Source organism: Coptis chinensis, chromosome 6 (genome assembly GCF_015680905.1).
Source record: "Coptis chinensis isolate HL-2020 chromosome 6, ASM1568090v1, whole genome shotgun sequence".
Classification (NCBI taxonomy): Eukaryota; Viridiplantae; Streptophyta; class Magnoliopsida; order Ranunculales; family Ranunculaceae; genus Coptis; species Coptis chinensis.
In genome coordinates, this window is record NC_141461.1 from 66,018,246 (window position 1) to 66,085,631 (window position 67,386).

A 67,386-nucleotide genomic window follows, 5' to 3' on the forward strand; every position below is an offset into this window, starting at 1 on the left:
TTACAACCACACACTTTGAAAGGAGGGTCCAGTTACCTTAATGGAGAACTCTCAAAAAAAAAGAATTAAGATAGGAAGTACACCAAGCATAGAGGTCAGTCCTCATAAATAGGGTCTTGTATAAGGGTTTCTTCTACAGCGGGCGAACATAATTCGTGGAAATATTTTAAGCGTTGGCCATTTACTTGAAAGGTACCATTGTCTTTGGGATTTACCAAAGTAATTACTCCTTGAGGAGTGACATCAGTAACCAGAAAAGGTCCCGACCAACGTCTTTTTAATTTACCGGGGAAAAATATGCAAGCGTGAGTTATATAACAAAACTTTTGACCAAGGTCAAACTATTTACATAAAATATGTTTATCATGAATACGTTTCATGTTAGCCTTATAATCCTTCGCTAAATCTTAAGAATCGCTACGGATTTCTTCAAGCTCATTTAATTGTAATTTGCGCTTGACACTAGCGACATTAATATTGAAATTTAAACTTTTAATAGCCCACAGAGCACAGTATTCCAACTCAACAAGCAAGTGACAAGGTTTACCAAAAACTAAGCAGTAAGGGGACATACCAATAGGTGTGTTAAAAGCCGTTCTATATGTACATAAAGCATCTGTTAGGCATCTAGACCAGTCTTTCCTATCAGGATTAACTATTGTTTCTAATTTCTTTTTAATTTCTCTATTGGACACCTCTACTTAACCACTAGGTTGTGGGTGATACGGAGTTTCAACCTTATGGGTAACTCCATATTTCTTGACTAAAGCTTCAATAACTCTATTACATAAATGTTTTTCTCCATCACTAATGATGGCCTTAGGTATGCCGAAACGTGAGAAGATATACTCCTTCATAAATAATACTACAGTTTTATGATCATTATTATGACAAGCCATGGCTTCAATCCATTTAGAAACATAGTCTACAGCTACAAGAATATAAATGAAACCATGCAAAATAGGAAACGGGCCCATAAAATCAATACCCCAGACATCAAATATCTCCACTATAAGAATGGGATTTAGGAGCATCATATTATGTTAAGTAATACGCCCAAGTTGTTGACATCTAATACACGCTTTACAGTGTGCATGGGCATCTTGAAATAGGGTTGGCCAATAAAAACCGCATTGAAGAATATTTTGGTGGCAGTTTTCTTTCCACTAAAAGGATAAGACTTCATTGTGCTCCCACTGGGGAATGCAACGTCGTATTATCTGATCCGCACAATACTTAAAAAGGTAAGGTTCATCCCCTGTAGTAAAATTTAAATATTGCCAAAATCTCTTTTGCGTTCATTCAGCATTCCGGTCCATATGTATGTAGACATGATTTCTCGAGATCATTCTAAGAAATTCGGGAACTATGTCTCACATAGAAAAGGTCTACATACCAAGGAAAAAGTGCATATTGATGCTCATCCGAAAAAGAGTCAGATATTGATTCTGAATCATTGTCATCCTCATTAGCTAACCTAGATAAGTGATCTGCAACTACATTTTCAGCTCCTTTTTATCCTTAATTTCTAAGGTAAATTTAGTTAGGAGAAGAATCCAACAGATCAATCTCTACTTAGCATCCTTCTTCACGAGAAGGTACCTAAGCGCGACATGGTCTGTATAGACGATGGTCGTGGAACCAACTAAGTAGGGACGGAACTTATCTAAGGCATAGACAACGGCTAGAAATTCATTTTCAGTAGTTGTATAATTACCTTGAGCATCATTTAAGGTTTTGCTAGCATAAAAAATTACGATAGACTTATTATCTAACTTCTGTCCTAACACAGCACCAATAGCATAATCACTAGTATCACACATAAGTTCAAAAGGTTTTGACTAGTCTAGTGGTTGTATGATAGGTACATAGGTTAAAGCGGCTTTAAAAGTTTTAAAAGCCTGTTTGCAGTCATAATTAAAATAAAAAATTGCATCTTTTAAAAGCAATTATGTTAAAGGCTTAGCTATTTTTGAAAAATCTTTTATGAAACGTCTATAGAAACTTGCATGGCCTAGAAAGGCTTTAATGTCACGGACAATTCGTGGAATAGACAGAGACGATATTTTATCTATTTTAGATTTATCTACTTCGATTCCATTTTTAGAAATAATATGACCTAAAACTATGCCTTTAGTGACCAGAAAATGACATTTTTCCCAGTTTAAGACTAAGTTCTTTTCCTGACACCGTTTCAAAACTTTAGAAAGATTTGAAAGACAATCTTCAAAGGAATGACCATGAATGGAAAAATCATCCATAAACACTTCCATGAATTTCTCTACCATGTCACTAAAAATATGTAGCATACAATGCTGGAAAGTACTAGATGCATTACAAAGGCCAAATGACATTCTTTTATATGCATACGTACCAAAGGGACATGTGAATGTAGTCTTCTCTTGGTCATCAGGGTCAATAATAATCTGGAAATAGCCAGAGTAGCCGTCTAAAAAACAATAGTAAGCGTGGCCGGCTAGATGTTCAAGCATTTAGTCGACAAAGGGTAAAGGAAAGTGATCCTTACATGTCATAGCATTAAGCTTCCTATAATCAATACAAATCCTCCACATTATAGGAATTCGGGTGGAAACTAACTCTCCATCGGCATTACATATGACTGTAACACCAAATTTTTAGGGACTACATGAACTGGGCTCACCCATTCACTATCTGAAATGGGGTATATAATGCCAACATCGAGTAATCTCAAAACTTCCGCTCTCACTACCTCTTTCATAGTAGGGTTCAAACGACATTGTGGCTCACGGGAGGTTTTCACATTATCCTCCAAATGTATGCGATGTTTGCATACACTAGGGTCAATACCCTTAATATCGTCTAAAGACCAACCAATCGTAGAACAATGTTCACGAATAACCCTAATCAAATTTGCCTATTCAGTAGTAGATAACTGAGATGATATAATAATCGGATGAGTGCCATCCAGATCAAGATGAATGTGTTTTAACTCAGCGGGAAGAGGCTTATGCTCAGGGGTGGGAGGAGTGGGAATGAGGAATTTAGGAGGGTTTTCCTCCTCTAAAATGTAGATTTGTTCATAAATGAGTTCTTCGAACTCAGGAGATATATCATGGATAGGAGTAGATTCTAAAAGGTTATGTACTTCTTGGATGTAAGAATCCTCAGTACTACCAAAGGAAAGAAATTGGTGCATCTGATTATCTAGAAAAGTTTTGTTAAAATAATCTTGAGGGCGGCTCTCTATCATGTTAATTTCGCCATCTATAGTTGTGTCTGGTGTCTGTTGCATCATTTTAAAAACATTTACCTCCACAACAAGATTTCCAAAGGAAATGGACATCGAACCATCACAATAATTAATGAAGGCATTGGCAGTTGCCAAGAAAGGACGTCCTAAGATGATCGGAACAGAGTCATGGCGACTTCTGTGTCTAGAATGACAAAATCGACTGGATAATTGAAGTCTTGTACTTTAACAAAATTATTTTCAACTACACCCTTAGGATACTTAATCAAACGATCGGCTAACTGCAAAGTCATTTTATTCGGTTTTAGATCGTGTATACCTAGTTGTTTATTTTTTCGAGAATAAGCTAGGGTCAGCAGACCTCACCGTATTAAAACCTTATACTCTGTTGTACAATTTTGGAAGCATCTTCCTCCACTATAACACTCAAGTGAGAATCTAGTGGTGGACTTAAAAAGATACAAAAGTTACAACTCTTTTGGCATAGACCCGCAAGATAATCTGCCCTATTTACTCCTTAAAAATATGATGAAAAGACACATCTTCAAAAGCATATATATGGTTCTGTATAGCCTTGACAACATCTTCACAATACCAGGGTGGCTTCTTTAGCTTGTTGATAATTTGTATTGCTCTCTTGGAATTATATTCAACTTGGACTTGTTTGAGCTACAATCTAGTGCATTGAGCAATCCCCACTTCAATTGCCTTAAGCTCCTGATGTAATACTGAGTCTGGTCTACCGCTCCCAATATAGGTAGAAACCACATTACCATGCTCATCTCGAATGATGCCTCCATGTCCACACCCTTTTGCAGCCACTGATCCATCCATATTTAGTTTAAACTTTCCTTCTTCTGGACACATCCATGAATAAAACTTTTAGACTGGCTCTGTAAATTGTACCTGTATGCCAATACTTGCGATAATCCTCCTTAAGTCAGGAGAACCAATCAAATCTCGAAGGGTGACTTGCAAATAGCTTTTCAAATCTCTGCATAGCTTTCCGAACACCACTGTCACTGATCTTTTAGTATTTTGAAATCGTCTCGCATTCCTCTCCTTCCAAATCGCATCAACACCAGCACAGATGTATACCTTATATACTTCAGCCACAGGTCCCGATCTTTAACATATTCTGATAATCGATGACCATTCACGATTTGAATTCCTATCATCAGTTATGACACTGATCAGCCTTTTGATGTTGTGGAACAATTCCTTGGAATACTCACATTCGAAAAAGAGGTGTTTAGAGAATTCTCTACTTCGATTACATAAGCAGCATGATGATTGGGTGAGGATTTTCTTTTGTATCAGCCGATCTTGTGTGGGCAAGCTATTCAAAAAGAGTTGCCAACAAGTGAATGAGTGCTTAGGAATCACCCATTTTCCCCAAACTACTTTGCTCCATTTCACCTTAGGAGAGACTGATCTTAGGGCCATGTACGCGCTATTAGAAGTAAACTGACCTGATTGGTGTGGCGTCCAAATGACTCTATCTTGATCAAGATTCCGTTTATGCGGACCCCAAGGATTAGTTCTTTTCGGTTATGCATTTCGAATGTTGTGCACCGTGATGCGCCAACCTCCATTCTCAATGATATGGATTACTTTGGTACCTAGTTGTTTATAAAGGTAAAAACAGGACTAAGTTAACACTCACCCCTAAATCTAGAAGATCAGTTGTTGTGAAAGTATTACCTAAGGTGCATTGTCTAGTGGGATGACCCGGGGTCCTTGTACTTAACGATTTCATTATGTTAGGATAAAGAGGGAAACTGTTCTATTAAGAAGGCTTCTTTAGATATGTTTGTTTTCCTCTTTGTGGTGCACAAATCTTGAAGAAACTTAGCATGTGTTAGAAGACATTTTATAGCTTCGAGGAAAGGTAGGTTTATAGTTAAATTTTTAAAAGCTTCCCTAATCTTGTCAAAATTATCGTCCTTTTTTAAGATAGCTAGTCTCTAGGGAAACGGTGGTTTTTCTCTATATTTAGCATAAAGGTCAATATAAGTATTGCCTTTTTCTTTAAGTGTTCTCATTTCTCCCTTCGGTTGAGGGTTTAACGGGTACTTCTATCGTGGTAGGATCTTCAGTTTCAACTATGGTATCTAGTAAGTTTTCTTTATCTTGTTGTGGGGAATCCTCAGGCATTATTACTTTGTTGTCAACCACTTTCCCTGAACGGAGAGTAGTGATGGCCTTTAGTTCTCCTTGTATTATATTTTCATTAATAGAACTACCATTTAATTCGAAGGCTGTGTTTGTTGATTATGGATTAGTTACAGGTTGACCTGGAAATATTCCTTTTTGTTATGGTTTTTATTGGGATAACTGTTGGATGGATTGTTAGATTGCTAGTAATATATGTTGTTGAGCTTGTTTGTATGCATCAAATCTATCAGTTTGGGAAGGTTGCATTGCCACGGGTTGACTAATAGGAACTATCTCACGTTGATTATTAACGGGTGGATTTTGATAGTTGTTATTTACCAGGACTAAACTTCTATTATTATTATAATTACCTTGCCCTTGTCCTTGCCTAGGTTGATATTGATTGTAGTTATTGGTGGGCCTAACGTTTTGATTATTAAAACCTGGATGTGCTCCTTGTTGTTGATTACTACGCCAACTAAAATTAGGATTTTGTCTTCAAGGTGTGTTAGGTATATAATTAAAAGCACAAACATCTTCTGGCTGTGATTGTGGTTATTAGTAAGCAAGAGGACAATAATGATTGAAATGCTCAAGACTATAATAGAAATTATAGTGAAGAGAGTTTATATTCATGATGGGAGTTGGTTTCTCTTCTTGTTTATTAACAGAAAGAGCATATACCTTACGAGTGAGGGATTCAATTAAAGTTTTTAGTTCAGGATCTTGTTTAATCTCAAACATACTGGCTGCCTTAGCTGTAGAAGAAGGAATGGAGTGGGAGTAATTGTTACCTCCCCAGTTGTTACTTTTCTTGGATTGATTATCTAGAAAGTTATATGCATCTGTGGCTCCTTTACCTAGGAAATTACCTCCATTCATGATATCTAATGTATCTTTATGATGTTGGGATAGGCATTTGAAGAAGGCACGAACTAGTGTATCTTTACCAAGGTTATGATATGGACATTCTACTAGAAGATCAGTGAAACGATTCCAAGCCTCAAAAAAGGATTCTTGAGGCTTTTGGCGAAAGAAATAAATATTTTGTAGCATCTCTACAGTCTTCTGTGGTGGATAAAATTGTTCCATAAATAATTCTACTAGTTTTTCCCATGTATCAGCAAAGTTTGACTTTTGTGTTGTTAGTCAAGCGGCCCGCTTTGTGTTAGTTAGGGTGAAAGGAAACACCCTGAGCTTTATTTGTTCAGGTCTTACGTTAAGATGATGAAATGTAGTAAGAACTTGTTGTATCCTACGTAAGTGTTCATAAGGTTTCTCATGGTCTAAGCCATGGAAAATATGTAGCAGATTAAATATATTGGTGGGGATTCTAAAATCTCCCGTAGTATCTACAAGAATTATGTAGCACTCAGGTCCATCGTTTAAAGCTTTATAGAAATCAGAGAGATGTCTCTCTGCTATTTCTTCACCCATTGCTACTGATGTAGTGTTGGTAGGTATATGTGGTGTGTGTGTGGTGATTAGTGAATTTCTAGAGAGGCGATTATTTCTGCATCTATGATAAGCAAATATAACAAGTTTATGCATATAAGATCTTAATCTCATGCAAGTTTTAAATCTAATAGGCAAGTCCTAATGAGCATGCAAAAATAGCCCGATTATTACTAGAAATTGAATCCTCCGTGATGAATTCGAGGATGTATAGAGGTGTTACCGGAGCGTCCTTGCAAAGCGTATAAATAGTGTTTTCAACAGCCTTGAAGCACGTCTACGTTACTTGAACAACTATATGAGTACTGGTCCTGGTACATGATATGGATTGTGAAGTCTTGTAAAAATATTAACCTTATTAGTTTTCAAAGTTTTAAGAATTAGGAAAAGCTTTTTACTATGGGCTTTGTGTTTAGGCTTGGATGTTAAGCCTGTGAAAATGGGCTTTTGGTAGTGGGCATTCTAATTAATATTTAATTAATTAATTTGTTTGTATTTTTAATAAAACCAATGGCCAGGTCACTTAGGAATTTGAGGGAGGTTGTCCGTGCGTGCACGTTCCTTAATTAGATAACCCCAAATTCTTTCAGTTTGCTAGACACCGTTTAGAATGAGAAAAAATAATTTTTAAAATTTAGTAATTTGTAGCATACGATTACTGTATTGTACTCTTGAGATGATATTGAAAATAATATTAAAAACTTAATTAACTGTAATAAACCTAGGGGGCGTGCGCTCTTTTAATCTAGTTTTATTGGGCGTGTGTCGCGCTTTATATGTGGAAGGCAGGTTGTGCTCAGTAAAGGCAAATGTAGGGCGCGCGTGTGCTCGTAAGTAAAAATAGTGACTTGATTTTTTTAGGGTCAGGTCACGGGAAGGTAGTGAGTTGGCTGAGCAACTCGTATGCTCTCTTATAGTAGTAGAAAAATTGGCAAAAAGTACGAACAATGTTTTAGTGTGTGATTTATGAATAGTTAAAACAGTGTTTTCTAATTTAAACACGCGTAATGTAAACAAACTAGATGGCAAGCAACGCCATTGATAAGTAAATATTGTTTTTATATTGATGAACAGTAGATATATGAGATCGTGAATAGTAAATTATGGTGGAAAAATAGTAAATAAAACTCATCAAAATCATGTGATAAATAGGAGAGTAGTCGTGTTCGCCAAACTCTAATTCGTACATTACTTAGATGCGAGTCTAGATTGCAATTATGCTTCACTAATAAGAGTCAAAACAGTAGATATGATGTGAAAACAGTAAATTTAGAGATTGAATAAAGGAATTAGAAGGGGTTTAATCCACCATGCGATTCGATTTACTATTAGTTAGTATCAAATCGCTTTGTTAACCCCTAGTGAATACCAAGTCCTCTCGGATCTAGATTTCACTAGAAAGAGAGTATAGCTCCACCATATATCTCTTTGGTGGTGGCTCTATACTCTAGTTTTCCGTTATGAGCTCTATCTCTAGTTACTCATAACGAAAAACTTGAAGTTCTTATTTGCAAAACAATAAATCCTAAAGATTAATCATCCTCACATGGCTTCATAAATCTCCTCTAATGGAGGTTAAGTCTAGTGTTATAGGAATCATTACATAAAGGCAATAATAAGAAGACATAATGTAAGGAGAATTGAATATTAAAGAACTAAGCTTTTTATTGATAGGTTCTAATGGAGGCTACAATGCTAACCCTAATAAAAGTAAAAACTAATTAAAACTAAACTAAACTACTCATTAACTAAAGAGGGGAAGAGGTGAAGGGTTGAATAAGTTTAGCCTTAACCCACTTTATATAGGAAAGGGTTAGGTTTACATTTTCGTGTATGGGCCAGAAAGGGGGACTTTGGGCTTTTAAAGTAAGCCCAAAGTCTATTAGGTTAAGTCTAAAAGGGCCACAATTGCTGAAAATTACTTCAGTACCCTTTTCATTTATTTTTATAGCTCTAATTGGGATAATGTTGGGTCCATTGGAAATTGGATTCCTAGTCGGTCGTTTTGACATAAAGTAGGCCCAATTCGAGGCTTGAGTCCAAAGATCTGACTTGTTGAAGTTCTGCTGACTTTTCTGTTCCTTTTCTACCCGGATTGACTTTAACTTCCCAGCTTTGACTGGGCTTGAAAAAGCCTTTTTTCCATGATTCTTTGTCTTTAAATGTACAACTTCCTTGGCAATCATCTTAACTCATTTTCCATGCAAAAGTTATGCTTTTAGTCACCTAATCAACTTCAAGTCCTGAAATGCACAAAAACACATAAACATTACTAACTTTTATTTATTATAAATATAATTGTCTTAAATAGAATACTATTAAGGAGTTTAAATTACACTTTTGGGTGCTTATCAACTTATTTCCCTAAGCCTACCTTGGTAAAAAAGAAACCCAAAAAGCAAAAGCAAAAGTGAAGTGTGAGGTGTCTAGTTTGTAATGGAGAAGGGCAAATCTGTAAAAGGAAAAAGTAGGGGTATATAAGCTAAAAATAAGGGAGAGAGAAACCATCCATTCTCTTAGGATCCAAACCATTTGGTTTGTTTAATTTCTTGTCTTGTTTTTTAATTCATGCTTTTATTTTCTTGTTGTTTTATTTCCTTTCAATCAACTTGTTATTTACTTGTTCTTATTTCAAACTTCCTTTCATCTTGTTGCTCTTATTTCATATTGTTTCAATCTTTCTTTCAATGTTTTCAAGTCATTTCAATACAAACAATCAAAGCTTTCAAGTTTTCATTAGCTTAGAACCATTATAATCCATACAAGAGCATACCTTTCTTCTTCACATCTCTCTCACTCAAACTCTAAACAATTTAGGATGAACCTCACTTCTAAAAACAAACTTTTTTAAAGTTACACACCACTACTAAAACTTCAGTGCACCAACAACAATATGAGGCCACTCATTCTTCAGTAAGTAATATCTTCAATTGTTTACAGGGTTTATTTAACCCTTACTTCTATGGGTTTTTTTTCCGAAGGCATACATGGTTTAGTGGGTGGTGGGGATTTGAGAGGAGTGTGATAGAGACTAGACAAGATAGTTGGGCGAGAGAGAAAGGGACTAATTCACTTTCCTCATAGCAGCAAGCTCAATTCGATGGAATTCTAATTTCAAATCTCATGACCATCAGACCTTCCTTAGATTCTGTTTCTAGGGATTTTTTTTTTCTATTTTCATCAAGTTAATGACTTATATCTTCCCTTGATTCTCTCACGTGTGTGAATTTTAAGTGCCCATTATACCCACGTGTTAAGTTGAGATAGTGTTTGTGAGTATTTTGGGACAGTGCATAAGCATTAAACGCAATTGAAAAGGAAAACGTATAGGTCAAGGATAGCGCTTGTTTAGCCAAGCGCAATGCCTATTTTTAACATAGCTTTTTTTTACAAATGCAATTAAATAAAAGCTATGTATGACCATTTTTCTAGTAGTGAATCATACAGGTACAACGTTTTCCTCTTATTTACACAATTTATAAAGTAACAGATCATATTAAATTAAAAAAATTAGTTGAAATAATTACCTTATTATGTATCTGTTTTGCTTAAGCTAACTCTATTATGCAAAATTATATTTTGTACAACCTGTAACAAGTTCATCAAAAATAAATATTAATTTTCAGAATGAATATATTAATGTAAATTATCATCAGATAGCATCAAAAGCAATTAAAATTATGAGCCTTATCGTAATGGTGTAATCATGATTAGTATAGTGCATAAATTTAAAGAACCATCAACATCATATTTCAAATAAAATATTAATTTTTATGTACAACTCTATGGAATATACAAAATATCAAAAGTTTACCATTCATATATTTTTTTTTTGACATTTATTATTATTAAATATTGCAGGATATGGATTACGAATATAAATACTCTACGTCACGAAAAAAAAATGCTTGAGGAAATACTTCATTTACTTCACATAGAAAAAGCAACTTACACTTCAAAATTTGAAGACAATCTACATATATCTTAGGTTACCAAATTTGATGCCGCCAAAACAGAAACCATATATGGAATTCCATCAACTACAAAATAAAAGTAAAAAAACTTAGCAGCATGGAATGCAATCAATTACCTAAAAGATGAAAATCTTTAAATTGAAGACTTCAACTACAAGGAGCTGAATGAAAAACGCCAAGAGATTGAAGAACAACAAAATGAAATCTCAGAACTACGTAAACTAATACTATCGTTATGAGCGAAGGAAAAACTACAAGGAGAAGAAATGAAAAAGCTCCATCAGGGGATAAAAGACTCAAGGAAGAGAAAACAATATGTTATAGATTTATGCATTGACAAAAATAATCGCTAATTCATACAACATTTTGATTGATTTATTATTACAAGAAAAATTTGTTTCTTATTTATAGACTTATTTTTAATTCGTTTGTATTTATTCTTAGATTTTGAGCCTATAAATTTTAGCTCACATGTCAATTAGTTAATGTTTTCATATGTTACTTTTCTTTACATTGGACTCCTTTTTAGGCTGAAAATAACTGCAAAGAAAATGGATTATCAAAGTGACGATGAATTTTATAGAAATTCGTATGTTCACTTTCCAATGCAATATGTTTGGAACAACAATAATAAGGTTTGTGATATTTAATTTTATATATTACATGTTTGTTTATAAATAAATTATTCATTAATATCTTCTCAAACATGTTCATATTTTCAATACCTCATCAATTTTGACTCAGACAATTACTATATTTTCAAATGTTCGGATATGGAAAAAGAAAAATCCATCTGGTAGAAACATATACTATACTGAGGAAATACAATGTAATAAATTTTATTTTTTAAACTCAAAATATGGATTCAAATTTATACATTCAATTTTATAGGTACAACAAGTCAATTACAACAACACAACGACTATCAAGTATCCGTTAGAAAACAAAGAAACAAATGATAAGGAAACATGTCTATAAGGTTAGATACAAGGACTTAAACATTTAAGTGCTTTCGTTTTAACCATTAAAGCAATGTTATGAATCTACAGTGATAATCAAGAAATGAATAAGGAAGAAAAAAAAAAACCACAAGAACAATACTTCAAAATAATGTCAAAGCAATTTGGAATTGACTTATATATCATTATATTATTAGAATGTATATTTAACTTTCATCTTGATCGTGAGCAACGACAGACCATTACTTCAAAAAAATGTCAAACCCATTTGGCATTGACTTATATATCATTACAATGCATATTTAAATTTCATCTTGATCGTACTTTTATTATGTGAATTGTTCTTTAGGTGTTCTGTCAATTTATTCCAACTGATGGTTTAGAACAAATTGGGTTAATTTATCAAAGGAAAAAAAAGGGAATGTTGATCCTGCATTTCATTCTTTGTCCATGCAAAATATTGTTATTATTGTAGTTTGAATCGTGATCTGTGTGAGCTAATCTGACTTTTCATGTATAATTATACTGCCATAATATGACAAAAGTATAAGCAATTGAACGCCACCGAATCAAATACTATTAATATTGACACAATTATAAAAAGAAAAACCCTTACTCTCTAATCTCCCATCACCTCCACGCCTTCATCAAAACCCCAAAACACTTCCTCCTTTCATTCAATAACAACTGGCAACAGAAAAAACATTAAAACTTCTCAGTGAAAACCAAAGTTTGATTCTAACAAAGCCCAACCTCTTTGGTAGAAAACAAAAAAAGCTATAGCAAACAAGGAAGAAGGTTCTTATATATCTTCTTCTTAAAACTTCAAAGTTTATCTTTTATCCAATATTTACTTCTTAAAACAATGCCCTGCCTCTTATATATCTTCTTCTTAAAACTACAAAGTTTATCTTTTATCCAATATTTGAAAAGAAATTTGATTCAAATATGCATTCAAATCATAAGAAAATCTATTATGACTATAATTCCTCTCTAGTTGTACGGAAGTCATTCAACTAAGAAAACTAACTCTAAAAAAGAAGTTAACTAGGCTTATAAGTCAACAAGAGCTAGAGTCCTATATATATCTTCAGAGATGCCCTATCTTACCATTTATTACCAAAGGTGAAAAACAAAATAATTTCCTTTTTTAAAGTTAACTTCCATCATATATTGACTAACAATTATTTACGATTTGTCTAATACTGGATCAAACACATCAAAAGAATTCTGTATTGCTTAAACATTCTAGGTATTTATTATTCTATATTTCATAAATATAAATCTGAAATATACATTATTAACAGATTAAATCAAAATTATTGTTTCCTTCATATAATTCCACAAGTATACCTCTATGATATACAAATTTTTATACTAGCCACCATGTTCTCGGATTTGTTTCTTTTCTTTGGAGCAATAACAAAATAATTTGAGTGAAATGACTTTGCCTTAAGTTGAAAGGAAACTGAATAGAAGCAAATTTCCAATGTGTGAGTTGCTCACTAGATCTATCTGTTTTTATTTTTTAAACGTTAAATAACAATCCTTATTTCATGCTAATTATTTTAGTTAGCACCTATTTGCTGCAATTTTTGTTTAGACTTTCATTTGGCTCCTCAAATTGATTTTATTGTACGTTGATAAAATCCTTGAATCTTTGCGTCTCTAGATTCAATATTTGTTTCGCTTCAAGTTTTTCTTGGAACTCACCAATTTCTTAGAATTGGACTCTTTGAATGTAGTTTTTCTCATGGCGATTAAGAAATATATGTATAGCTTCATCCTTTTTTAATCTTAAACTTTCTTTATCATGGGACTTATTTCAAGGTGCATAATTTTAGCCTCACCATAATTTTTTTGCTTAGTTGCAACCTCACTCTGTGTGATACGTATTATGATTTTTTCAATGTCATTTACATTTATAATAGTTCCTTGAAGTTTCATATGTATCTTTCTATTTCATATGTACATAAATCTATTGCATATACCTACCATTGAGTTTCAACTTATAGTGATTCACAAGTGTATGCACATAACAAATATTTTGAGTGATGATTAATTACTATAATGAACTCATGGAAAAACAGTATCTAAATCAGATGCTACAGTTGGATATAAAAAAGAGCCAACATTACATCAAATATGGGAAGAAGAAATCAACCATTTGAATGACCAAATTCAATTTTAAAGGCTTCCATTAGAAGCCATAGTCCCTAAAGCTCTAACATTTAAAAAAAAAATGAATAGTACGAATAAGTTCAACCATTTATGTTTTGGTTTATGCATTGTTTTCTTATTTTGAAAATTAATAATGATTGTATTTGACTATTTTTTAAAATAATAAAACATTATTTATATTAGTATTCAATTAACTTTTCTGATGTTTATTTGATTAATGTTATTTCTATGTAAATATGTTATTAGGAACATCTGTAAAATTTCAATACTAACATTATATATATTCTATAGAAGATGGTGTATGAAAACACATTTTTTGTGCCACTTAAACACATGCTTGAAGAGTATCTACTACAACTCAAGATAGAAGAACCACCAATTTACAGTTTTGAGTTTGAAAACAATGAATACATATCTATTATCATTCTTAACATTCCTTTTGTAGAAATTGAAAAAGGCGTGTATGAAGGATCACACCATCAACAGCCAAAGAAGTTTCAGAAAATTCAGCAACACTTGAAGCAATATAACTCCTACATGATGTCTACCGTTTTGAAGTTGTTGACTACAACTATATATAATGAACTCATTATTCAACGTCATCAAAGCAAAATGCTAAAACAGGATATAAAAATAATGAAATGTTTCTGTGGTGACAAGTAGGATGAAACATAACTTTTTTAGCATGAACTTCAGCAGTTAAAGGCTTCAAAATAAACGTCATTGACAAAGAAAATTAGGAGAAATCCAACGTTCAAGGCACAATCAAGTCATCAATCCTTTTTTAAAGTAATATATAGTTATCAATGTCCTTTAGGTGCCTTTCTTTTAGCATTATTTAGTGTTTATTTACAATTGTATGTGAGTATTTTAGGCTAAGATTAGTGATGAAAGACTTCATTGTGATATGTTTAAGGTTTCTTCTTTAGTAATCATCATATTTGTTTCCATCAAAATTAAAGTTTTAATTTGTTCTAGCTCCCATAGAATTCTTGACAATGTATGGTTAAATATTAATCCCTTTCCCTCTCCATCTCCATAGGGATTAATCCAAATAAAGTTTAAGTAACCTTTAAACCCATATAGTTTTCTTTTGATAACTAAGGAACATACACGTTATGCAATTAATACTTAAATTTATTCTTTAGACACGCAAAAAAAAAAAAAACAATCTAATCCAACCACTAAATTTATCTATAGATAACCAATAAAGAAACACGCTAAAAGTAGAACTTTACAAAGTATAAAACACTCAAAATAGCAAGATTCTAAATAAACAAAAGAGTTTCACTTATAAATAAGAATAAATGAATAACATACATCCAAACAACCTGTAGACTTTCATCTCCCATCTTCAACAACTAGGTAATCTTCTAAGTTTTAAAAAGTTATATATAAATTTATTGTTTTATGAATTCATAATTATTGTTGTGTTCTAAATATACTTATCACATGCATATTCAGTACACAAAAAAGTTTTGTTTATCTGTAAAAAAAATAAGTACTAAAGTATTAACCAATAACACACGAAAAACCTCCAGACTTTAATCTAACATCTTCAACAACTAGGGTAATATACTATATATAATTTTTTTGTATTCAGTACTCAACTTAATCTACAAACTGTCTACTAGACATATTACTATAAATTGTTTTGTTCATCTGTAAAAAAATATTATATGAACTTAAAATTATAGTATCACTTATTTGATTACCATTGAGTCACCTGACCCACAAAGTAATTAATAGGAATTAGCTTGACCCGATTGGTCAATTCAATCAACTATGATTTATCATCTGGAAATGATACCATTTCACAGGCTATTGAGTTAGAGAAGTAGTTTTGTTTATTTTTCATATTTTATTTTATTGGTTTATGCCTACTTGGCAGTGTGTTTTGTTTAATTCCGTTTTTGTTCTTTGGTTATACCTATTTTGAGATCTTCTATAATTACACAATATATGTTGATTTAGTACCATAACCAGTGTCTTTTGATTCATTTTATGCATGGGAAAATTTAACAAAAAATTACTACAGGTTAGCTACATGGAAAGTCTAGATGACGATGGAAATTGTTACAGAAGCACATTCATCAAAAGTTATTCTCCACTACAACATTATGCAATCATACTTGCACAAAAAAAAATTGATATATCTATTAAAATAAAGCATAATCGATTGCACTACTACACAATGAAGAAAAATACAATTCTCAAAGAAGACTACATGGGATTATCATATGTGCAGGAAGATATATACTCGGAAGAAGAGATTGAATATCTCAAGGCAATTATGAAAAGGGAATGGGAATAGTTTTTAGAATTAGTAGAGTTATTTTTATATTGTTAGTGGATATTTATGTGATCTAGCTTCAAGTATCAACTTTATTATATCTCCTGATTGTTTTTTACAACAAGAAGTCAAAGCAGAGAATATATAGCCATAAAAAAACTATTAAAAAAAAAAAAAAAACATGGAATATGGTCAAACAGACTAGAGTGGAAATGAGTTGATTAATACAATTACATTTCAATTCGATCAAATTCATAAGTTAAGGTCCACAACAAACATTCACTTTTGTCCATATCTCCATCCAACCAAAGCAAATTAAATATAGAGAGCACATATTTTAACCAATGCACAAGGAAAAAACAACAGAAAGTCAAAGTGGAGATTATATAGCAATACATAAAATAAGGAAATGGGAACTGGGAATGCAATAAAATTGGGGAATACAGCCAGACAGATTTGGAAATGAGTTGATCAATACACTTACATTTCAATTCGATCAAATTCATAAGTTAAGGTCCACAACAAACATTCACTTTTGTCCATACCTCCATCCAACCAAAGCAAATTGCATATAGAGATCACAAATCTCAACCAATGCACAAGGAAAAAACAACGAAAAGTCAAAGTGGAGATTATATAGCAATACAAAAAACAAGGAAATGGGAATTGAAAATGCAATGAAATCAGGGAACACAACAAGACAGATTTGGAAATTAGTTTATTAATACACTTACATTTCAATTCGATCAAATTCATATGTTAAGGTCCACAACAAACATTCACTTTTGTCTATATCTCCATCCAACCATAGCAAATTGAATATAGAGAGCACATATCTCAACCAATGCATAAGGAAAAAATAACAGAAAGTCAAAGTGGAGATTATATAGCAATACATAAAACAAAGAAATGGGAATTGGGAACCTTTAATGAAATTGGAAAATATGGCTAGACAAATTGGTTTGACAAAGAAGAGGATCAATACATTTACATTTCAATAGCAATTCATTAGATAAAATATCCAGCTAATAACGTTTACGTTTGTCCATTTCTACATACGCCAAAACAAATTGAATGTACAGCCAAGATATCTCCATAAAAGCATAAGGTTGTACACGTGTTTTGTTTTTATGAACCATACGAAACAAGTGGACAAGTGGTGAAAATGTTCGACACTTGCTAACAGATCCACAAATGGGCTCAGTACTTAATCCATGTTTATATATAGGATCGTATACAAATTACTTAAAATTGTCAAGCCAACAAATATTTGCCCTCCTCATATCTTATCCATCAAGCAACCTAATCTAGAACCTTCTTATGCCTTCTTTTTGTGGATAGGATCAAACTTTTTTGGCCCCAAGCCCATGTCTTTAGGGATTTGAGCCCTTTGGTCTTTTGAACCTTTAAATGCTTAGTCATAGTCTTTCAAAAGATTGAGCCCTTAGTCCTTGAAGCCTTAGAGTGTTTCCTGAGCTTTTGAGTTTTTGGACCCTTGAGTTGAATTTGACCTTGACCGTTGACTTTTTAGCATTTTTTTTCTCAATTGTCCCATAAGGTCCCTTTTGAGGCTCCTTTTGGCTCTAGAACACGTCTTTTGTGAGATTTGGTCCAGAATAGGCTTGTATCCTGAAAAACCAATAGGAGTATGAGTTTTCTACATTATTGATCATATATATTTGATTAAATTGAAACATTACAAGGGGATAAAAATGCATATTTGAGGTCTGATCAACTACCCCCAAACAACATTTTGTTTGTCCCCAAGCAAAGATGAGAAATAAAATAGAAGAAGTCAAATATGTGTTTATTATACTAATCTCGTTTCGCAGAGTGCCACTGCATTGACCGTATGGAATAAGGCCTTAAACCATTAGGAATTCCCTAGTAGACGAGCTTAAGCCTCGTGAGAGTTTTCCAAAGAAGGTACTCACAAACTTCCTCTATCTAGCACAAAGGGTCTTGTCTCCTTATTTATTCTCAAAAGTCCATACATCTCATTAGTGCGGAATAAGGACAAGCTCCTTTAAACTTAGGATAACATATGTACAGTAATTAAATTATCTAAAGATAAATGCGCAAACATGAGCAATGAAATGCAAAAGCAGAGTTGTTTTCAAAACTTTTGGAGAGCGTCCTTAAGGTGGGTTCTCACAAAGATGTGTTAAAACACAAACTCTCTTATAGATTCACTCAAGTTTAGTTCTCTCAAATGCAGTGTCCATTTATATTTTGCACATACACGAATGACATCCAAAGAAAAACCGGGTCGATTGATCACAATTGCCACTTACTATCACACCATTCTATTCTTAATCGAGCTAGAGGTCGTTTATTAAGAGTTACGGGGCTAAAGTGGTGATTTAGTTTTAAAAAGAAAGGGAAAACAAACTCTGATAAGTTGAGAAATTGGGTCTTTGAAAAAGGTAGAATAATGGTGTGAGGGTTGTTGTTCATCTTGAATTCTTTTAGTGTGAGGAATGGTTGGATGGATAGAAAGAACTCTCTCTACTATTTTCTAGTCTCTCTTACTATTTTGTTCCTAAGTTTCAATCGTGGAAACACTAGTTCTTATCTTAAACTTGTTGAAATCTTAACACATTCAAATAGAGAAATATGGAATGAAATTAGTTTGGTGATTATCTTACTCACAAAGTTATACTCATTTGAACTTGTCAAATGAGTATGACTTGTGTTTGTGGGGTTAAAGCAATATGAGTTAAGTAGAGAAAAATTGTATATAAGAGAGGATGAAAAACTTGTATTGAAAGGACTAAGAACTTGTATTGAAAGATTAAAAACTTGTATTGAAAACACTAAAACTTGAAGAACATAAAAATGGAAAACAAGAAAATAACAAATTAAATTAAAACATTTAATCTACTCTTAATGACTAAAGATTAGCTCCAAGGTAATATTCTTTCTCTACAACTTTGGTTTATATAGGACACCATTTACATTTATGCCCTTCCTTCTAGAAACAACCTTAGGGGCTTTTGACCTAAGCCTATCCAATTGAAGTCTTGATTTGGGCTTTAGGTCCATGAGTCAGTAGCTTTCAGCCTTGAGTCCTTGAATATTTGACTTTAACTTTCTGGCACTTTTGCTCCTAAGCTGGAATCTTCCCAAGCAGCATAAATCGCAATCCTTTTTGCACTAAAATGTACGTATTAGGAATATGTGTCCTAAATGCACATTGAAGTAGGAATATGTGTCCTAAATCCCAAACGGTAGCAAAAGCTATAAGTTGTATATTCATTAAGCATAAGAAGGGCATAATTGAAGTAATGTAAAAGTAATAAAATGCACATTTAGGGACTGATCAACTACCCCCAAACATCATTTTGCTTGTCTTCAATCAAAGATGAGAGAGAAAAACTAAGATCACAAATGTGTAATTTATTATACTAGTCTCGTTTCGCGAAGTGTGATTGCATTGACCATATGCAACAATGTCTTAAACCACTAGGACTTTCCTAGTGGACGAGCTTAAGCTTCGTGAGAGTTTTCCAGAGAAGGTACTCACAAACTTCCTCTATTTAGTACAAAGGGTCTCGTTTCCTTATTTATTCTCAGAGGTTTATACACCTCATTGGTGGGGAATAAATAAAAGCTTCTTTGAACTCATAATAATAATAATAATAATATATATATATACAGTAGTTTAATCATCTAAAGATAAACGTGCAAAACATGAGCGGTTAAATGCAAAAGTAGAGTCGTTTCGAAACTTTTGGAGAGCGTCCTTAAGTTAGGTTCTCACAGGGGTGTGTTGCAATTACAACTCTTTGATAGATTCAGTCAAGTTTCGTTTTCTCAAGTGTAGAGGGCACTTTATATTCCTCACATACTCGAACGATGTCTAAGGAAACCGGGGTCGATTGATCACAATATCCACTTACTATCACACCATCATATTCCTAGTTGAGCTAGAGGTCTTTTATTAGGAATTACGGGGCTAAGGTAGTGGTTTAGAAATAAAGGGAAGGGGGAAAAAAACTCTGATAAGTTGAGAAATTGGGTCTTCAGGATATTTGTAACTAGAGAAGAACCTCGTTTTGTTCTTTGCTTCCGAATTTATGATTCATTCTTTAGCCTTTTGGCTTTATGACTCCATATGATTTTGAATTTTGTGAATCCTAACTTTGCTTTTGTTTCTTTTGAAATCGACTCCTTTTGATTTTGAACTTTGAGGAGATTTCGATCTTTGAATCTTTTCTTTCTTTTTCTTTTTCTTTTCTCCGTTGAAGCTTCTAACTATTCTATTTTTTGTACAAGGCCTTCTCTTCTCTTTTTACTATTCATCTAATTCTCAACTTGTCAATTTGGGTGCGCTTTTTATTGTGTTTAGTAATGGGTTAGGGATTGATGACGAAGAAATAAAAAGGCTTTTAGAATTTGGTAAAGGCTCAAGGGGTAACTATAGAAAAACTATCTTTTTGGGTTTTTAGCGTTTATTTGGCTATATCGATCCAAAAAGGGCCTAAATTCTCTCCTAGGATATGGCGTGGTGATCAAGCAAGTGGGCGTGTTATCTTTCTATCCGGACATCCTTGTGTCATCACTCAATAATCATTCAGGATGAGGCTCTTGGCTAGATTCTCACGGGATATGGAACTTAACTGTTTCTAACCTTGGTCTCGGAAACTCACTGCTATATACAATCAAATGTTGAAGCATGCTATTCATGAAAATGTGTAGAAACTATTGTATGTATATTAGTATGAGTTTGAAGAACGAATCTTTTCTTTATTGCTATATGAGACTTCTAAACCATTTATTCATCATAGAAAAAGGAAAACAAGACTTTTGATACTAAACAAAAAATTATTTTTGGTCTTTTCAAAATATTTTAAGAAAGAAAGAAATATATTAAATCTATCTATTATAAGAAATGATATATAATAAATGCTTAGTTTTTGCAGAATATTACTATACCACCCCCGAACAGAAATATGCTTTGTCCTCAAAGTATGAAGAAAATGAAAGAGATTACCATAAGAATATGAGCAAAAATGGCAGTGACCTATACTATGTTATTCATTATGAAAATATACCACCCCCAAACAAGTTTGGAGCATGGGTTGATAGATATAGAATGAAATGTACATAGGTTAACTAAATAGTAAACTACGTAATTATTCTAACATGAAATTTTTGGTTTTTTTTTTTTTTTGGGTTTTTTTTTTTTTTAATCTTGTTTTTCTCAACATGTATCTCTAACCATATAGAGAGTTTTTACAAGAAGATAAATAATACATTTATCCAGTATCATTTTTGTTACTCTGGTGATCTCTATGTAGAGATGTTAAAAAGATAACTCATACAAAAGATGTGATTTCTAAAGATAAGTTTGAAAAATAAACCATAAACAGTGATCTTAGGCAACTTTAGTGTTGGCTCTTATTGAACCTAATCGGTCAAAATGTGGCTTCAGTTATATGTGTTGGGGATTTTCTTGTACAAGACTTAAGATGTCTCGCATTTAATATCATGGTGATATGGATAACCCTTAGTAACACATAACTGATCCTCAAACCACCCTTAGAAGAATGGAGATTGTGTACTTCTAAGGGTTGGTCTATGTGGAATCCATTGCCCGTTTTGTTTTTTGGAAAATCACATAACTATTGATGTATCGAGAAACTCTATTATAAGCATATGAAAAACAAGAACTTTTATGAAAAAGGTGAGAGAAGGGTTTTTTTTTTTTGGCTTTTATGGGTTTTGTTCCTAAATTACTTAAAACAATAATAAAAAAAAAAAAAACTACTAAGAAAAGTCATTATGAGGAGAGTGATCCTCCTAATAGAAGGAAAAGATTTTTGAATTTAGGTGACTCAAATTGCGAACCATCCCATGGTTTGGCCTCCCTAGATCTTCCACCTCTTGTTTTTCAAATAGGCAAATCTACTGAAGAAGACTAGCTCTATTTCTAGATAATCTAGTCTCTCCTCTCCTACTCTCTAGTTAGCCCTCATTAATGCCATTCTAACTAGATTGTAAGACAAAACTCGAAACAACTAGAAATCACCCACAGAAGGAAAAAGTTTTCGAAATAAAAGGGCTCAAGTTGCCAACCATCCCATGGTTTGGCATTCCTATGGAAGACGAAGCATGCTAAACAACCATGAGAGACAACTGTAAGACACCTTCACTCAATCCCCATCACCCCCTCTGCTTGTTTCACATCTTTTCTTTATAGAGGAAAGATTACTCAGCATCAAAGGTAAGATTGAAAGAAAAATGCTTATGTAAAAATAGAAAAAAGAGAAATGGAAAATAAAGACATGAATTGTAAATGACAGGAATAGAAAAGCTATTCTAAAAAGAAGTGTAAAATAAAGAAAAAGAAAATTGTATACTTGCTCCATAGGGGTACAGTACTCAAACTACGAGTAAAAGTGCTAACAAAGAATATGCAAGTATACATGGACTCAAGGCTCCAGCACTTACAACCACACACTCCAAATTGAGTGGTCTGGTTACCTTAATGATGCACTCCCATAGAATGCATCGAGAAAATATAACATGAATCTTTTATAGTCAAATATTCAAGACTATATGTGGGATCGTTTTAAGTCAGATTCCCCAAGACTATGCATATGAAATGGATGATATGTTGTTAACTATATACTAATAATCTAAACAATTAGGGATCTTTATTGGAAAACATATGAAAATATTTACCCCCAAACAGAATAAAATGATGCATTTGGAGTGTAAGATGCAGAATGATAAAAGAAAGCTTATGTAACGCATCATGGAACTTATACAATAACCCATCATTGAATTGTCCAAGAGAGTGTGAGTATGGTAGTAGTTGTTCTTCATGAAGCTTAGATGATGTGACATATGGCAAACTGGGTTTTTCAACCACTTGAATAAAGGGATCATCGTATGCTCTGAAGAACTCATATTCCACATTAGATTCTATTTCCTCTTTTTCTGGCACTTTAATCAAAGTGGGGTCTTCTCAACTAGAATGATAGTCTCGATAGTTTGTATGTTGGGCAAAGTCTCATTACTGGGAAGGTTTAGAAAATTATAAAGGATTCAAAAGCAATTGGCTTAAGTGCGAGCTTGAGGTTTCTTTGAAATGGTTTAGTGGTGCAGTCCTCAGAATTTGGTAGATTTTTTATGAATGGAGGTTGGTTTTCGAGAAGTGTTAACTCAGGGGAATGATGGTCGGGTGGTGGTTCTTCATATGATCTCGAGGACTTAGGAAATTCTTCATCTAGTTTTGGCGTGTCCACAAGATTATGGTTTATATCTATAATATTAAGGATGTCACAAATTTGTTCGATCGATAAGTCTTTAACGGCCAAACTAAAACTAGATCCACTTCCCACTATAGAATTTATATCCTCTTCTCTAGTCACTTGATTTTCTTTGTCCTCTTTGTCATTATCCAAGTGTGTCGAGTCATTTTCCAACACATGTTCTAGATTTTCTTCTGTCGGAGTGTTTGCATTCATGGGTGTATTAAGATAAATTGGAGAAACTGTAACTTTAGGCATGTAATCATCATCATAGAATCTGGAATTCATATGATAGTCAGGTAGATGGTGATATGGCTTTAATTGGTCATAAATGTCAAGATGGGCTTTAGCAATTGGTTATGTTATAGCCACACCTTGTTCCTCTCGTTGGTTGGTTTTTAGACTGGTGTGTAGAACATTAGTCTCAGATGTGGTATTGATTAAAAAGGATTGGAGAGAACATAAGGTCTTTGCTATTTGTTGTATTTGAATTGTTTGCTCTACTATTGCTTGGTAAAGTTGGTCTGTGATAGATGGTGGAGTGGGATATAAATTAGATATGGATGGTGATGTGAATGGTAATGGGCTTTGGGTGAAACCGCACTCTGATTGACCATATGGATTCATGAATGGTGGTTGACTATCTGTGATGGAACTCCATGAATTTTTTTACATGATTAGGAAAATCTGGGGTGTATTGGGTACTAGGAAAATTTGAAAATTGAGGTTCGAACTCGGTATATGATATGCATTGAGACACCTAATGATACGGACTACCATAACAAGAATATGGCTCTGGGTTTGCATTGTAATTCCATGATGGTTGCAATGCATATTGATAAGCCATGTATGCTCAAACAAAAATGATGCACAATCTAAAGAAATTCATTTGTGACATTGATGTTTTTGAAAAGTTTGCATGCAATGTCAATAGATTAAAAACTATGCCCTGTTTGAATTTAACAATGGGCGTGAAACTGGATTTTGGGAACTACACGCATCAAGGGAGAAGATTGCTAATTCACCAGATGGTGTTCCACCAAGAATCTCACCCACGGTATTTCTAAGGGAGGGGAGTGAGGAAGGTGGTTGGTCCACTGGAATTTGGTAGTTTACTACTCTCTTTGTTCATGCTAAATGTTTATCCTAATGGATGTGACTAGATTGACTCTGCTTGATTGATTTTATCTTTTTAGTTTGGTCTATTGATATTCTTCAAATAACAACTTTTTATCCTAACGAATAGTGATTTTGCTAGGAATAAGAAAACTAAATTATTCTACGTTTAGATCAAAGTTCTACTATCGATTATCATACAATAACATGAGTAAAGATTCGTTCCACTCCTAGTTGCTTAGAACGTAACAATTTCACTAATTTAACAATTAACCAATATAATGAGAGCAAATATTGTGACTATAACTAATATGGTGAAAACTATGATTTAAGATATTCTAATTTAAACTATGACAATTGAATAATAAGATTGAATATGAGAAGGAATTACAGAGATTTGATATCCACCTTGATTAATCCCTAACATGCTAGTATGGAGTTTGTTGCAAATCCTAATCTTTATGTTTTCACACAAGGTTTAACATAAAGGTTAGGTCTTTTTATCCCTAATTATTCATGGCATCTCTAACCAACTAATAATTAGCATGAGAAGAAGTTGAAACCCATTCTCATGGTGAATAAACTATCCTCTAGATTTGAAGCTCTTTAATACAACTATTCCATACTAACATCAAGTCTTCATCAAAGCTTCAATCAAACCCCTCTAATTGAGGTTTAGCTATGGTTCATTAGACTATCATGGAATACATAAGAAGAAGAAGAAGACATAATTAAAAGAATACTTGTATTAAAGGTTTACTTGTATTGTATTAATGGTGGCTAGGCTAATAAAACATAAAACTAGGTTTAGACTAAATTCAATAACTAATGGGAGAGAAAGATAAATTAATTAGCTAAGGGTTGAGATATGAGAGGGGATAGTTAGAGTTTTGCCTTAGTCCTCTTTATATAGGAGATGGCTAGGTTTACAATTTCGTGCTTGGGCTTTGGAGCTATGTTTTGGGCCACTAAATCAAGCCCAAAACCTAATTACTTAAGTCTAAAAAGGGTTTCTCTGTTGGTAATTACTGAAACAGTCTTTTTGTCTACTTTTGCTCTTCTGATTAGATCAAGGCTTGGACCATTAGAAATCTCTTTCCGAGCCGGTCGTTTTGACATAGCATAGATCCTCACAAATATGTCAAGACAAAAACACTCTAATATTTCCACTAAAGTTTTGCTCACTCCAGTGTGCAATGGGCACACTTTTCCTTACAAACTCAATGATGTACAAGGAAGCCGAAGTCAATCAAACACATCTACCATTTATTATCACACTTACTGCCACTTTATTTTCTTTTCTTATTTGAAGTAACTAACAAATTCTTGGTTTTCCATAGGTCTTTCTATTTTCTTTTCTTCATTTCATCTCTATTCTCAGACTCATTCAAAAATGGGTAGGCTAATTTTATTTTTATTTTGTTTTTGTAAAAGGGTAAAGGATTTTTGGTTTATGAAAAAGCTAAAGAAAGGCTTAGAGGTGCGACTAGTGGAAAATAATTTCATATTGGTTTGAATTTCTGGCTATATCGATCCAAAAAGGGCCTAAATTCTCACTTAGGATATGGTATAGTGATCAAAGCAAGTTGGCGTGTGATTTTCTCTATTCGAATTTACTTCTCCCTTGTGTCATTACTCAAATATTTCACTCATATAAGGTTTTTAGGCTATATTCTCACAAGATTTGTAGAATAAGTACTCTAGCCTAGATTTCATAAACTTACTGGCAATACAAACATAGATGCTCATGCAATATATTTATGGAAAGATGCAATGACTATTACTTACATATTAACCTAAGTTTCTAAAAACTATTCTAATTTGAGAGCTAAAAGTGAAACTTCTAGACAACTATCATCCCTGAGAAAAAGAAACAATACCAATATTCCCTAAATACTTTTATATATATATTATAAATATTTTATATATATATATATATATATATATATATATATATATATATATATATATATATATATATATATATATATATATATATATATATATATATCCTAATAGGTTCCTTAAATTACGCCTGTTTCTATGCCACCCCCAAACAAAAACATTTTTTAAAAAAAGAAATAAGCTAGGGTTAGGCAGACCCCTAGCTACCTGTATTAAATCAAACTCACTCATACAATTTTCCCATTGCATCATCCTCTACTAGTATATGGAGCTTTCTACTTAGAGGATTACTATGATGCACACAACTAATACAATTAGAGATGTTTAAACCTGATAACAAGTCAGCAGGTTTATTATTGAACTCTCTGTATACATGAGAAAAAGAACAAAAAACAAAATTGGTTGCCAGCTCTTGGATATGAGTAACATGTTTTGTCCTCAAAGTATAGAAATAAGAAGGATATGAAATACCATGGAAACGCGTGAAACTTTTAGAGCACCTGCAAAAAAATTCATAACATACTAATATAGGTAAAGAAAAATAGACGCAACTCTATATGAGTTCCACCCGTTATGGGAATAACAAAAATTAAATTGCTTGGGACATAAGCAGACACTAACAGAAAGTAAAACTTACCTCATATTCAGCACTAAGCGTTGTCCTTCTCTTCTATAAAGAAGTGAGGTTCCTTTGCGTCCTATCAAGCCATGATAATTTGCCAGGCCTCACGCCATTTATCATCTATCTTTGCTAACCTGTTAAGCGCCACTTGGTCAGATGGGGTGTAAGGGGCAACCGAATTAGGTTGTAGCCTCCACCCCAGGCAAATCATCGCACGGAAAGAGCGTATAATGCAATTGGTGGGTCTCACAATGTTAACCCCAACCCAATCCATGAAACTGGTACAGAACTTAGGAAAGAAACATAGCATTATGCGGCAAACCAAGAGAGGCATAAGAAGGTACTTATGCTTCATACTATAGGCTCATGTGAAACTAGACACTAAGGTCTAGGGAAGGTCATATAGCATACGTCCCTCAGCTAGAGCAAGGAAGACGTCACAAGTGGCGTTATTCACAGAAGAAAAAAGTCATTCCCCTAAAATATTCAGCATAATAAAGAACATAATAGTGCCTAAATTAAGGGACGGCTACCAAGGGCTACGTTATATTGCCCTTGGTCCTCTACACGAAAAATCCCTGCCCCATAGGTCGCATGGAAATACTTATAGTTGTAGATGTACATATTACCAGCCATATAGTATATCCCCATGAGTTTTGGGCAGCAGGCATAGAAAGTTTAATAGCAAAGGCTAACAAGAACTTGCTTAAATCCATTGTTACATCATCAATGGTGACAAGGAACACTTGTTCCCCATCTGGTCGATAAAAGAACTTACAATTATCATAGAAATAAGCAATAAGTTTAGGAGAATAAGATTCATCAACACTTACCATTAGAGGCTGCCATCCTAACTACACAATAATGTAGCGGAACCAGAACCCATAGGTGTCACTCTCGAGCAATTCTTTAAAGGACTACTCTGGTATGATTTGAGGAGATTTCATAGCAAATAAACACACTACTGAACTCCTGGAAGTGACTACAAAAAACCCCAGAAAAAAGAACTAGAGGTATGTTAAAGTAAGGGCGCGGGCGCGCTCAAAATGACTTATGTCAGAGGGCGGGCACGCTCTCTTCTGACAAAAAGGAAATCTTCGATACTAGAAGTTGGGCACGAGCGTGCTTTGTGTCAATGCAAAATAAAGGCATGCGCGCTCTGAGCAATGCCCGTGGTATGAAATTGAGAAGTGCAGTGTGAAGTATATGGTGTGCCATGTATTTATAGTGCACTATTTTCTTAAATAAAGGTCCTCAAGGTTCCCTAATTGATAAGGAAAGAGATGGAATAAGAAAAGGGTTGCTAAAACCTAAAATAGAAACAGCCAAGAGCAGGCTCATAGTAGCAATTTTATATGATTTTATTTTTTTTTTTTTTTTTTTGCAAGAAAATGTGTATATATTAATATAAATATAAAGTTACAATATTGAGTTTCCACTATAAGGAACAAAAGGGCAAAAACATAAAAGAGCATCTTGCTATACTCTAGGGAAATCTAAAGTATATCTGGTCCTGGTTTTCCAATTTTGTGACAAAAAGTGGTCTTTCCATGCTCCATACAAATTCATCCTGGTCTAAAATGGCTCCATGCTTTGCCAAAGCGTCCTCACTAAAATTGGCTTCCCTCCAGGCGTGTGTTATCCTATAGTAGGACAGTGCAGCAGTAGCTCTCGCCCATCTTGATTTCAGGATCCAGGGAATATGGCCATGAGAGAAAGCTAGTGCAACTGACTGTGAATTTGTTTCTAACCAAACTCTTGTCCAGTTTCTTGTTGTCGCACCTTCCACTACCAAAGTTAGTGTTTGACACTCCGCGTCATAGTTCGTAACTATCCCCAGTCCTTGTGCAAGTACACCGAAGGTGACCATGATGGTCTCTAAAGATTAGCCCCACACCCCCCTCGACCTGGATTACCAAGAGAGCTACCATCGCAATTGATCTTAACAACTCCTTCCTCTGGTGGGTACCATTGGACTTGTTAAATTTCTTTTATCGGTTTGGGCTTGCATTCGATCTCCAGTGAGTGCAGAATTGCCAATTCATTGACCGAGTTAAACATGTAGCTCTTGGACAGTATACCAGTCGTATGGATTCCATGCCAGACCAGCTTTCTTATAAATCGATGGTTAAAGTTTGAGTCTTTGTACCTCTGTGCATTTCTCATCTTCCATATTGCAACCATCAAACTCAGTACTGTTGTTGTCTACAATTCCCTGATCAGTGGGCTTGCTTGATTTGCCGCTTTTAGAATTTCCTTCATATCTCCATTTCCGTTAATTGATAATGCATTCAACTGGAATAAGCTTTTTACCCAATCCCAGAGAGCATGAGTGTTTGGACAGTACCAGAATAGATGATCAAAGCTTTCTTCCTCTTCCTTGCATCTGTTACAGCGAGAAGCCAATTGGATACCTTTGCTTGTAACTTTCTCATTTGTTGGTATGATATGAAGCAAAATCCTCCACGCCATTCCAGCAGTTTTGGGATGAATGTAGCTATTCCAGATGATGGGATGCCACCAGACAATATTCCCCTTTCCCCTTATAGTATCATAAGCCAAGAGGACTGTGAACTTGCCTTCCTTGTCAGGCTTCCAGATTCGGTAATCATCAAGTTTATAGCAAGGTGGGGGTAGAGAGAGAAGTTGCATACCCAACGACTCAAAGAGCTGTAGAGTTTCGGTGGGGAAATTCCACTGGTTGTTCCTTATCAAGTCGCTCACTCTTGTTTTGGGATATCTCCAGTCGATGTGAGGGAGCAAGTCAACCACCGAACTAGGCCCAGCCCAAGCATCTCACCACATGTCTAATGCAGTACCTTTGCCAATGGCCCAAGTAATGTGATTTCTCATGGATTCCAAAACCCACTTAATCCCGGCCCAAATGGAGGAACATTTATAATAGGCAAGCCATTTACCATTTTTCAATTTATACTTCTATTCCATGTACTTGGACCAAGAGTTGTCCATGGTTAGCAGTTTCCAAGCTAGTTTCATGAGGAGTGACAGATTCAACTCCTTGAGAGACTGTATGCCGAGCCCTCTTCTGTCTTTGGTTTGCAGACTTTTGCACATTTGAGAGTAATGGACTTCCTCACTATGGGATTGCCTGACCATATGAAGTTTCTGATGGCTTCTTCTCCCTCTTTGATGTTTTTCCGAGGCCACTTGTAGATGTCCATGTTATACACGAGGATACTATTCAGAATAGATTGTGCCAAGACAACTCGACCCTGGAAAGAAAGTAGCCTTCCGGCCCATCCACTTGCTCTCTTTTTAATTTTGTCCACTAGATTTTGAATGTTGGTGTGACGGACTCTGCCCTTGAAGAGAGGAACACCCAAATAGTTTTTGGGTAGGTGTCCTTCCTTCATATCAAACAAGGCTTCCACCTTTCTTCTCTTGGTGGTAGTCATGCTACCGAGAAGTAGCTTGATTTTCCCTTTGTTTATCAGCTGACCAGCCGCCTTTTAGTATGTCTCCAATGTGTTCCTCAAGTGCACTAGGCCTTTTAAACTTCCATTTGCAAATAAAATGATATCATCCGCAAAAAGTAGGTGAGAGGGTGACGGACATTTTCCCGCGAAAGCCATAGGGGCGATTCTGCCTGAGAGATGGAGCCTTATAATGGCTCAGCTAAGCATGTCCCCAGCAAGGGCAAAGAGAATAAGAGACAGGGTATCTCCTTGCCGAAGTCCTCTCCCTATGCCAAAGAAGCCATAAGGTCCGCCGTTTATCAGAATAGAGATTTTGGCGCTGCTGAGTACCTTAATAATCATGTCGCAGAATTGTGTGCAGAAGTCGAATCTGTTGAGGACCAGAAAAAGGAATTTCCAGCTAAGTGAATCAAATGCTTGGGAAATGTCTAGTTTGATGACTGCATTTCAACCCTTTATTTTGATATGTATGTCATTGATGAGTTCGGATGCCATGGTAATGGCAGTGCTGCCTGTTTTTCCCTTCAAGAATCCATGTTGCTCATAGCAAATAATTCCCGTAGCAATAGAAGTTAGCCGGTTTGCAAGAATTTTTGGAACAATCTTGAATAGAAAGTTACTCAGGCAAAGAGGCATGAACTTGCCAATTTCCATAGCACTTTTGTAGTTGGGGATCAATACTAAGAAATTTGAGTTCATGCCTTGAGGAATGTTCTGATTTGAGAAGAATGAGGAGATGGCTCGACACACATCTACTCTAACAATGCTCCAAATTTTTTGGAAAAGCATTCCCTGGAATCCATCGGGCCTTAGAGAACTGTTGGGATCCATGTTCATAACTGTTGTCGTGATCTCCATCCAATCAAGGAATTGCCATAAGATAAACATTTTGGGAATCTGTGACCAGCTGTGGTATATGATCCATAAGCTCTTGATTATGCTCAACCGGTCTTGCTTTGAACTTTTCCTCATAAGAGTGGACCAGGAAATCCTTGATAGACTTTTGGTCTTTCAGGATGTTGCCCACAGCTATTCTCACTTCCTCAATGAATGCTTTAGCCTGGTGGATTTTTGCTTTAGCTTGGAAGTAGGCAAAATTTCTGTATCCCTCAATCTCCTCCTTAATGCATGATCTTTGTTTCCACATGGTTGCTTCTGTTTGCATTAACTGATCAATAAGTTTCTCCATTTCAAGTTCCCAGAGATGCAGCTGGAGGTCCAAAGACTCATGTTCTTGTTGTTTCTGTAACTCCTGAAGTGATAGATTGGCTTGTTTGAGTTTGTCTTTGTTCCCACAATAAGTTCCCTTGTGCCATGCCTTCAGAGCGATTTTAAGCCTCTTTAGTTTGCACATCACTAGTCGAATAGGGCCATCAACCATGGGCTCATTCCAACTCTTTCTCACCAAGTCCATGAACTGGAAATGTTCCAGCCACATATTCCTGAATCTGAAAGGGACATTCGACGGTCTCAGGTTTTTAGTACACCATCTGATGACTGGAGAGTGGTCAGAAAATTTCCTCGACATAATTTTGCATCTTCAGTTCTGATTCTCCAAAAAGCCAGCTGTTATTGACCAAAGCTCTATCTAGCTTCGCCAGAATCCTTTTATTCCCTATCCGCCTATTGCACCAAGAGTACCTGAGGCCAAGGGTAGTAGTATCCCGAAGGGAATTATTATTAATGAAGTCAATGAACTCATTCCTAGCTCTCTAGTTCGGATGACGACCTCCCTTCTTCTCTGAGCTAGTAGCAACAATATTAAAGTCCACAATTGCCATCCAAGAGCAGTTTAGAGCACCAAATTCACCGAGCTCTTCCCAAAGAGCTCTTCTTTGGATGAAAAACATTTGGCGTGGATAAAAGAGATGGTATGCAAATTGTTTACCACCGTAATCTGCTGGTTGGATGAAGCAACCACATTCACTATTAACTCTTTCCTCCAAAAAAACCCATATGTTGCCTGTACGGAATGGCGTATGGTTATACGCAAAGTCTGTATTGTAGCCATAGTTTAAGAGGATCTTTGGAGTCACTATGGGAGGTTCAGCCAGTCCAATGAGGTCGGGCTTATACTCCTTGATTATTTCTTCTAAGAAATTGTTCGGCGAGGTTCTTCTCAAGCTGCGAACATTCCAGAAGAGAACATTCATTTCTTTTGGTTAGGAGTTTTTCTTGCCCTTATGGATGAAGGAGAGTGCTCCTACAACATCCATTGAGGCTTATGCTTCTTCTTGGGTATCGTCTGCCAAGGTTCATCTCCATCATCCGATATATCCTCATCATCAACCAAGTCTGCCCAATTCACCACTCTCGAGATAAAATTGGTTTCATTCACTACATTGATACTAGTGTCTGCACCTGAGTTGGAAGACGAGGACTCTGTTCTCGTTGTTGATACGGAATAGGAATCCAAAACTCTATTGTTGATAGCCTGGCCTCCAATAGCCTCTTCATGGGTGAAGTTAGACAGTATGTTGGGGGAAGGCCCATGTGCCAAAGGGGAAGCAAAAATCTCACCCACAGGAGGAGTATTCAAGACTTGTAACCCAACAACCTCTTCATTATGTGATCGGAAGTTAGGCACTATGTTAGGTGTAAGTTCTTTTTAAAGTAGCGAAGTCGGAATCCCCGCGGCTGTAGATAATAACGGAGCTGCTGCCACAGTAACCTTAGCCCAATTTTCTGCCAGAGTTGCAGTCACTCTTGCCACAAGGTACTTATCCAGAGAGGCCTCGGTCTCAGACAATGTCGTACCAGCCACCTCGCATGCTGCTTAGGGGTTTAGCTCATATTCCACTACTGAAGTCGCAATTCTGCCATCAAACTTATCATTCGCTACTTTTTTATGCGTATCTGAGGGAGATTTCTCAGCTGCACCATCTGTAGGAATATTCTCAGTCACGCCCTCTGAAGAGAGTTTCTCAGTAGCACCCTCTGGAGAAAAATTCACTACTGAGATATGCTCAGTCACACCCTATGAAGAAAAATTCGTTGCAGAGATATCCTCAGGCGCACCTGCTGAAGAAAATTTCTCTGCAGTGGAATTCTCCGCTACTTTCCACGTGGTAAACTCTGGATATTTCTCAGCTGGAATGTGTTCCTGGTCCTCATGATCAGCCACAAGTTGATCTTGATCCTCAACAGTGTGTATCTCATCCACTTCAAGCCCCTCAAATCGATTTTGTGTCTGTACTTCTATGGGCTTTTCAGTGTTTTTCGCCCTCCATATGGACTCCCCTTGCTTACTGGACTCACCTGTGTTGTCTTTTTCTTTCCGTGTCTTCTGAGTATCTTTTCTCCCATCGGTGCCAAGGGGGGAGTGACATCCACTACAACCTCCTTATCCTTGTTTCCCTTGTCTTTGTTATGCTGCATATCATTTCTAAGCCTCCTACATTCCGTTACCAAATGTCCCACAATTTTGCAATGTGTGCACTTTTTTGGTAGTTTGCCCACCTCGAATGTTTGCCATAAGTTGGTATTCTTCATCCTGACATAGATTTGATCCGGGATCGGTTTCGAGAGGTCCACGTCAATGAAAATGTTGGCATAGTATCCATACTCTCTGTTGAGGGTTTTCTCATCGATTTGCATAGGGTACCCCACTCCCTGAGCAATAGGCATCAGTGCCTCCAGCTCCCAATATTCCTGACCAAGGCCAGGCAATCTAATCCAAACCAAGCCATGAGATTGATTTTGGCTGTCGGGATTGAAGTTTGTAGTCCATTGGCTGATTCTCATAGGCATTTTATCAAAGTCCCATGATCCTTTCGCCCAGACTCTGTTTAGATCATCTACATTCAAAAATCGGAAAAAAGGAAACCTTTTCCAATGGGAGTAATAAGCCATTCTCCTGTTGGTTTCCAAATTTGTGAGGCAATTGCTCTAACTCTCTCCAGTGACACTTTTTGCAAATCAATTCTTCCACCAAAAAGTGTTTGCAAAACAACAAACCCTTTTCATAAGATTTCTCTGGGATAGTGATTGCTGGGTATTCTCCCATTTTTTCGGGGATTGGGAGTTCCTAGAATTACACCGGTTGCCGAAGTTGATGTTTTGCGACATCCACGTATGAAACTCTCAGAGTTCCTGCTTGAACTGCATCAGCGCCATTCTCAGTGAGGGTTGACAGAATATGTTGTGGCAGTGTGTTTGTCAACGTCTGATTGGGCTTCTCGAACTCGTAAAGGTCCATGGATGTAACCTTTTCAGAACACGCACTGTGTATCAATGTGGGATTTTACCTGAAAGGCGATGGAGCCTGGAAAAAGAGAGAGTGGAGAAGCAAATCTGTATCCAAGCTTTTAGATCTTACACTATTATCAGTGGAGGATTTGACCCAAAAGCAGTGGAGGAACACCAACCTTCCAGAACTCTCACGGTTAAGAAGTGGAGGAATTTACCTTAAAAGGAAGGTAGTATGAAGATTAAGAGGATAAGTTTGTTTGGCAAAACTTGTTTTTAACTAAAAGCGGCAAAATTGGGGAGTACTGAATCATTCAAATAGATTATGTTATCTCACACCCAATCGTCCATAAATGGTCCCCATGGTAGATATCAGGTATGATAGGGTTATATACTAAAAGCATTACTTTTGTAATAACTCTAATTCTTTATATTTTGAATGAGAATCATATGGGCAAATGTTATGCATATTATATATGTTATTAGTTATATGCATGTGTCTAATACTTTATGTTGTAGATGATATGGTGTGTGGTGACACACAGAAGATCATATCATCAGTACCTTACAAAGTATAAGTAAACGTTCACAACCTAGATGGATTTGGACAAACCATTGTTACGGTTGTAGTATAACCTGGTATTAGTCTATCTTGACTACAGGATTACACTAGTACACTTTGTGTGTATTGAACAAGACCAAGTGAGGTTGTTTATCTTTATACTGACTATATAACAGAACAAACACCTCTGTTATTATGGATGCTTGTCCTCTTAATCCGGATATAATAACGGGCACTTACGTGCATTGTACATTGCTTTCAATCATCAATGAATGAGATTCATTTGTGAATCAACAAACTCGATGGATTGGGTAATGACATTGTATGTAAGGTGTGTTGTTGATTATAGAAGGAATCCGTGACCCGTAGGAAGTCGGGCTGATGATGTCCCCCTAAGGAGCTCATAAGGATTGTCATGTAAACCCTGCAGGTGGATTTAATCAGACATGACAATGAGGTTGAGTGGTACTACTCAAGGACATAAGAAGTTGATTAATGTAGTTGTCAGTAACTTGACTTAATCAACGGGCATTCGATATCTTAAACATGGGGAGATCAACAAGCATATAATATGGAGCCCATAAACGTAACACGTAATTTGGGATTAGGGCGGTAGTGCAACAATGGCCTTTAGTGGAATAAGCCATTTGTTGACGGACTTGAGCCATGTGTTCTGGGCGAACATAGGAAGCCCAAGCCCGTCAGGAGACCTAACCCTGGTTTCTCCTCATGGTCCCTGTTGTAGCCTATAAATAGAAACCCTTCTCTCCTGGCCGAAATACTCAAGGTTTTCTCAAGAAAGGTTAGTTCCAAAATCGGTTCTGACCTTGTGAGTGAAAGAGGCAAAGAGAGAAAGAAGGGGCTGGTAGATCGTTGCCCACGCAATGTCCATTATAAGGATAGGAATACAATAGAAAATCAAGAGGTTGCTGATTCGTAGAGCTTGGATTCTTAGAGAAATCACAGCTGATCAAAGGTATGATTCCTATCAAAATTGTGAGAACCTTTATTCCGCTGCGCATGGTTTTCATGGTTTGTATACTGCGACCATAACGGTTCCTACAAGGTGCAGATTAAACAGCCTACCAAATAGCAATCTCAATGCCTTTAACCTTTGAGGTTGCACCAAACAACAGTAGCTAATTCTAGGTACACCATATTAGCAGCATGCTCATACATAAACTATATTCTTACAACCTTGCAATATTAACTTCCAAAAACATGTGGATAGGGTAAATACAATGCTAAACAAATAATGCCACCCCCAAACAAGTCAGAAAGGTGGGATTCATTAAAAATAGATAGCATGCTTGGACAAAATTTAAACTAACTTGAAATTCAAATAACAACCAAATACATAATCCAATATTAACTACTTAACTAAACAACTGGGAATAAAAATTCTACTAAAATAGGAAAATATTCTTAAACATAATACAATGAAACTAGCCACGAGATGAGGAAGGGCCAGAGCCATCTTACCTGCGGCGACGACGCTCATGCCTTATAGAGCCAGCAGAAGAAGAACCATCATGAGGTGGCAGGCGTCATAAAACTTCTTCTTGAAACATGCATTGTTGCTCCATTAAAATATCCATGGCTTCCCAACACTCATTATTACTCTAAACGAAAGTTTCCAAGTTAGCATGGAAATCCTAAAGACTATCATTGAGCAACTGAATATTGTTCTGAAGGTTAGTCTGGTTACGTTGCATGTTACTTTGCCTAGTCTAGATAGCCTCACAGAGGTCACTAAGAGAATGTTGTCCTGTACGAATCATCTCATACTGGTTATGGAGAGTTCCCAGGCCACGATGAAGTAATGAGACACGGGCTACATCCGTAGTAGCCCTTTCCGAAGCTCCAATATAAAAACAGGCTGTATCTTCCTCGTCTTCCTCATCCGATTCCATCCCAACAGCCAAAACCTTAGGCAAATTCCACTCCTTTTGAATACACTCCCTATAAATAAGTGCATTCTCATGCAACTTCAACTTAACCCTAACAGACTCCGACACACATCCCCAAAATAATATAATCTTCATAATCAACGTAGGGAAAGCTGCGGTAGTTTGACCAACTGCTATAATCTCATTCAATAAAAATTCGAGGATGCAAAACCCATACCTTCTGTTCTGAAGGGTCTAGAGAATGTGCAGACAACTCAAATTGATGTCACTGTTCTCATGGTGGAAATAACATTCCTGCCAACCGGGGTGTTGGTAGAATTGAAAACACGAACGAAAACTATTCTAAAGACAACAAAGATGGCAGCGGCGCCATTTGATATTCTTCAAATAGCAGCTTTTTATCCTAACGAATAGTGATTTTGCTAGGAATAAGAAAACTAAATTATTCTACGTTTAGATCAAAATTCTATTCTCGATTATCATGTAATAACTTGAGTAACGATTCGTTCCACTCCTAGTTGCTTAGAACGTAACAATTTCACTAATTTAACAATTAACCAATATAATGAGAGAAAATATTGTGACTATAACTAATATGGTGAAAACTATGATTTAAGATATTCTAATTTAAACTATGACAATTGAATAATAAGATTGAATATGAGAATAAATTAGGGAGATTTGATATCCACCTTGATTAATCCCTAACATGCTAATATGGAGTTTGCTGCAAATCTTAATTTTTATGTTTTCACACAAGGTTTAATATAAAGGTTAGGTCTTTTTATCCCTAATTATTCATGGCATCTCTAACTAACTAATAATTATCATGAGAGGAAGTTGAAACCCATTCTCATGGTGAATAAACTACCCTCTAGAATTGAAGCTCTTTAATATAACTATTCTATACTAACACATCAAGTCTCCATCAAAGCTTTAATCAAACCCCTCTAATGGAGGTTTAGCTATGGTTTATTAGACTATCATGAAATACATAAGAAAAAAAAGAAGACATAATTAAAAGAATACTTGTATTGAAGGTTTACATGTATTGTATTAATGGTGGCTAGGCTAATAAAACATAAAACTAGATTTAGACTAAATTCAATAACTAATGGGAGAGAGAGATAAATTAATTAACTAAGGGTTGAGATATGAGAAGGGATAGTTAAAGTTTTGCCTTAGTCCTCTTTATATAGTAGAGGGCTAGGTTTACAATTTCGTGCATGGGCTTTGGAGCTATGTTTTGGGACACTAAATCAAGCCCAAAACCTAATTACTTAAGTCCAAAAAAGGTCTCTCTATTGGAAATTACTTCAACAGCCTTTTCATCCAATTTTACTCCTCTGATTAGATCAAGGCCTAGACCATTAGAAAGATCTTTCCGAGTTGGTCGTTTGGACATATAATAGGCCCCATTCCGAGGTATGAGTCCAAAGATACGGCCTGTGGAAGTTCTTTTTTACTTTTATGCTCTATTTCTGCCCGTGTTGACTTTGACTTTTCAGCTTTGACTGGGCATTAAAAAGGTTTTTTCTCCTTGAAACTTGAGTTTTAACCATAGAACTTCTTAGCAACTAACCTTTGCTCTTTTCTCTTTCAAAAGTGACATATTTCTTCACATAATTGATTCCAAGACCTGAAATACACAAAAGTACATAAACAGTACTAACTTTTATTTATTATAAACATAATTGGTCTATATGTAACGTTATTAAAGGGTTAAAACTACAGTTTTGGGCTTTTATCATCTTGTGACAAACAGTTCACGCAACGTCCGTTCTAAAGTGGGGCTTAATCCCACTTTTTGTTCTTTTAGGGCTCGGGTTTAGCCTTAACGTTAATGTAAAGATGAGACTAAAACGTAAATTACATAATCATCCAATGATGCTTAGTAATACACAAGTATCCTTTTACACATTGTAGTGAGGAGGTTTAGAAATTACCGCCCAAGGTGTGCGTACACGACCCTTGGGGGTGAATATGACGTGGTAGGGTTGACAAAGTGTTTGGTGTCTTGCGTGTCAACCCACCATTCGAGCTTTTCCTTATGGTTACAAGTATAATCTAACTAAGACCCGCAAGTCGGGTCAAAATGTGGCAAAGCCAATAAGTTACAATTGGTTGCCTTCGTGGGCTTAAAACTATGAAAGCGGTAAACACGAAAATTTAACTACTTTTAGCTAATTAACTATTTACTAATGATTAATTAAACAAAATACGTAAAAGTTTGGAAAGTGTTCGCTAAAGATTGGAACTTTAACCCCCAAGTTGGGTTATGATGTGCAAGCATGGTACTTCTCTTTCCTGCCTCGCACATCCAACCGGTCCAAGTTAGTTGAATCCCCAACTCTTGGTAAGTAAACTTAAACTAAAAGACTAAACTTCCAAAACTTAAACTATTTTAATTTGTATTTGCCCTAATTAATTTTTTTGTATTTTGACTTAACTATATGATATTATCTTAATCTAATCATGCATAAACAACAATTAATGAAAACTAAAACCTAAACATGCTACTAAACTAATTTTAATATTTAACATTGTTGATGATTACTAATTCATTTTAATTAATAAAAACTTTTAATTTGAAATTGCTTTTTTAATTGAATTTTTGGTTTTTGAAAACTCAAAACTTTGCAAATCTATCTACTTTTTATCTACTAACAGTTAAATTAAAAATACTATGGGGAATTAAAGTGGACTTACACACAAAGATTCTGAGCCAACGGAATCTTTGTCTGACAAAAAGGAGACGCAGACGTGTGTCATTTGCGGGCATGTGTGAACGGTTCGCGGGTGTGTGTCGTACATGGGTTCGTGTCTAACATGTGCGGTCGGGTTTCGTGCGTGGGCGCGCGTGTGACAGGCACGACACAGGTCTTTTTTCTCCGTTTGCTCTCGTTTTTCGACAACAAGTTCCGGTGATTCGTCTCGTGCTTTTTCGGGCTCCGTTTGCGCAGAAGTGTGCTTGAAACATATGAAAATGAAACATCAATAATGAAATTCAAGGAAAAAACTAAAAAAAAAATTGAAATTAAGATTGAGAAGAAGGGTTCAATGAGTATTGTTTTTCTCCATCTTCCTCTTCCCATTTGAATCCATGACGGCGGCGCCATTTGAATAAGGTAGAATAGTAGTGTGAGGGTTGTTGTTCATCTTAAATTCTTTTGGTGGGAGGAATGGTTGGATGGATAAAAAAAACTCTCTCTACTATTTTCTATTCTCTCTTACTATTTTGTTCATAATTTTTAATGGTGGAAACACTAGTTCTTATCTTAAACTTGTTGAAATCTTAACACATTCAAATAGAAAAATATGGAATGAAATTAGTTTGGTGATTATCTTACTCACAAAGTTATACTCATTTGAACTTGTCAAATGAGTATGACTTGTGTTTGTGGGATTAAAGCAATATGAGATAAGTAGAGCAAACTTGTATATAAGAGAGGATGAAAAACTTGTATTGAAAGGACTAAGAACTTGTATTGAAAGATTAAAAACTTGTATTGAAAACACTAAAGCTTGAAGAACATAAAAATGGAAAACAATGAAATAACAAATTAAATTAAAACATTTAATCTACTCCTAATGACCAAAAATTAGCTCTAGGGTAATGTTCTTTCTCTATAACTTTGGTTTATATAGGACACTATTTACATTTATGCCCTTCCTTCTAGAAACAATCTAATGGGCTTTTGACCTAGGCCCATACAATTGAAGTCTTTATTTTTGCTTTAGGTCCCTAAGTCAGTAGCTTTCAGTCTTGAGTCCTTGAGTCTTTGACATTGACAGTTAACTTTAACTTTTGACTTTGACTTTCTGGCACTTTTGCTCCTAAGCTGGAATCTTCCCAAGCAGTGTAAATCGCAATCATTTTTGCACTAAAATAAATATATTAGGAATATGCGTCCTAAATGGCATGTATCCTGCAAACGGTAGCAAAAGCTATAAGTTGTTTGTTCATTAAGCATAAAAATGGCATAATTGAAGTAATGTAAATGTAATAAAATGCACATTTGGTGACTGATTAGTCTTCAGGATATTTGTAACTAGAGAAGAACCTCGTTTTGTTCTTTGCTTCCGAATTTGTGATTCATTCTTTAGCCCTTTGGCTTTGTGACTCCATATGATGTTGATTTTTGGGAGTTCTAACTTTGCTTTTATTTCTTTTGAAATCGACTCCATTTAATTTTGAACTTTTGTGAGTTTTTGATTTTTGATATGAATATTTCTTTTCTTTTCTTTTCTTTTTGAAGCAACTAATTGCTTTGTTTTTGTACAAGGTCATCTCTTCTCTTTTTACTGTTCATCTAATTCTCAACTCGTCAACTGGGTAAGCTTTTTATTGTGTGTAGCAATGGATTAAGGATTTGATGGCGAAGAATAAAAATATTTATTGAATTTTTGAAGGCTCAAAAGGGGAAACTAGAGGAAAAGTTTTTTTTTTTTGGGGTTTCTAACGTTTAGTTGGCTATGTCAATCCAAAGAGGGCCTAAATTCTCTCCTAGGATATAACATGGTGATCAAGTAAGTAGACGTGTGGTCTTTCTATCCGGACATCCTTTGTGTCATCACTCAATAAACATACCGATGAGCCTTTGGCCTAGACTCTTTCAGGATATGGAACTTAATTGTTCTAACCTTGGTCTCAGAAACTTACTGTTATATACAATCAATGATGCTTATGCATGCCATTCATGAAAGGATTCAGAAACTATTGTATGTATATTAGTCTAAGTTCGAAGAATGAATCCATACTCTATTGCTATAATGAGACTTCTAGACCACGTATTCATCAAAGAAAAGGGAAACAAGACTTTTAGTACTAAACAGAAAAACTATTTTTTTGGTCTTTTCGAAAATATTTTAAGAAAGAAATAAGTGTACTAAAATACCTAATATAACAAATGCTTAGTTTTTGCAAAATGTTATTATACCACCCCCAAACAGAAATATGTTTTGTCCTCAAAGTATGAAGATATAAGGAAAGAGATTACCATAGATTCATGAGCAAAAACGGCAGTACACCAGTACTCTGTTCTTCGTGATGAAAATATACCACCCCCAAACAATTTTGGAGCATGGGTTGCTGGATATAGAATAAGAAATACATAGTTTATCTACATAGTAAGTTACGTAATTATTCTACCATGAAATTTTTGGGATTTTCTATTTATTTTTGAAAAGCATATATAATATAGAAATAGAAAAAATGGAAATCTTGGCATGATGTATGTGTATTACTTTCTACTCATATACCAAATTCCACATAAGAAAACTCTAAACATGCATACATGATTATTATTACACTAATAACTGAAGAAATAAAAAGTGCAAAATATAAAGTATATAAACAACTATCTATACAGACACATATGAAATGTGTGTGTGTGTGTGTGAAAAGTGGAAATCTTATTGATAAGGATAACAAGTTTTACAAATGATTAAGACAGGCGTGCAACAAGTTGCGCTGCAAGTCCTTTATGAATGGCAAATCTTATCCTCCTAAATACAAACTCGTTAGAACCAGCTGTCATTATGTTACCATCCATAACTTTCTACAACCTCTTAAGGACTAGCATCCTCACGCGTGTTTCTCATCAACAGACTGTTGTGCCAAAAAACCAAAAGTGTCAAAATTGAACGGAATGAAACAATGTTAGTTAGCCCTACAAGCATCCTCGCGCGTGTTTCTTAATCTTCCTTGTCGCTGCTCTATTAACGGCTTCTCCCACCTCAAAGACTCCATTCCCAAGCCCTACCAAAGGAGATGTTCCAGTTACATCAACACACACATGCTTCCCTTCAGACCAACTGTAGATCAATACATCCGCAGGCCAAAGCGTTGATCTGCCTTCATTCAAATCAGTGAGAAAATTGACAGGAGCCTCCTTCTTCACTTGTACTCCAGCCCTCCAAAATGCATCACATAAAATGTCTCTGACATGATCATGTCGATATTTGAAACCTGTAAAATGTGGATAATGTGCTGCATGGATGCCAAAAACATCCAGTCTACTCTTTTTGCAAACAGGGCATACACTACCATCAAAGTACAAAGGAATCATAAGATAATACCGGAAAATAGAACAATACTCCACCAGTGACATACGCTGTCCAAGTCCCTCCATCAGAATGGCAAGTAGAAAATCATTTGCATATTCTGACTGCCAGCATCCAACGACTACTTTTTGATGAGCAGATAACTCAAACTCCCTCTCAAGACCAACAACAATCTTACCGTAGAACACTTCCACCAAAACTTTTTATGGTTTTGAGGGGATGGTAGCATTCACAGCCATAGAATTGAGGTCAAAATCGAGTAGACAAAGACTCAATGCACTGCTAGCAACATCAAAAGTCTCATCCAAAGGCACTGGACCATAGCTCGTAAGAATGTGGTTTTGAAGCTCAAAAGTCTGACAACGGGAGGCCATAAAAGCAAAAGTAGAGACATCAGTGGCACAATAAATACTTAACCCACCAAGATGTAATAGGAGTATCGATAAACGCCACTGCAAATCACCAAAGCCAAGACCATAAAAAACCATAATACCTTGGAGAACACTGCGGAGATACTGATCAAAGGTCTTAGCTACCTCTCTGAAAAGGGATGGTAAACAAGTACGAATTGCAAAGACCAAATTAGATAGCCCAACACAAGCTCGTAAGAGTGCTAACTCACACTGTGGGTCTTCTAATACCGCTAAACGGCCTATCAAAGTCATAGCCTTTTCCACACACTTGCGAGCCCATGACAAAGGATGAATCAGTGCTGACCGCACCTCCCAACAACCTGACCCCCTGTTAAGGACAGGATAAATCTGAAGGAAAGAGACCGGGAGTGGAACGTCGTGGATCCAATGATGGCCAAAATATCTCAATTTTAACCACATTAAAGACCAATCCGTAAGAAGGCCTTTCTTCTTGAATCATACCCAAAGCTGTCGCCACCTGTTTTGTATCTCCGATCAAAATCTCATCATCTAGATACCAAAACCTGAACAATAACTCCATAACCGGACTGGATTCATAAAATCAGGGGATACAATACTAATGCAAAGAGAAGGGGGCCCAAAGGGTCACCTTGCTGGACCCTAGTAGCAGACCATTTGTAGCCATTTCCCAGATATAACCTCGCAGGTTGATAATACAGGTAATCGACCTAAGGGGCAATAGCTGGGCAACGGATACGAACCTCTCTTAACATGGTAGTCTGATAAACCATGTTAGTTAAAAGCATTTTGAAAATCTATAAGTAACATCAAAAAAGAGGTACTGTCACTGTTAGCATACACCATACGGTTGACAGCATGCAAAATTGCCTCTGCTCCGCTAGATGCACCAACCCCATACTGAAAATCCTGTAAGTACCCTACCATATCTTTGGAAACTCTTTTCATTGCAATCTTGGAGACTAGATGGCGCCAAACCATGCCTACAGCTATAGGACGAATACTAGTTATTATCCGGCTTAAGAAGTGGAGTGAGCGAAGCACTCGCTATGAATTCCGCTAACGGCTGTGGACATCGTCCCTGTAATCAAAGATTCACCACAGAGGTTAATGCATCTAGCTAATTAGACAATATAGCTGCTGCAGTACCACTAATGGCATCTAATAAATGCTGAGCTCGGAGACCATCACGGCCATATGAAGTACCCTTCGAAAACAACCTAATACAAAACAAAAAGGTGTCTCTTTGTACCACTAAAGGGGGATCAACAAAAGGAATAGGTGGTCTTACAAGTGGCTGTCGCATCGATTGTTTCTCCTCTAATGCACATATGGTCTCCGCAATATTGGAGGCAATACCTGATGATGACAATACCTTTATTGTTGTAGCAAAATGTCCATCAACAACTTTCTGCAAGCATCGACACACATTCTGAGTAGGGACAAATCTCTGGGGTGGCTAGATTGAAGGAGGCTCTAGTGCAGATTCTAAGAGGCAAAACAATCCACTAGGCTCATTCCATATCGTCAAAGCATGGGGAATTTGTTTCTGCTGAAAGTTTTTTCTAGTACCAGACCGACATTCCTAACGATTCTATGGTTGAAAAACCTGTTGAGTGCAGCAAGGAAGAAGGAGGAGACAAACCCATGGCATAACTAAACTAGGATCAGCTGTAATATCCCAGAGAGAAGATTTCAATGCACCAGAAAATGCCAAAGGACAAGCACGTGGTATACTTTTCACATTACAAAAATGTATACGAAATGCCCTATCAAGAAGCGTCTCATCTCAATAATAGAGGGAACAACAACAAAAGGCCTCAGGGCAACACTAGTGTCCCCGTGTGATGACAATGTAGGTTGCATGGTCTTAGGGATGGGTGGTGGTTCTGATATACCGACAATGAGACATCCTTTTCTTTTTTCTTTTTCTCTTGCAATTGTTTTTCTCAAAAGGTATCTCTAACCATATAGAAGGTTTCTACAGGAAGATAAAATCATATGTTTATCTAGTATCAAGTTGGTTACTCTGGGTTGTAAAATTTTAATTTTGATATCCTCAAGTTTTTGAAAAACTATATAGAGATATTATAAAAAGAACTCGTACAAAAACTGTGATTTCTAAAGCTAAGTTTTAAAACAAACCATAATAGGTGATCTTAGGCAACTTTCGTGTTGGCTATTTATTCAACTCAATCTAGTCAGACTATGGCTTCAGTTATGTGTGTTGGGGGATTTATTGTGCAAGGCATAAGATGTCTCGTACGAATATCATGATGATATGGACGACCCTTAGTAATACATAACTGATCCTCAAACCGCCCTTAGAAGAATGGAGATTGTGTACTTCTAAAGGTTGGTCTATGTGGAATCCATTATCGTATTTTTGTTTTGTAGAAAATCACATAATTGTTGCTGTATAGAGAATCTTCTATAAAGAGAATGGAGAAAAACAAACATTTTTGAAAAAAGAAGTGCAAAATAAAGAAATGAAAAATAATATACTCGCTTCATAGAGTAACACTACTCAAACGACAAGTAAAAAGTGTTAGATGGACTAGAATGTGCGAGATATATGTGGACTAAGGTTCCGGCGCTTACAACAACTCACTCCAGGAAGAGGGCCCAATTACCTTAAGGATGGGAATGCATCGAGAAAACATAATAGGAATCTTTTATAGTCAGATATTCAAGATTATATGTGGGGTCATTTTAAGTCAGATTCCCCAAGACTATGTATAAGATGGATGATATGTTGTTAACTATATACTAATAGTCTAAATAGTTGGGGATCAATCCATAAAAACATGACAAATCATTTACCCCCAAACAGAATGAAATGATGCAGTTGGAGTGTAAGATATATAATGATAAGAGAAAACTTTTGTAACACATCATGGAACTTATGCAATAACCCGTAATGTTTGATTTGTTCACACTACACTAGAAAAGGTGTTTACTAACAGCTATATCCGTTACTTATAATTTTACTAACGCTTATATCCGTTAGCTCTGTGGTGTTACAGTCACTTAGGCTAAATTTAGTAACGGATATAACCGTTACTTAAATTAATCTTAGTAATACTTATATCCGTTACTATAATTCTTTGTAACGGATAGCCAATTGTTGAATCTATTCATTTCTAACGGATGTAAGTGTTAGTAACGTTTGGCGCTTCTTTAGTTACTTTTCTAAAGGGAAATCAATTTTCATATGTCACGGATATATCCGTTAGTAATAGGTGTGCCACTTGCTATTAATATCGATTAGTGTAACGGATATATCCGTTAGTAATAGATGTGCCACTTGCTATTTATATCGATGTTTGTAACGGATATATCCGTTAGTAATAGATGTGTCACTTGCTATTTATATCGATGTTTGTAATAGATATATCCATTACTAAAGTTTTGTTAGTAAAAAAAAATAAATATTTATTTATTTCCCCGGTCAAAATGTCAAAAAAAGTTCACCCTGCATATCTAACTCTAGCACATATGAATATTCCATCTTATAGAGATATCACATTCCACAAACTTAATCAACATATAATAACAAAAAACAAAACCACTAATCAATTAAACATTAATCAGTATAAAAATATAGACACCAATTCAAATCCCAATTTACAAATATAGAAATGACTTCACCTAACCTAATCTTGGGATGTCTAATATGTCGTCATAGAATATCCCATTGTATTGGTCGCCACTGCTCGCCTATTATTGCTCTCTCGAGGGTTCCCTCATCAGTTTCAGGGGTGCACATCTGCAATTCCCATAACTTCTCCCACGATATCACCACTTATTTGACAAAGCCTGGCAAGAACTGAAAAAAGTGAGAGAAACATTACAAAACTTCTTAAGAAACTTTTCATCGGGTTGTGAGAATTGAAGAAATGATGAGTGGGTTAGTGTGGTGGGCTAATGTCAACTCTTGCAGTAGCACTTCCTCAGCTATTAGACCACTATTTGAATAAAGCTTATGGATAAGAACAACTAATTTCTATAGACGAAGACATACTTTAAGCCCATACAAATCACTTCAAGCTGACCCACAATGGTTTTTGTGACTTTACTAGCTCTAGTAAAATGTTTTTTAACAAAGGCATTAGGATAGAATACTGGTAAAAAAATGTCATAGAAGTTAACTAAACGGATGGTATTAGACAAAGATAAACACCTGGAAGAGAAGAGACCGCTGCTTTGTCTCCAGATCAAATTACCCGGTAGCCAGGCCATCCAATTTTGACTGCAAATGAAAGAAATAAGTCAAGATTATGGTAAGAATACAAATAAATAAAGGTTTATTCATGAACCACACAAGGGTTACAAGTATACACCTACTTATGCCGACCAATTTTTTTGCATTGGGATTATGACCTATAATCTCATTATTGTCACAGAAAGCATGTACTCTGATTTGAATGGTGCACTGGTAGCTCCAATAATAGTGCTGAAAGCAACATCTTGAAAAGGACCATGCTGATGGGGTCATTTTTGCTTATAAAACGTGGCTTAAGGAAGCAATAAGATCCTATGGTCCATCATAAACAGCTACTGATGCTATCTCACCGGCTGGTGACGGCGTCCCTGGTGACTATTTAATCTAAGACATAGAAAATGCACTCACCTTTAAGATCCCCAGCAAGAAGAAAACAACTCTGCAAACTATGGACAAACTTAAGGCAATCAACAGTCTTTGATGCTGCAGCCAAGGCCTGCAAATCGCAGAATATTTTAGAGATACAGTGCATTAAGAATTCTGCGAAAAAAACTATCTATTAATAAAACATCAACTAGATATTAATGTATTGGTAGCGTTGATCAATGAGGCAAATTCATTTGAGAAATTATCGCTGCCATGTGCACCTTATGCAAAGAATCACTAAATCAACTACTGGCTCACTATAGTTTACTAGATATATGTATAGTATTCTTCTTCTATTTTAAGGATCTCTTTGTTTCTACCACAAATCTTTGGCGGATGATCTAAAATGGATTTTGTTGTAGATAAAAGCAAAAAAAGAGTTTGTTGCATTTGTAGTTGTTCATGATCTAGGATTTGAAAGAAATGGGAGGCACTCTAAAGGAAGGTTCAAAAAGAATCTTATTGTGTCCATTCAAGCGCTGAAGTTGTCATTCTAGTGAAAGTTAACTCTTCAACAAGTTTAAGTATTTTTATATCAAAATTTTCGGTTCTTAGATGGAAAATGGATTATTTTCTTTGTTAGATTTTGAAAGCTACTTGCATGTTTTTAAATTTTAATATCGAGTTTCTTCTTAGATCAGACTATACTCCAAAAGATAAGATTGAAAAGAGAGATATACAGAGTTGAGACAAACTGAAGTAACAAAAACGAAGACTAGAACAGACCTGCCCAACCAGTTGTCCTCCAAAAACTTGTGCAAACCTCGGAGCATCTCGCAAAGTGAATCCATGTAAAGTGTTGACCTTAAAAAAACCAGAAACAAAAAGGATGAGTACAAATCACAATACTGGTAAATTATATCTTACTCATGAAAAAGTTGTGTTCATCTAATATATGAATTAATTAGATTGTGGTTTTTTTTTGTATCCTCTCCTAATACCAAGATGGTAAAAGAATCGAATAATGAAACTTACGTCTATTGGCTCCAACTGCAGTAAATGTTCCAACATTGAGCATAGTGTACCATCAACATTCCATATCGATTTTGGCTTCATTAAAGAACTGTATCTATTAGGCAACACCAAGCAGGTGAGCTGCCATCATCAAATTACAATGCATCAGAATCTAATCTATCTCGTCCTTGCTTTTCGGTGTGTGCATGTGTTGGTAGGGGGTGTAAATATGCTTAAATTGACACAATAACACTGGTATTTAAGAAGGTAAATACCTTAGACAAAACAATTACATCTGCCCGTGAGCGGGGAGTTATAGTACCTACAAGATCATTGATTTAGCAACATCAATAAACTTGAACAATTACATCAATAAACAACAACATGTTACCTCTCCATCCCATATGAAGTAAGTTCCATCCCCATTATCTCCTTCTCGAACAACGAGAGATCCTCGTGGGTCTACAACAACACAACATCCCAATCAAAAGCGGTTACAAATTCAAAACAAATTAATCTAAATTTTATTGTTTTTCTATGTTCTTACTTGAAATGTTTGAATTGAATAACACGTGCAATCTTCTTGAGAGATGAACTAGGGAGTCTCAGAGCAACGGAATGTGTCCCGAAACTCGATCTTGAATCTGAAAAAATGGTGTAAGCATCAATTGAATCAGCAATAATAATGGCAACGACGAAGTAAATTCTTAGATCCTCAATACCCAAATCAACGAAAGCGGTCGGGTAGGTGGTGCCTTTGGTTTCCCAACAACATCTCCTAATGGTGATATCAAGATGATGTTTCCAATCATGTACCCTGCATTTGTGCCAGGCTTAATTCCTATGCAAAATCAAGAACAACAGACTAACCTTGGTGCTGGTCTTTATGATGTGCCCACTTTCCCATTTATGCCTCCGATGTCTGGAATTCCTTCCAACACACTAATTCCTCTTAACTATATTGTACCCACAAGGAGAACTACTACTGAGGATGGAGCGATGACTGATGAGCATGGACAAGAGGGGCGGCAACAACATGCACCACAAAGACAAGTTGTTGTAAGGAGATTTCACTTCGCATTCCAACTTGACTTGTTGCCGATAATGAAGTTGGCGGATGTCATTTTGTGTTCAACCAAGATGGATCAAAAAGCGAGACTTGCCACGCTTTCGGGTTTTTGCAAAGACGGGTTTATTTCTATCAGACTAGAGCTCTCACTCCTTTGATACGGTGGCTTTCACAAGGCATGCATAGGGCAGCAACACCTCCACAACCACAACCTCCTGTTAGGGCTGAGAATGCTCTTGGTGCTGCTAGACCAGATGGTGAAAATGCTGCTCGAGCTGAGGGACAACCTAGAGATGAGAATCAGGGAGAGAATGAAAATCGACTAGTTGAACATGATAACCAGGTGGAACCCAATTGAAACGAGCGGCTTCAACCTGGAGGGTAATTGTAAAGGAGATTCAGACTATCATTGTTGGCTTCATCACTTCTCTTCTCCTAGGGTTTTATAATGTGGATTAGTGTTGCATTTATGAAGTCCTGATACCTCATGGAACTTGCTGTGAGCAGAAAAAATACAATGTAGACTAATATAGAAGAGGGAGTTTCAAATTTTTATATCCCCTTTACTTTCTTTGTTTCAATCTTGAGCTTTGTATCACAGTGTAATGTGTTCGGTTGAACCATAGTTTGAAAGTTACAAGTTGACAATTTAAAAAAAAAAAAATTGTATCAGCAATTGTAACGTGTCGAAAAAAAAATTCAATGAATGTTTAATTAAATTCACCTGCATTCGTGTCCATGATTAATTTTCCCTATCTTTCTCACACTCTTGACTTTTTGGTCAAGATGTGGAGACCTTCTATTATCACACTCATTGACTTTCATGCGTGGTTCTGAAAATTCTGAAATGACTTTATCCCGTAAACAATTGAAATTAGGGTTTTAATTGAAATTGAAACTTGCCCTGTCATCAATCATCAGATGCACTGAAAAATTAAACTCTTCAAACACAAGCAGAGAGAGGAGAGAGTCCTTACATTGTACTTCAGGATGTAGAAGGATGTGTCGCTAGCAATAGCCACTAAGTCACCACTATCGGCCCAATACAGATTCTGATATAGATAAGACGAGTACAGAGAATTTTGATTTCTTGTGTTCGAAGAAAAAAACTATTACTTGTGTTGGAAGGTTGACACTCAACAGCATTTCTCCAACATTATGAACCTCACATGCATCAAAAAATTACACATTTATTAGTGATATAAATGAAAATAAGAACTTCATATTAAAATAGATAATAAAAAGAAGAAGAAAAAAATAAACAAAAACTAACCAGGGGTTTACGCATCCCCGGCTGACTACTAATTGCTCCAAGTATCTCGACATCTGCCATCTGCACTAGAAACTTAAATACACAAAAGGCCTTGGTTTGTTTACAACAAGGCAAGTCACGACATAAAACCAATAAAAAGATTTGACAGCTAAAGAGTTTGTTATATTATTACAACTACACAAGACTAACCACGTAAAAATTTCAAGGCATGACAATGCACCCAAAAAGTTCCAAGTCATGGCAACCACAACCACATAAAAATATGTCTTGAGCTTAAACTAAAGCAGGAAGAGCAAAAAGTAGAGAAATCCAAAAAAGGTCTAAAACCTACAAACATCAATCCTACAAACATCAATCATACTTCAATCGCCCATCAAGCCAAGCTATACACCCTCCTTCAAGCCAAGCATTCAAAGTTTCATTACCATCTTGTGGACCATCATAAACAACAGCATCGGGAACCATTACTTCATCAATATACACTCTTCTCTCTCCACCAACCAGAATTCTGCTATGACAAATTTTTGCACTTACATCAATAGACCCTTTAGCAACTTCTGTACCAAACTTATCTAGTAATGTGACTCTAGGCTGTTCAAGCGACCCAAAAGCAGGAGTCAAGTTCTGAGGGGTTGTTGGAGAATGGCGTTGAGCGGAACTAGAACCAATTTCAGTTCTGGGTGTAGCCACACCCATATGTGGTTCGGCATTGGCTGTCACGTTATTACCTGCCGTAGTATTGCCTAGTTGTTGTTGAAGGAGAACCTGTGCGGGTATAGATGATGACATGATAATTTTAAAGTGTGGATTACATATTACTAACTCTAACTATTAACCGTAATTGCCAAGAAAAAACTGACCTTGAGCATTGATTTGATCTCAGACATGTTTGTCTCGACCTTTGATTTAAATGTAGCCACATCGGCCTCAACCTTTGCAACTGATGTAGTAGCCATTTGGTTGAGTAAAGTGTTTGCGACAGCAGCATGTTGTAGTTGCTTCCTAGTGATATTAGAACCAACTCCACGAACACAGTTCTTCTTATCCTTGCCAAGTACTTCAGCCAATGCATTGGAGTCGATGTCTCCCGTGTCAGTCTCTCCAGATGCTAATCTTCTTTCTTTAACTGCTTTCACTTGATCCTGCATTTATTTGTTTTTTTTTTAAAAGAGCAATCAAATAGCCCAAAATATACCCGGTAGCAATCAAAAACTGAAGTTATCAAATAGATAGCAGTAAAACTTCTACTAACATATTTTTCCCAAGCACTTTCCAAAATTGTTCCATCACTGCGTTCACGGCCCTTAAGCTAATCATCAACTCGAGTTATTTTTGCTTGAGGGTTTTGTTGTTGCTACAGGCAAATAATCATTGCTTAGTAATAGTGGTTCAAAAAGGACAACAATAGTATTCATATCTATATACATAATCAAAAGGCTTAATAATTTAGAAAATGATACGTACCAGATCGTTATGCCTTTGGGAGAAGGTTCTCCTACCATTAGTACTACCAATAGTATTCATGGCCCTATTTGCCGCATTTTTCACATTCCTTTCTTTTACTTTAGTTTGAAGCTCATAGTCGACAAAATCTACCCAAAGAATTTGGATTAATAGCAGGTGGGCAGTTTGCCTTAGTTGCTTCAATGTTTTCAGCTTTCTCCAAAAACTTTGACCTATACGTCGCTTTCTGTGTCCTAAGTTTTTAAGAATAATTTGTCTCGACCAACGGACGAGCTTCAAAGTTTTCGACATTAAATTCGAATTCCTCCTATCATGAGTACAGTTGATAAGAAACAATATATTAAGACATAGCTGAATGGTAAAGTTGATTATTTAATTAACACATTAAATAAATAAATAAAAATAATTACCGTCAAGGCTTTCCAAATTGCATCCTTAAAGCCATCATCCACTAGTCTCCAATCCTTGGTGTTGATAGGGATATTAAGCCTCACTTCATTCCCTATTACAGTTTTGAACTTGCTTGCATTTTGTCCAACAATTTGGCCATTAGGCCATAACTCAACAAGCACTTTCCCGGAGGGACCCATTAATTGTGTCTTCTTGGATGAGTGAGAAGTGCATTGACTGTGGGAGAAGAGGCATCGATGCACTAGGGTGTGCTTGTTGTACCACGATTCCATTATTTAAAAATAGCCTAACAATTTCCAACAACATTTGAAAATAAATTATTAAGGATTTCATAACACTTAAAATATGACATAACCAATTATTCAAAAAGAACAAAAAGAAATAAAAGAATATGCACTATCAAATTAACCATAATATCCAAAATTAATTTTCCAAACTACTAAAAAATCTTAAGATGATCATCAAAAAAGGAAGGCAGACATTTGAACATGTTTTTAAAATTATTGCACACTACAATCAACGACGTGGTTCTAACAATGATCTCAAATGAGGTTGCTCTGCAAGAGTAGATTGGAAGTCTTCTAGTTCTGGTGCTTCTAGCTTTTCCACTTTGCTAGTCATTCGCCTTGGTGAATGTATGACCACCCACCAATCAGGATATTTCAAATCCCTTGAATAGAACACTTGATGGGCTTCTTTGGCACAAATGGCCGACTCATCTAACATTTTGTCAGAACTCTTGAGCCGATTAAAATTTACCACCACCAAGTTAGAGTCTGGGCATAGCTTACATCCATTGGTCTTATCTTCCACCCTAACTTGATCCAATAAAACACCACTTCCTTGAAATTTGTGTAATTCACCTCTAGTATCTATTTGATGACTCCATACCACCTAGCAGACACATCGATAGGATTTTTATCTTTCCTATTTGATGTAAATGTAGTAATTGAACTCATGCAAACTCCACAGTCTTGCGTAAGAACGGTTTTATCGTGAGACTTAGTAAAAAATACATAACCATTGATGTGATACTTTCGAAAAGTTTTATCTTTGAACAATGGCCCTCTAGCAAAGAACCACAATTCAGATGAAGTGTCGCCATTCTCCAATAACTACAGAGAGAACATACCACAATTCAAAAAGTGAAAATAACATAAAAGCATAACTTACTATCCTAATTAACAAAGACCTTATTATATAACCAGTCGATAAAATCTGTTTGTATCTCTACTTCTGTCTTTGCTATTCCTTTTCTGCTACCTCGGGAACTAGATTGCAAAGACTCACGATACTCACTACAATTTATTCAAAGAAGTTAGCATATATGTGTGAATTTATTAATAGGTAAGTAAACATTCATGCCAAAAACTAACACCTGTAGTGATCATCAAGTTCATCGACTTCCAAGCGGAAAAGTAGCCATCTACGGATTTGTACAAATTGCTCCTTCGACAAAATCACATCTTTACCTTCAAGCATAGAACCCTCATCGCTATATTCATTTTCATCTAGAAACACTTGACCAGTGGTTTTGTGATTCTTGGGCTGTGAATTTGGAATGTACTCCATTGCATACCTAACAGACTCTGAGACAAGATACGACTCTGCAATCGATCTTTCAACAAATCGTTTGTTACCGGATATATCTTTGCACTCCTTCATTGACCTAATTAAGTGATAAACCCATGAATGCATTAATTAATTTAATTTAAAAGCAAGGAAAAAAAATTGGGATTGAAAGAAGAATTATTTACCGCTCAAACGGATACATCCAACGATCTCGAGCTGGTCCACACATCAATGCCTCATCAGCTAGATGCACAACAAGGTGAATGCTAATATCAAAAAATGATGGTGGAAAGTACTTTTCCAACACGCACAACGCCTCTGCAACCATGTACTTTGCATCTTGGATTTCTTTTCGAATTACAACTTTTGAACACAAAAGGTTAAAAAATAAGCTTATCTGATGAAGAGCTTTCCGCAAAGCAGGATGAGTTGGAAAAGCATGTTGAAGTAGCACGGGCAAAAGATATTGCATAATCACATGATAGTCGTGTGACTTCATTACAAGCAAACCGGGTGGATCAAGACTGACAATGTTACTCAAATTAGATGAAAAACCTGAAGGGGGCCTCAAAGTTTTCAAAGTTTTAAGGAAATCCATCTTCTCTGCCTTATCTAGGAAGAACGGTGCTATAGGTTTAACTTGTTTCCCACTTGCAGGGTCAATTTGCATCCACTGATCCCAGTGTATGCCAAGTTCCCTCATATCCTCTCGTGCCTGGACTGTATCTTTCGATTTGTCTTTCTTATTAAGGATCGTGTCTAGTATTTGCTCTGCAACATTCTTTTCAATGTGCATCACATCAATAACATGACGAACTTTGTGATAGATCCAGTAAACAAGGAAAAACAATATGGACTTTCTATACCATGCCGATGTTACTTCATTACCTTCATTGTCGTCAACCACAATTTGACCACCTCTCTTTTCGCTGACCAGGTTTATACTTCACATAACTCAATGTTTGCAAAAGTACATCGCCATTTAATCGTTGAGGAGGAGTTATACGCTCTTCTTTCTTGCTACCCACTAGTCCCAAGTACTTGCCATTCCTAAACGGGTGATTACCTTTAAGGAATATACGGTAATCTAAGTATACATTTTTCCTACTAGACTTCAAATATATGGAAGAAGTATTGTCACCACAAACAGGACAAGCTTTGTAACCATGTGTTACGCAGCCCACTGAGTTTCCATATGCAGGCAAATCATGGATACCCCACATTAGCATAGCCTTCAAAGTGAAGTTTTCTCTTTTGTTCATGTCATAAGCCGGCACTCCTTTCCACAACTCTTTCAACTCATCGTACAATGGTTCAAGAAAAACATCGATGTCTCTTTTTGGTGCCTTTGGACCAGGTATAAGTAAAGACAACATCTGAAACTCTACTTTCATGCACATAGAAGGGGGGGAGATTGTAAGGCACAGTGATAACAGGCCAACAACTATAACTAGTAGACTGAATGCCACGTGGATTAAACCCATCGGTTGCAATTGCAAGCCAAACATTGCCCTGCTCATTAGCAAAGTTTGGCCACTTTTCTTTACAAATTTTCCACTGACCTGAATCAATTGGATGACGCATATAAGCTGCAGAAGTCTCTGCTCGTGCATGCCATGTCATCTCATGCGCTATCCACGGTATAGTATATAACCGCTTGAGTCTTGGAATTAAAGGAAAATGTCTCAGTACCTTGTTAGGCTCCTTGGAATTCTTCTTCCCTTTACTCCCCTCCTTAACTTTAAACCTTGGTGCTTGGCACTTGAGACATTCTGTCAAATCTTTGTTCGTCTTCCAATATAAGATACAATTGTTCTCACACGCATGAATGCACGTAGCCTTCATTCCTAAGTCTTTCAACATCTCCTTCATTACCGGATACTTCTAAGGGACGGTGTTACCTTTAGGCAACCATCGCCTCAACAAGGATAAGAGTACTGTCATACCCGTTCCAGACCAACCAAATTCCTTTTTTACGTTATGAAGTTCTACAAGTGCTGAGAGAGTTGTCTTAGGACCCTCACATGTAGGATACAATTTTCAGTTTCTTTTTTCTTATAATCGTAATACCTCTTTCCTATGTCTGGTTCAGGAACATAAGGTTCATCAAATTCAATTCCCAAACTACCATCACATGTCACCGCATCACCGTGTAATCCAAAAGCAGAGTCGACAAAGTTTTCCATCCCAATCCCGACATCCCCAATGGTTTCTTCCTCAGTGTCCCCCATCTCAAACCCATCATCAACCGAGGTTTTTTCCCCAATATTTGCAACCAATGAAGGATGAACAGTAGCGTTAGATAAGTCCTCACCGTGTAAAGTCCATACACGATAGGACTTCTCTATACCTTTTGAGATTAAATGGTATCCAACCTCTTTATAAGTCAACCAATACCTATTCCGGCACTTCTTGCATGAACAAGGACACTTCTTCCCGCCCAACTTCCACAATGCAAATTTAAGAAAACCGCAACTCCCAATGAATGAATAGACGCCTCTTTCGTTTTCACTCATCCATTCTTTGTCTATTGGTTCTGACATTCTATACTATATTTAGAAACCAAGGAAAATAATAGTCAACATAAATACCAATTAGCTAGTTTTCCAACTATGTATAAACAAAAAACAAGAAAGAAGCGGCATCATAAATATAAAATAATATACACTTTACATCGTAAAATAAAAACTAAATAAAAACAAGTAAATAAGTCCATCCAATCCTAAATTAGACATGTTTATTATAGAACTAAGGAATAATACTCTTCAAAGAAATATACATGGTCCCTTCACCAAGTAAATATTTTTTAGGTTGAAAAGATAAGATTCAAATGTAGGTAACATTGTTTTCAATCCATATGGGCGCAAAGTTAGAACACTAAAATTTGCAGGTGTATAGCTCGTAAGCTTAATGCAACATATAATTTCCACCATATCTACAACTCAAAACTAACAAATACAATGAATATATGTCATAAGCCCATATTTTTGAATGAAAGAGCCACTAGGAAATTGTATTTGTGAGTACAGATGCTACTTTAGCACTACCTATTGATTTTCTTTATTCTAGTGCAAGGCAACTAATGCAATTAAATATGCATGGACCTAAAAGAAAAGGTCTAGCCTAGTTATATTCTTATATCCTCAACAACTAATTATCACATTTCAAGTAGTATGTAATCCGGGGAGCTATGTACATAACCTACAAGGAAGCAAACTTTTATAACCACATCTATTAAACCAATAAAGATTAATATTTTACCTCAAAATTAGACTTAGCTGCAACAAGTGAAACTTTTGAGAAAATCAGTCAACCCTTCAAAAAGGAAACATATCAAGTATGAGAAAAAACAGATACACAATGGATAAGTGTCATACACCAACATTTTTAGAAAATTGTATCCACGACTCCACTAACACATCTATCTTTCTCAATGAATAAAAAATAATAATTACGGAATCACTAACTAAAAGAAATTCTATCTTACAGTTGTTTCTCTAAGCCAACTGCCTAGTATGCACTACTCCCACTTACAAATCACAGACAACAACAAACTGAGGGTGCTATGAATAGATTAACATACAATCAATCAGTATTTTCCAGTGAATTCTCAATCAAATCATGCATACATTCGACTAATCTGAGCAACAATCAACAGTTAACTTAACAGTATTCTCTAAACATGAAGTTTGTTGAGTATTTCAGTATTAATTTCTATTTAATACTGAAATTAGCTCGAAACACTAACAAGGATCTATATTAGAAAAATAAAAACAAAGATTTCATTATAGTTTATCATTAGTGAAAAAAATATGTTTACAAACAACCAAGAGGAGAGAGAGAAAGAGAGAGTCAGCAAAAAAGTAACCTTTTTTAATCGAGAATCTGTGAAGAGATTGACTTGGTTCGTCGAGAATGAGAAATTGGAGAAGATGCGAATAGAAGCTAGGGTTCTTCAAAGAGAGAGAGAGAGTGGTTTTTTTTTTGGGTGAACTAGTATTACCCCCCCCCCCCCACTAGATGGGAAATTAGGGTCTCCCCCCTAAATACACACAAAAAATTTTTGGTTAACCCACTTTGACTTTTTTTTTGTGTGTATTTAAGGGGGAGACCCTAATTTCCCATCTAGTGGGGGGGAAATCCTAATTGGCTCATCTAGTGGGGGGGTAATACTAGTTAACCCTTTTTTTTTTTTTTTTTCTGGCCATACGAAAAAAGAGGCGAGATTAGAATTTCTTTCTAAGTGTTAGCCGAAAAAAATAAGAAAAAAGAAGGGGGAAATGTGACCGCGTTACCAAATTTGCCCGCTTGTGATATTTTTTTTATTTTTCAATTTATTATGCATATTTGTTTCCTTTTCTAACGGATATAAATGTTAGCATATCCCAAAATAACCGTGAAAACATTATTAAATATTAATTCAAGATTTTAAGTAACGCTTGTTGTAGTAAGTAACGGATATAACTGTTACTGCATCAGTAACAGTTATATCCGTTACTTATTGAAAATTTGCACTGTTACAAAATAGCTATTATGTTGTAGTGTCAAGAGAGTGTGAGTGTGGTAGTAGTTGTTCTTCATGAAGCTCAGATGATGCGAAGTATGACATACTAGGCTTTTCAACCACTTGAATGATGGTTTATTTCATCACCACATGCTTTCAAGAACTCCAAGAACTCTTCATCTAGCTTTGGTGAATCTACAAAATTGGAGTCAATGTTGGCATCTTTAAGAAAATCATCGATTTTGTCCATCGTTAAGTCTACAACGACCAAGCTAGATTGGGATCCACATTCTACCATAGATTTTATTTCTTCTTTTTCTGGCAATTCAATCAAAGCGAGGTTCTCATTAACTGGAATGATAGGCTCATGAGTTTGTATCTTGGGCAAAGTTTCTTTATTGGGCAGGTTGAGAGAATTATGAAGGAGCTAAAAAGCAATTGGCTTAAATGCAAATTTGAGGTTTCTTTGAAATGGTTTAGTGGTGCAGTCCTCAAAAATTGATGGATTTTTTTATAAATGGACGATGGCTTTCCAGAGGTGTTAAATTAGGATGGTGATGGTTGGGTGGTGATTCTTCATATGATCTCGAAGACTCAGAGAATTCCTCATCTAGTTTTGGTGTTTCTACAAGATTGTTGTTCATATCTGCAATAGTAAGGATGTCACAAATTTGTTCCATCGATAAGTCTGGAATGGCCAAACTAAATTGAGATCCACTTTTCACTATAGAATTTATATCCTCTTCTCTAGGCACTTGATTTTCTTTGTCCTTTTTATTATTGTCCAAGTGTGTTGAGTCCAACACATACTCTAGAATTTCTTCTGTCGGAGTGTTCTCATGCATATAGTCATCATCATAGAATAATCTGGAATTCACACGATAGTTAGGTGGATGGTGATGGGGTTTTAATTGGTCATACATATCAGGAAGGGCTTTAGCAATTGGCTTTGTTATAGTAGTACCTTGTTTCACTTGTTGGTTGGGTTCTAGATTGGTAGGGAGAATATTAGTCTCAGATGTGGTATTGATTGAAGTGGATTGGAGAGAACACAAGGTCTTTGCTATTTGCTGAATTTGTAATGTTTGCTCAGTCATTACCTAGTAAAGTTGATATGTGATAAATGGTGGAGTGGGATATGAATTTGAAATGGATGGTGATGGACCTTAGGTGAAACCGCGCGCACTCTGACTGACCAGGTGGATATATGAATGATGGTTAACTATTTGTGGTGAAACTCCATGAATTGTCTACATGATTAGAAAACTCTTGTGTGTATTGGGTACTAGGGAAATTTGAAAATTGAGGTTCATAATCGTAAGAATATTCCATAAGAGGCTCGAACTCAGTATATAATGTGTATTGAGACTCCCAATGATAAGGACTACCACAACAAGAACAAGGTTCTAGGTTTTCATTGTAATTTCATGAATATTGCAATGCATATTGATAAGCCATGGATGCTCAAACAAAGATGATGCACAAATAGCATAAATTCATTTTTTTTGAATTTGTATATAAAAACTTTGAAAGTCTGTAAATTTGATGCTATGCCCTGTTCGAATCGGACAGTTGGGCGCAAAACTAGGCTTTGGGGCTCTACACGCTTTAAAAGGGAAGATCACTACTTCACCACGTGGGGTGCTACCAAGAATCTCACTCGCAATGAAATGAGGGAGGGGAGTGAGGAAAGTAGTTGGTCAATTGGAATCTGGTAGTTTCCCACTCTCAATCTTCATGTTAAGTGTTTGTCTTGTGGACGTGACTAGATTGGCTCTACTTGGTTGATTTTAAATTTTAGTTTAGTCAATATAGCATTTGAATCACGCAACGTCTGTTAACTAAAGTGGGGATTAATCCCACTTGTTGTTTGTTATGGCTCAGGTTTAGCCTTTAGCTCGTAAAGTAAATACAATACGAAAATTTAACACGGAGTCACGCAAGCATGCTTTTGTAAACAACAAAGTATCCTCTGAATTTGACGGGGAGTTGCGAGGAGGTTAAGAGATTACCTCCCAAGTGTGCGTACACGTACTTGGGGATGGAGATGACGTGGTGGGGTTTGACTAAGTATTTGGGTGTCTTCATACGTCAAACCCACCTTTCGAGCTTCACGTTATTTCGGTTACAAAATTTCTAAACTAAACCCACATTTTGGGTTGGAATAGTGGCAAAGCCAATAGGTTTACAAATTTACCTTCGTGGGGCTCAATTAACAGAAATGTAAAGCAAGAAGTAACTAAGTTAAAATTTCTTAACTAATCAGGATTTAACTATTAACTATGTGATTAAAAAAGGATAACAAGAATTGTCAAAGATTGAATTTTTAATACCCAAGTTGATTTGTAATGCGCGAGCATTTTGTTACACGACTCGCCTCGCGCATTCAAATATCCCAAGTAGATCAAATATCCAACACTTGGTAAGTTGTCAAACTTAAAACAAAAGACAATTACTTCCTATTTTAAGCCTAAGTTGATATTATCCTAATTTTTATTTTATTATTATTATTATATATATATAAATAATAATAAAGATAATGTCAAAATATGATATTATCCTAAAAATCTAACATTTATCAAATAAAGATAATAAACTATATAGAGGTATTATTACTATTAGTTAACCTTATATATACTTATATAGAGGTAATTAGTACTATTAACTCTTGTGATACTTTTTATCATTCCCCAATAATAACCGGATAATAACAAGGCGAAGTTTAAATGAAATTACTGCCAACTAGAATTTCAAAGTGGTGGGGTCAGTTGCCTAAAACAGCACTTATCTGGGGTTGGTAACCAAGTGACAAGGTGTAAGGAAGTCCCTGGACATGTAAGAATTGCAATGCGAGACATACTACAGGATGGCATAAATAAAATACTTAAAAGACGATAGCGTGAAACTTAAATTGAGGAGACAATGTTCGCGAATTTGGACAATGATTCTAATGATTTTGACGCAGAAGAAGAAGTAAGAGCATACGAAGGGAGGGGTACGGTGAGGAGTTTCAGGGCATGCAACATGCACGAAGAAACTATGTAGCTGACTAATGGGAAGAAAGACAGCTAGAAAAGGAAGGAGAACAGGCAAGAAATTTTCAACATCGTACTACTTTTGTGTCAGGAAGTGGCTCTGGATCAAGCAACAAAGGAAAGGGATTCATGGGTTTGAGGAGGTCCAAAACCATGAGACAACAAATAATTGATCCATACACTATTAGACAGCCCGGACACGACCAACCTAGTGTCAAAAATGTGGGTAAAATGAAGGCATTTGGGTAGAAGTTGGGTAGACGGATCAGTTCATGGTTCAATTTTGCTGGAGTACCTCCACATGCATTAACAACAAACAATCCATACTACCAACCAACTATTGATTTCATCACGAAATATCCTACTGGAGTGAAAGGACCAACTGCTGAAGAGGTACTGGGAAAATATTTAAAGGTGGAAAATGATGATATCGACAAATTCAAAATGGAAGTGGCAGAGAAGTATCCAACTTATGGATGTACCATCATGTGTGATGGTTGGTCTGGGACAAGAAAGATATCCCTCGCTAACTTTATGGTCTATTGTGACGGGGAAACAATTTTCAAAAAGTCTTTCAATGTCACCATTGAGCCAAAAGATCACAAAACTGTATTTAAGTTAATGAAAAAGGTTGTTGATGAGATAGGTGCACCAAATGTGGTGCAGATAGTAACTGATCAAGGTTCTGCCTACAAAAAGGCTAGAAAATTGTTGATAAAGACATCAAGATATAATTTATTTTGGACACCGTGTGCTTGTCATTGCATAGACTTGATGTTAAAAGATATTGCCAAGTATCATCGGGTGGCGGGGTGTATCAGCAAAGCTCATGCAGTTACAAAGTTCATTTACAATGTATCCAGGGTCTTAACATTAATGAGGGAGACATGTGGTGGCGAAATAGTTAGATTTGTAGCAACTAGATTCATCACAAACTACTTGTCTCTCAAAAGTCTCCAGCATAAAAAGATATTGCTTAGGCAAATGTTCATGGATCAAAGATAATTCTATAGAGGGTATGATGGTTGTGGAGCAAGTTGCTTAAGAGCATTTTTGGAATGATGTTAACTATGTTGTACAAATTCTTGAGCCTTTGTACAAATGCCTAAGATTGTTGGATGGTGACAAGAAGCCAACAATGCCATATGTATAACAAGCCTTTGAAATAATAAGGGAGAAGATCTCTGAAATCCCTGGATGTACGTGGTTGGGTCCTTGATATTATTGACAAAAGAAGGATAAAACAATTATTGCATGTGTTACACACAGCTGGTGAGTTTACTTGATTTAGTTTGAGTTAATTAAATTATTTCTATTTCAAATATTCCTAAAAGTTATGTTTATTTCTACTATCAATGTATCTGAACCCAGAGTACCAATACACATTGAAACTCAGATTCTCCGATCCCCACAAACAAGCAGTTATAAAAGTAGCAAAATGTTATTTAGTGATGGTCGCAAACAAGCAAAAGTATTGCATCAGGTAAAAATAAGAATATTGATATTCTCAAGTTAGAATTGGAATTTTACATTTATGCTGGGTCACTAACACTTTGGTCTATTAGATGATGTCGTTTCGGGATCATGTTGGAGAATTTGGTACACCAGCAGCGCAGGCTGGAATAGCAATTTCACATCCTGGTAAATGAAATATTTTTGGCATACTCTCAATCACTCAAATGCATTGTCTATAGATAATTAATATGTGTTTTTTTTTGTTTAAATAATACAGCTGAATGGTGGGAGTTGTATGGTGGTGATACAGAAAAGCTAAGGGAGTTGGCTATCAAAATCTTTTCTTAAACAGCTTCATCATCTGGGTGTGAGCGTAATTGGAGCACATTCGGCCTAATTTACACAAAACTTAGGAACCATATTGGCGCGCCAAAATTGATGATGTTGGTGAGGGTCCACTACAACTTATGTTTGAAGCAAAGACGTGAGCAAAATACAGATAATGATCAAATTATTGACCTCACCCAAGTATTTATGGATAGTGAACAAGTTGATCCATTGGCTGACTGGGTTATTGATAAAAATCTTTTAGCGTCTGTGTTGGATACGGAATCAGGTAGGCCTGGCCCAGATGTTGAAGATATGGTCGACAGAGTAATAAGAGAAGATGGCGATGTGCCTAGTTTCAATTTGGGCCCCGAGTTTGACACAACTCTCCAAACACAAGATAATTTGTTCGAGAACATCTCTGGTGATAACGAGACACAAGAACCTGATATTAATGATGATGATGGTGACAACAATGGTGGTGGTGGTGGTGGAGGTAATTTTAACGTTCAATTGCATGACTCAACTGATGAGGAAACTCCATTAGACCCACAAGTATATGAGGTTGCACCCACACACAATAGTGGTAGAGGAGTTCTTAATGACAATTCCTAAAGAATGTATGAGCCAGGGCATGGAAGTGTTGGTCAAGGAAGACAACAAGGACACATTATACGAGATGATGTTGATATTGATTCAGTTTCTTCTAATTTTGAAGCATTGAGTATGAGTTCAGGGACACATAACCATTGTAGGAACCGTTATGGTCGCAGTTTATAAACCATGAAAACCATGTGCAACAGAATAAAGGTTCTCACAATTTTGTTTAGAAACATACCTTTGATCAGCTGTGATAACTCTGAGAATCCAAGCTCTACGAATCAGCAACCTCTTGATCTTCTGTTGTATTCCTATCTTTGAAATGGACGTTGTGTAGGCAACGATCTACCAACCCTTTCTTTCTCTCTTTCCTTGCCTCTCCTTTTTTAATCAATGAATGAAATCGATTTCGGCCAAGAGAAAAGGGCTTCTTTATATAGGCTACAACAAGGACCATGAGAAGAAATTAGGGTTAGATCTCCTGACAGGCTTGGGCTTCCCATGTTCGCCCAGAATACACGGCCCAAGTCCGTCAACAAATGGCTTATTCCACTAAAGGCCATTATTGCACTACCGCCCTAATCCCAAATTACGTGTATTACGTTTATGGGCTCCATATTATATGCTTGTTGATCTCCCCGTGTTTAAGATATCGAATGCCCGTTGATTATTGTCATGTCAGATTAAATCCACCTGCAAGGTTTACATGACAATCCTTATGAGCTCCTCAAGGGGACATCATCAACCCGACTTCCTGCAGGTCACGGATTCCTTCTATAATCAACAGCACACCTTATATATAATGTCATTACCCAATCCATCGAGTTTGTTGATTCACAAATGAATCTCACTCATTGATGATTTAAAGCAATGTACAATATACGTAAGTGCCTATTATTATATCTGGATTAAGAGGACAAGCATCCATAATAACAGAGGTGTTTGTTCTCTTATATAGTCAGTATAAAGAGAAACAACCTCAGTTAGTCCTGTTCAATACACACAAAGTGTACTAGTGTAATCCTGTAGTCAAGATAGACTAATACCAGATTATACTACAACCGTACCAATGGTTTGTCCAAATCCATCTAGGTTGTGAACGTTTACTTATACTTTATAAGGTACTGATGATATGGTCTTCTATGTGTCACCACACACCATATCATCTACAACATAAAGTATTAGATACATGCATATAACTAATAACATATATAATATGCATAACATTTGCCCATATGATTCTCATTCAAAATATAAAAAATTAGAGTTAATACAAAAGTTAATGCTTTTAGTATATAACCCTATCAATGACAATGGAAGGTATATGGTAGTGGTTGGAGATACAACCAATCAAGAGATAACGATTTTTCTAGTGGCATGATCAATCACCCTGTGAGTAATGCGTCATATGGTTCTTCATATGGATATTGGATGGGGGTTGATCAACAACCTTATGGCGTACCACAACCTGAACCAACATATGGACAACTCTATCCAAGTTATGAATCTATTGGAACTGCACCTAGATTTATTGCATTGCGCCCAATGTATACTTACACCAACACTCGTCAAATTGGAATCATGTTAGAATTTCCAAAACAAAAATATGAGTGCCATGTTCGACAATTTCTCGACGGTGGGTATAACTCTGTATATATATACTTGGGTAGGGTATTGTGAGGTAGTTAGGATTCAAGAAGTAGGTATGCAAATTGAGCAGCCACGTCACTCGTTTATGTAATGATGTAACTTATTTATCCTATTTTGTAATTTGAGACTTTGAGTACATTAGATTATGACATTATGGTTAATTATTTGTCATTATTTTTTTATAGTTTTCTTGATAAATAAAGGTTGCTATTATGTCCTCCGATATATCCGATATTTTTGATATTTTAGATAGTTTGGACTGGTCACAAAAAAATGGATATCTCTAATATTTTTGATATATCTGATATATCTCGGTGTTTGGGGAACACGATATATTGACCGAATTCAATATTTTGGGTCTTGATTCAATGTTTTTTTTTTTTTTGAGATATCTCGCAATTTCTGAGATGAATTTTGATCTCGACGAGATTTCAGAGATGAATGAGATAACTCGTTTGACTTGTTGATCAGGTTGTAATAGTCTGGGATCTAGAATCATAAAGTGTGATGTGATTTGGATTTTCGGTGCAAAAGAATTTTGATGCATGTGACTTGGATAATGGATGCTTTATTGGATGCATGTGACTTAGAATTATGGATGCTTTATTTTTGGCATATTTTGGTCCTTGCGTGCAATCCGTGCATAGGACATTGGATACATTGGATACTGAAGGTGAACGAACTAACGAAGTAGTATAAAAAATAAGCAC

At 35.8% G+C, this 67,386-nt stretch overlaps 4 protein-coding genes, 1 long non-coding RNA gene and 1 pseudogene across 5 annotated transcripts; 1 reads left to right on the plus strand and 5 right to left on the minus strand.

Moving 5' to 3' along the window:
- Positions 1 to 28,642: 28,642 nt before the first annotated feature.
- Positions 28,643 to 29,026, minus strand: LOC147494002 (uncharacterized). Its single transcript, XM_086568009.1, has one exon. The coding sequence runs from the start codon at positions 29,024 to 29,026 to the stop codon at positions 28,643 to 28,645; it is 384 nt and encodes a 127-aa protein (XP_086424135.1).
- Positions 29,027 to 29,361: 335 nt separating this feature from the next.
- On the minus strand, positions 29,362 to 29,808 carry LOC147494003 (uncharacterized). Its single transcript, XM_086568010.1, has one exon. The coding sequence runs from the start codon at positions 29,806 to 29,808 to the stop codon at positions 29,362 to 29,364; it is 447 nt and encodes a 148-aa protein (XP_086424136.1).
- Positions 29,809 to 31,040: 1,232 nt separating this feature from the next.
- LOC147494004 (uncharacterized) lies at positions 31,041 to 31,424 on the minus strand. Its single transcript, XM_086568011.1, has one exon. The coding sequence runs from the start codon at positions 31,422 to 31,424 to the stop codon at positions 31,041 to 31,043; it is 384 nt and encodes a 127-aa protein (XP_086424137.1).
- Positions 31,425 to 48,054: 16,630 nt separating this feature from the next.
- On the minus strand, positions 48,055 to 49,610 carry LOC147494005 (uncharacterized). The gene is made up of 4 exons (XR_015200022.1): positions 49,592 to 49,610; positions 49,338 to 49,457; positions 48,345 to 48,432; positions 48,055 to 48,180 (listed from the first exon to the last, which is right to left on the minus strand). It is a non-coding gene; the product is annotated as an uncharacterized LOC147494005 (long non-coding RNA).
- Positions 49,611 to 49,968: 358 nt separating this feature from the next.
- LOC147494006 (uncharacterized) lies at positions 49,969 to 50,873 on the plus strand (annotated as a pseudogene).
- A 4,031-nt stretch (positions 50,874 to 54,904) lies between these two features.
- On the minus strand, positions 54,905 to 56,977 carry LOC147494007 (uncharacterized). Its single transcript, XM_086568012.1, has 4 exons — positions 56,798 to 56,977; positions 56,147 to 56,667; positions 55,291 to 56,034; positions 54,905 to 55,202 (listed from the first exon to the last, which is right to left on the minus strand). The coding sequence occupies exons 1-4, from the start codon at positions 56,975 to 56,977 to the stop codon at positions 54,905 to 54,907; spliced, it is 1,743 nt and encodes a 580-aa protein (XP_086424138.1).
- Positions 56,978 to 67,386: the final 10,409 nt, after the last annotated feature.

Excerpts from the sequence above, each read along its gene's own strand:
- LOC147494002 (XM_086568009.1), bottom strand. The coding sequence starts at position 29,026 with ATGGTCACCTTCGGTGTACTTGCACAAGGACTGGGGATAGTTACGAAC.
- LOC147494003 (XM_086568010.1), bottom strand. The coding sequence starts at position 29,808 with ATGCAACTTCTCTCTCTACCCCCACCTTGCTATAAACTTGATGATTAC.
- LOC147494004 (XM_086568011.1), bottom strand. The coding sequence starts at position 31,424 with ATGGATCCCAACAGTTCTCTAAGGCCCGATGGATTCCAGGGAATGCTT.
- LOC147494007 (XM_086568012.1), bottom strand. The coding sequence starts at position 56,977 with ATGAAGGAGATGTTGAAAGACTTAGGAATGAAGGCTACGTGCATTCAT. Across the intron at positions 56,668-56,797 it reads ATTCCAAGGAGCCTAACAAG|GTCAGTGGAAAATTTGTAAA; the intron begins GTACTGAGACAT and ends CAATTGATTCAG. Across the intron at positions 56,035-56,146 it reads CACCCGTTTAGGAATGGCAA|CGAAAAGAGAGGTGGTCAAA; the intron begins GTACTTGGGACT and ends AAACCTGGTCAG.